The sequence below is a fragment of the Cephus cinctus genome, unplaced genomic scaffold, assembly GCF_000341935.2.
Source record: "Cephus cinctus unplaced genomic scaffold, Ccin1 Ccin1_scaffold0153, whole genome shotgun sequence".
Classification (NCBI taxonomy): domain Eukaryota; kingdom Metazoa; phylum Arthropoda; class Insecta; order Hymenoptera; family Cephidae; genus Cephus; species Cephus cinctus.
In genome coordinates, this window is record NW_014332881.1 from 886,969 (window position 1) to 949,567 (window position 62,599).

At 39.8% G+C, this 62,599-nt stretch overlaps 8 protein-coding genes and 5 long non-coding RNA genes across 31 annotated transcripts in view; 3 read left to right on the plus strand and 10 right to left on the minus strand.

Moving 5' to 3' along the window:
• LOC107263448 (mitochondrial E3 ubiquitin protein ligase 1) overlaps positions 1-173 on the minus strand; it is a 4,478-nt gene extending 4,305 nt beyond the window's left edge. For all 4 annotated transcript variants that reach the window (XR_001536682.1, XR_003058431.1, XM_015730669.1 and 1 more), the window contains exon 1: positions 1-173. This exon is cut by the window's left edge and continues 184 nt beyond it. The gene's annotated coding sequence lies outside the window, so the exon portion shown is untranslated.
• A 435-nt stretch (positions 174-608) lies between these two features.
• On the minus strand, positions 609-4,995 carry LOC107263509. 3 transcript variants are annotated; one of them, XM_015730808.2, is made up of 3 exons: positions 4,670-4,995; positions 2,140-2,358; positions 609-2,042 (listed from the first exon to the last, which is right to left on the minus strand). In XM_015730808.2, the coding sequence occupies exons 1-3, from the start codon at positions 4,746-4,748 to the stop codon at positions 1,705-1,707; spliced, it is 636 nt and encodes a 211-aa protein (XP_015586294.1). In that variant the 5' UTR covers positions 4,749-4,995; the 3' UTR covers positions 609-1,704. The 3 variants fall into 3 exon arrangements, with proteins under 3 accessions (XP_015586294.1, XP_015586293.1, XP_015586295.1); XM_015730807.2 differs by having other exon boundaries at positions 609-2,045; positions 4,670-4,950; XM_015730809.2 differs by lacking the exon at positions 4,670-4,995 and adding an exon at positions 2,496-2,519 and having other exon boundaries at positions 609-2,045.
• Positions 1,917-4,360, plus strand: LOC112493756. Of its 3 annotated transcripts, none has more exons than XR_003058434.1 (4): positions 1,917-2,058; positions 2,146-2,310; positions 2,531-3,319; positions 3,711-4,360. It is a non-coding gene; the product is annotated as an uncharacterized LOC112493756 (long non-coding RNA). The 3 variants fall into 3 exon arrangements; XR_003058435.1 differs by having other exon boundaries at positions 1,923-2,058; positions 2,143-2,378; XR_003058433.1 differs by having other exon boundaries at positions 1,923-2,058; positions 2,143-2,310.
• Positions 4,996-6,449: 1,454 nt separating the features above from the next.
• LOC107263508 (syntaxin-7) lies at positions 6,450-8,902 on the minus strand. 2 transcript variants are annotated; one of them, XM_015730805.2, is made up of 6 exons: positions 8,753-8,902; positions 8,125-8,267; positions 7,995-8,064; positions 7,754-7,928; positions 7,459-7,671; positions 6,450-7,378 (listed from the first exon to the last, which is right to left on the minus strand). In XM_015730805.2, exons 2-6 carry the CDS (start codon positions 8,231-8,233, stop codon positions 7,127-7,129), a joined length of 819 nt encoding a protein of 272 aa, XP_015586291.1. In that variant the 5' UTR covers positions 8,234-8,267; positions 8,753-8,902; the 3' UTR covers positions 6,450-7,126. The 2 variants fall into 2 exon arrangements, with proteins under 2 accessions (XP_015586291.1, XP_015586292.1); XM_015730806.2 differs by having other exon boundaries at positions 8,419-8,895.
• Positions 8,903-9,188: 286 nt separating this feature from the next.
• LOC107263506 (adenylate cyclase type 2) lies at positions 9,189-19,268 on the minus strand. Of its 10 annotated transcripts, none has more exons than XM_025080666.1 (20): positions 19,136-19,245; positions 18,941-19,060; positions 17,822-18,013; positions 16,011-16,145; positions 15,699-15,919; positions 15,401-15,557; positions 14,876-15,025; positions 14,665-14,786; positions 14,335-14,582; positions 13,539-14,262; positions 13,291-13,467; positions 12,879-13,059; positions 12,722-12,805; positions 12,540-12,638; positions 12,307-12,450; positions 12,139-12,234; positions 11,908-12,031; positions 11,616-11,825; positions 11,362-11,533; positions 10,892-11,192 (listed from the first exon to the last, which is right to left on the minus strand). In XM_025080666.1, exons 3-20 carry the CDS (start codon positions 17,927-17,929, stop codon positions 10,892-10,894), a joined length of 3,453 nt encoding a protein of 1,150 aa, XP_024936434.1. In that variant the 5' UTR covers positions 17,930-18,013; positions 18,941-19,060; positions 19,136-19,245. The 10 variants fall into 10 exon arrangements, 9 of the variants coding, with proteins under 9 accessions (XP_024936435.1, XP_024936434.1, XP_024936437.1 ...); XM_025080669.1 differs by lacking the exon at positions 19,136-19,245 and having other exon boundaries at positions 13,539-13,828; positions 13,910-14,262; positions 18,941-19,076; XM_025080668.1 differs by lacking the exon at positions 19,136-19,245 and having other exon boundaries at positions 13,539-13,828; positions 13,910-14,262; positions 15,389-15,557; positions 18,941-19,076.
• Positions 18,748-19,266, plus strand: LOC112493757. 2 transcript variants are annotated; one of them, XR_003058437.1, is made up of 3 exons: positions 18,748-18,883; positions 18,984-19,117; positions 19,199-19,266. It is a non-coding gene; the product is annotated as an uncharacterized LOC112493757 (long non-coding RNA). The 2 variants fall into 2 exon arrangements; XR_003058438.1 differs by having other exon boundaries at positions 19,204-19,248.
• A 1,029-nt stretch (positions 19,269-20,297) lies between the features above and the next one.
• Positions 20,298-25,322, minus strand: LOC107263507 (importin-4). Its single transcript, XM_015730804.2, has 14 exons — positions 25,269-25,322; positions 24,933-25,019; positions 24,761-24,868; positions 24,524-24,676; positions 24,282-24,467; positions 23,905-24,199; positions 23,675-23,832; positions 22,993-23,590; positions 22,697-22,932; positions 22,416-22,624; positions 21,815-22,331; positions 21,536-21,744; positions 21,141-21,451; positions 20,298-21,075 (listed from the first exon to the last, which is right to left on the minus strand). Exons 1-14 carry the CDS (start codon positions 25,320-25,322, stop codon positions 20,951-20,953), a joined length of 3,246 nt encoding a protein of 1,081 aa, XP_015586290.1. The 3' UTR covers positions 20,298-20,950.
• A 1,529-nt stretch (positions 25,323-26,851) lies between these two features.
• Positions 26,852-27,838, plus strand: LOC112493763. Its single transcript, XM_025080808.1, has 3 exons — positions 26,852-26,959; positions 27,407-27,563; positions 27,659-27,838. Exons 1-3 carry the CDS (start codon positions 26,889-26,891, stop codon positions 27,800-27,802), a joined length of 372 nt encoding a protein of 123 aa, XP_024936576.1. The 5' UTR covers positions 26,852-26,888; the 3' UTR covers positions 27,803-27,838.
• Positions 27,839-29,119: 1,281 nt separating this feature from the next.
• LOC107263293 (forkhead box protein F1) lies at positions 29,120-33,325 on the minus strand (the record flags this gene model as incomplete). The annotated part of the gene is made up of 2 exons (XM_025080807.1): positions 29,120-29,729; positions 32,167-33,325. Coding segments are annotated over 2 exons (1,413 nt in total), but the record flags the coding sequence as incomplete, so codon positions are not given.
• A 2,189-nt stretch (positions 33,326-35,514) lies between these two features.
• LOC112493750 lies at positions 35,515-39,068 on the minus strand. Its single transcript, XR_003058423.1, has 4 exons — positions 38,960-39,068; positions 36,359-36,489; positions 35,965-36,156; positions 35,515-35,889 (listed from the first exon to the last, which is right to left on the minus strand). It is a non-coding gene; the product is annotated as an uncharacterized LOC112493750 (long non-coding RNA).
• Positions 39,069-45,432: 6,364 nt separating this feature from the next.
• LOC112493751 lies at positions 45,433-47,888 on the minus strand. The gene is made up of 3 exons (XR_003058424.1): positions 47,714-47,888; positions 47,204-47,602; positions 45,433-47,125 (listed from the first exon to the last, which is right to left on the minus strand). It is a non-coding gene; the product is annotated as an uncharacterized LOC112493751 (long non-coding RNA).
• A 2,857-nt stretch (positions 47,889-50,745) lies between these two features.
• On the minus strand, positions 50,746-53,633 carry LOC112493752. Its single transcript, XR_003058426.1, has 3 exons — positions 53,352-53,633; positions 51,463-51,700; positions 50,746-51,205 (listed from the first exon to the last, which is right to left on the minus strand). It is a non-coding gene; the product is annotated as an uncharacterized LOC112493752 (long non-coding RNA).
• A 2,289-nt stretch (positions 53,634-55,922) lies between these two features.
• Positions 55,923-60,230, minus strand: LOC107263540 (fork head domain-containing protein crocodile). The gene is made up of 2 exons (XM_015730863.2): positions 57,728-60,230; positions 55,923-57,583 (listed from the first exon to the last, which is right to left on the minus strand). Exons 1-2 carry the CDS (start codon positions 59,089-59,091, stop codon positions 57,457-57,459), a joined length of 1,491 nt encoding a protein of 496 aa, XP_015586349.1. The 5' UTR covers positions 59,092-60,230; the 3' UTR covers positions 55,923-57,456.
• Between the last annotated feature and the right edge of the window lie 2,369 nt (positions 60,231-62,599).

The window sequence follows — 62,599 nt, forward strand, 5'->3', positions numbered from 1 at the left end:
AATTTTATTCAAAGGCTCCATGAACAATCCTTGCAAGAAATTTTGCGAGTAATGAAAACAGCGTGAATTTTCTAATTGACAAAAATCTTTCACACACTAGATGTGACTAGATGACATAAGTTGGAAAGGAAGATTCTTCAGTTTTGTTATAACGACACACTTGATGATGACGTTCATACTTTTTCATCACGATGTCGCAACCGGTGTTTGTTCCTTTTTACCAGCGAAACGCGATAAATCAAATTTCTTTTTAATAAAACAATATCATTATTCAATATTTAGGTTTAAAAGAGATAGCTAGCTGAATTATTAATCATTGATAAAGTCACACTTGGCAGTCGCTTAGACTTTCCAAAATGATTGATTGTTTCAAAACAATGGTACTGAAGCAGAAAATCGTTGGAATGGTCTATCATGAAAGCAACTACCTATATTGATCTGTAATCAAAAAACTTCCATACCTATTCGAAGTAAAACTTTGATCAAGGTAAAATCCCAACTATCCTTCAATCATATAATATATCAATCAAGTTTCAAATATCGCAACAAGCTGCAACAGCTTTTTATGAGATCACACTTTATTAGGGGAAGACAATAACATAAGAAGGTACTGATGTAAATACATTTTATTTTTAGCAAGGTTCCTTGCTCTCATGGCATTTATATATATTTATATACATACATGCATATAAAAGTACAAAAAATATATTTATCTTATAAAGACACGTTTTCCGCACCTATACGAATGTAAATTATAGCATTAACTTGGCGTGCGTGACATAAAATTTTAACACCGAGTACAAGACGGGTTTTGGGTGGGTCACACTCGAGTTTGGGCACGCTGAGTTAAAACAGTAATAAATTCCATCAAATTTATTTGAGCGACTGTGTGAGATCAACTTTGGAAATCCATCGTTATATCAAGCGGAACATAATTGTTACAAACGTGAAACAACGTATGTCTCAGCATTCGTATCAATAATGGCAGGTACAGGCTGTTTGTTTGTTTTCCTTATAACAATGCAAATTATATATTTCCTATTCGATAGTTCATCCATTATAAATGCCTGAAGATCTTTTGATGGCTTCCACCGCAATTCTTTATAATTGGGTGCAATTGACGTCCTTGAAGAGACGGTGCCGATTGAGGTCAAACGATACGTCCTCACTAACGTCATAATGAATCACAAGAACCAACAGCTACCACGATCGATCGATTTTCATTACAAGTAGAGTGACGTAGATGCACCAAAATTAATGTTCTAATGAGTATCAAGCTATATACATTATAGATACTAATATAATATAATACATAACATTCTATGTACAAATCTCCATAAGAGAACACCATCGCATCCATCTTTCATTTCCTACAGAATTTTAATTGTTCCTTCTTCACACTTACTACCCTTATTAGAGTATCGTCATGTCTTCATTTACCGTTATCAACTGACCGAAATACAATTATACGTAGTACTGATATTCAATTTCGAAACGTACCCAAAGAACTTGTAGTTATCATTAGCCATTTTGGAACTGACTCACTATAAATCATATTGATAATCAGTAACCAATAATTCTTTGTACAGAAGGCAATTCCACTACCCTGAACATCATTGGTATCTAGACTTCACCCTGAGATCTCGGTAGACAATGAACATTTCCAAAGGCTCGACACTTCCAATGCCGTCCTCTTCTCTCTGATTACGGGTTACGGTTGGGAACAGATATGACGAATACGTTCAATTTTTCAATATGATGTTTGTCCGCCACTTCTGAATAATCAATAGAATCGTAGGCAGGTGGTGCGAAGAGGTGATAAGGAGGTGGTGGCGTATCTGATACACCAGCAGTCGTCGTCGCTGACGTACAAGTTCCCATCATTGGTTCTGTATGACGGCCTGGTGATAATGTTCGTGACGTACCACGCCGACAACACCACTCTGAGCAACTGACAACCAAGAAAAATGTCACGAGTCCACCAAATGATCCTATGTACCAAACAACGGACCATGGATCCAGGGTAGTTTGTACTTCAGCATCTTCTGGACATACAAAGTAAGAATAGTTTTTTTTAATTCTACCATTTAACGTGATGAATCATTATGTAATAAATCATAAATTTTCTTTTTTTATTACCAGCAGAACTTTCAGTGGTATCCACGTATTCGCTGTCTTTTGAAACGTCTCCAACCTCAGCATTGACTTTAAACTCAGAATCAAACTCAATGATGCATAGGACACCGTCGTTGTTTCTGTCATCAGCAACCTCAGCACTTATCTGGTCTACAGGTTTGCTGTTTTCCAAAGGTTCGTTACTCCTGGGTACTCTGTAACCCGTATCATCTTGCTCACGTGCTTCGCCATGAAACAATAAGGTATATTCAGTTACTCAAATGATCCGAAGAAGGATCCGTGTATACTCAGATCATTTTTAATGATATCACTTCTCTAAATGCTTAGCATGACTCTCGCTTTATCTCTACCTTACTCACTCATATAATATTATTTGTGAATATGATTTCCATAGGTATGCATACCGCGCTTCCTGCTATGAATGCGTGAACAACGTACGCAGAATTTAGATAGTACCGCGTGGAATAAAAAGAGGAAAAAAAAATTTACGAAGTATAAGATGGTATTGCTACTGCGACTGTTTTACCACCATCAACTAGCATCCACTGTTTGGGATCTCCTGGTGTGCGCTTGTTGAGTCGATTACGTGAATTAAAAGAACGACTTGAGATAAGTGCACGATTTCAGGCTGGTGTAGACCTTACTAACGTTTATGAAACTTCTGAAGAATGAAGATTTATATGTATATGTATATATATATAGAGAGCTCGGGGCACTTTTGCAGAGGTGAGGCTTCTTTGAAACATTTGGATCGTTTCCAAAGAACAGTAAATAATTTCTCCGAGCGATATTATTTTTGTTTCAATGTTTTCCATTTGGCTCTAGACATTATTTTGCAGAAACGATACACGTTTATTTACAGAAGGCGAGAAATGTTAACTATTGAAATATTCTAGGCAGTATTACAACACTGTATAATGCTCGAGGTATGCCATTGTGCTTAAGCATTAACTAAATGCTATTCTATTTACGACTCGTAATAGCTAAGTGAACGTGATCACAATTGCGATCTATTGTAAATCCTCAGTATAATCCAAACGATGATCTGCAAAGCCGCTAGACGTATAATTTACATCAGTGACAATGAGTTTTTGAACTTAACCTTAAAGATCAAAAGTGTACTAATAGATGTGCCTGAGTTAATATGTATAATCCAAGAAAAATTGTGCTTACACACCAGATAGTAAGTGGCGTGGGTAAATAGTAACGTATATAATAGTAATAAAGTAGTAAATAAAGAAACCTTGAAGTGAATTTTCTTGAAGCAAGAAAGATTACAGTTGCAATCTTAACTAAACATAGAATCTAGAGGCTATGAAACACAAAAACAAACTCCATGGGTGCATTCGGCATTACATCACAACTCGTGCAATTAGTCGACTGGTTTTCTTACTTGATTGATTAAGATTCTCATGCAGTTTGCATGCTACGTGGATTTTATTCAACTACGTAGTGAATGAGTATAACCATTAGAACATATGTATTCACAAAATCATCCTTTATGTTGCGATTGAATTTTTTATAGTCAACATTTAAGAAGAAAAAATTGTATATGATGTTTCGATTGGTTGCAGATTCCTCAGACATAAGGAGCAAAATGCTGGGTGATCAGGTGAAAAATTTTGTATAAGTTGAGAATGATCGATTTTTTAAGCGATGTCAAAATGAGTAGAAAACTTGAAGTTTTTATTATAACCAAATGAGTATCCATTATTCAAGAAATATTTCTTCGCTAATAGGTAATTAAATCAGTCACCAATGCGATAAACACGTGACGTAATTCATCAGTAAATACGAACAATAATTTGCACCTCTATTTTATTTCTTTCTTAACGTGCGCTGTTCTTACCAGCGTGTGAGATTATTCATATTCATCGACATTGTGCAGATGGACAAATTTTATCATAATGTGTGTAACGATTAATAGTATAGGCGCACAAGATAGATTATCGATTATGAAATTTAACTGTGACACATTCACGATTTAACGAGGTGTCTACTAATTGATATTGTTCCCTGACAATGAATACAGTACAGTCTTTGTACCAGTCACTGTATTATTCCTTGTGGAAATTTTCACAAACGAGCATTTATATTTTTCGATCGAATTTAGAATTTAATCATACGGAGCATTCAAAATGTTCTTGACATTTGCTCTATCAAGGATTCTCGAATTTAGCAGGAAAAATTTATCGTGATAATCAATAAAGATTATACTAAATCCGCTCGTCGTTATCTCTTAATCCAATAATATGAAAATATGCAAGAGACGCACCAAACGATGACAAATTTCTTGGTGAGCGCGATTAATTCCGAGAAATAAAATTAAATATAACTGGACTCTAATAATAGAATATGAAATGAACCAAAACAACGATATTGACATATCCAAGTACTAAGTATGATAAAATCTAATTAAACCACGTAAATATCAGCATTTAAAGTCACCAGCAGAGTTAAAAAATCAAGCGTGATTTATATATGAATCTATCTATACAGAACAGTAAAACTAAATTAGCATGAGGTCAAGTACCTGGCAAAGTAGTGACAAAATGATCTTGAATCATAATCAAATCGAAGATCAAAACTGGCAAGAACCGTATACCAATCATTCTGCTTCTTCGATATTAAAATTTATCACACTATCTCCACTGGTTCTTACTTTTAAGGTGTTCCTTCCTTTACTTCAGAGAACTACAGAGTCTAAAATAGTAAGAACCTTATAACTATATTTATCTATATTATCTGTTACGCTCTGCCCGAGAGCGCACAACCGATCCGCTCGGGTGCCGGCTGCTGACTAACTTTAGGTTGTTATAGGCACTTCGCGGTGGTAAAAATTCTTTTATGATAAGCAGGTCTGAAAGTCTGGAGGACAGCTAGTTTGACTTCCTTCTTTTAAAAGGCATTAGTAATTTAATGTCGACATTAAAAAGTATTGATAAACGAGTCGTTGAACACCGGCTACTACTTAAAGTTATAGAGAGCTAACTATTACTGACATAACGTAAATACATTGCTATGTATATCTTTTAGAAGAGCTTTCATCATCATATCTTTTGCAATGTCGTAAAGTCGCCATCAATTGTGTCTGTTGATACATGATATTAACGAAGAGATATTAGGTCGGTGTTGGATAGCCATATTGAATGTATAATTTGACATCTTTCGAAATGGTTGATATATTAAAAAATACTAAGTATAGGTACTCAAATAGGATTCCTATGGGTATTTAGCATACCCATAGTATACGAGCAAGTGTAAATTGTTATTCCTTTTGAATTTATTAATACGACGTTTTCGTGGATGTTATCATTTATTCTTAAACTTTGAGTACAGAGTGTGATCTTTCTCTCATTTTTTCCAAGAGGTACCTGCATATTTTTACTCTAAGTGTGCCTTATGAAGATTCTATACGATCAACATTTATAGCCAAAAAAAGATGTATGCTATCAGCATTTCATAGATTCTCCAGACTGTAGGCCATGATAATTCTGGTTGCCAATAGAGACGTAGTATTCGCGATGGTAATGAATTCACCGAGGTGATGCAGCTGCAAACAAGGAACCCGTTATACAGCAATCATACCATAAACACACCGTCGTGAGCAAAGTTAAATAGACTGGGCATTCTCGTGCGTTTCGTGCTGCGAGAAACTAACTGACTGACCAGGAAGTAAGGTTAGAGTATAGAGTGGAGGCTGGGCTTTGTCTTGTGTATTTCCAATCAACGACAGCTTCGTCTGGACCTTTTCACGTGTGCTTTTGTAATTCGTAATAAACCTACATCCTTATCCTTGAGGCTTTTCCTCGGAATCTCCCAATTTGCAATTTTTTCCCTGAATCCTGAGAAACCATTCTTACTTAGATCACAGAGGATTTGTAGCCAACTCACTGTAGCTTCCTTGTAGGAGAAGTAGGGCGTCATTAAAATGGGTGGGATGGAGCCCATTTCGCAACATTCTTTCCTACCATCTTCATTCCTTTTCCATCTTTGAATCACCTTTCCTCTATCATCTTTACACTTTCTCGCTCTTCATTCGTCGTATTTTCGTACTTCATTTCCTCCGTCTACTTTTCATTTACTAAGAGAACAGTAATTTGTCCAAAAGATATAAGGGATCTTTTTCCTTTTTCTTCCCGTGGATTATCCATCCAATCTTCAATTGGAAGGGTTAGAATACTTGCCTTACTAGTGACGATAATTGCCACTATTAATTATGGCTCAGATATTAGGGTACTATCTGGAACTCAGCGGATAAGAGATTTGACTCATTACTTTATCACATTGAGACGTATTAAAGAAAAAGTCAGTGAGACGAGATATTCATATATGTAGATTGTTACATTTTGATTAAAATAAATCAACATCCTTAAATATAATATAATACATCAGGCTGTTAACCACCTGCCGGTTATTCTACGAAGTACTGTAAAATAATTACGTTAAAGTTAATTATCCGGAATGATTTACAGAATTTCGTAAATGCCCACTCGCGATACGCTGCAATAATCGCAATAATGCAGCACTCGCATCTCATGTTACGCGTCACATTTTTAGCGTGGTATATTTTCTACGAGTGTATACACTCATCGAGTATATTTTCTAAAACTGATAAGCATAAATTATGTTTATATCAATAGTAATCGAGTAAACGTCGTATGGCAATAGCGTATCGTACAAATGGACAGGACAATCACACGACTCATTGCACAAATAGCCGTGAAATATACTTTTCATTACTTTTTATCATTTTTTATATGAGAAATGATGTCCGCAGGACGTATAGATTAAGCACGAAAAACTGTATGACGACGTAGTAAATCTTTTCAGTTTTAACTTATTATCGGTCACGGTCCCAGCAACCATACAATTTAGAAACTCTTTTAAAAATAATTCCCACCATGTTGATAGTTTCTAGTTGCACCATATGCTTACTACCACAAATTCCGTACGTCGTATAACAGTTTATTCAAAATACCGATATACCTTACGATTTGCTCTGCCAGACAATAATCCCGATGAGAATGGATACTACTACAGCACCGATAATCACGAGGATGCATTTCTTCTTGCGTAATTTATTTTTATAAGTAGCCGCTTGTCGTAATTCCTGTGTGCCTTCGTTTACGAATACTTCTGTTCTTTCAACAGACGCTTCGATGGAGTCAATTACTTCACCCTGTTCATGTACAAGAGCCCCTAATTCTTTGAAGATCTGATTCACGTCACTGATGTCGCTCTGTAATAAGAGCACAGAAAGTTTGATATTTTCAGAGGAATGTAAAAGGCAAAAGAATTTGGAAATTTTTATCAGCTTACCTCCAACTGGCGTATGCTGGCTTCTTGCTCTTCCAACATTCGCAGATTTTGCTCCTCCTGCAGCTGCTGCTGTTGAATCTGTTTTTGTGTTCTATTGTCTTGAAGTTCGATCAGAGTTTCCTGCTTTTTATCACCAAATGGTCCTATACCTGCAGTTGCCTTTGCTTTCCTTACCATTTCTCTTTCCTTGTTAGCAGCAAGCCTTTGAATGCCCTGTGGAATAAAGGATATAGCAATTTGCATTTATAGAATAAGTATAGATAATAGGAAATGAAAAATGACTATATATAATCACCTGGAAATTGTTCAAGGCTGTCGTGAATTCATCTTGTAACCTTTCCCTTTGCATCTTTCGCTGTCTTTGTTCTCCAGGACTGCTTGAACCAGCATTATTTGCAAGTACTGCCAAGTCCTTAAGGTGCACATTTGTGTCCTTGGCAAGTTGTTGTGTGTAATGTTGTATTTGATGGCTAGAAAGTAAGACAAATACATTGTATTTTCTTTCTTTAATATAATCAATGTGTATTAAAACTTACAGTTGATTCCTGAGTTCCTGAGAATCCGTAGAACCACCCAACTGATTGACCATCTTTTGCATTGAAGAAACTGTTGGAGAATAATATTTATATAACACTCTACAATAAATGTATTATTAGGAATAATTACCATTTTGGGATATCTTCAATATCGATGTGCCAATTGTTTGAGATAGTCTCCCAAAGTCCTGCTCACGAGTTAGACCACCATTGTGGTATGAAGAGAAACCAGTATCCATCCTGGACTAGTATGCAAAATTGTAATATAGAACACTAAAAAAGAAATTAATGAATATTTAAATAAGTCAGAGCATAATTTCATAAAAAATATGTTTTTTCCATATCTATATAAAATGTTATCACGAAATATGTATGAGACATTCGATAAGGAAAATGACAGAACAAATATTGGAGTAGTTCCTACCAAATTACGACTGGACGGTACAGGAAAATCAACTAACAAAATTTATATTACACGTTCTGCACTTAATTTAAAGCAATAATGCTATAATGCTATTATTCTAAGAATAATACAGTGAACATTCGCACAATAACGAAACAAGAAAATGACGTTTCACGCGAATTCCAGAACGTCAAACAGATCCATGTTATCGTCCTTCCGTCAAATATTGACTAGGACAGCTCCGAATTAGCAATCGGAATTAACAAAAGCAAACAATGAATCACAATAATTATTCATCTACACAGTCTAGACATAAGTTCTCGAAATTAATATGCAAATCGTAGTTCTTCTCTACCTTCAAGTTCAAAAAGAGAGAGAAGCACCGTAACTGTCGATAAATGAATAAAGGTTCAGGAAAATCGTAAATGGGAACTTCGGTCTATGCTTTCGGAATGGTATCCTGGAATACGTAGAGCAATCTTCCCCGGTATATTAGGAAACCGTTGTGGTTCGATAAAAACGCAACTCCCACTAACGGGTGTTTAGAAAATATGAATAGTAGAACGGCGCTACTGTCGATATAATTTTCATATTGAATTGTGGCGCTAAACAATTGAAACTTGAAAGTTTAAAGGTAGATAACTTGTAGTGTAAATTATAATGATGACTAGAATATGGAGGTATATTTAAACTTTGGTTTAACATTGAATTGTGAAATTTTGGAAAATATAGTAAACCTTGGATCGTAACCTAAAGAAAGGTAACAGATTATATCGATATACAATACTGTGTACAATAAATAAAATTTATTTATTAATCATGATTATTTGTTTGCCCTTCTTAACTTACACTTGCATAGGAATGTTTTGATAATACAATAATGGTTTATTCGTTTAAATGCTTACATTTTATTCACTCCTATTATCTGCTACTATTTAGCTGAGTTATAGTTATGTTATTATGCTGGCTCTAGATTATTTTATTAATGTCATTATGTGCGTTATGAACATTTACATATTCTCATGCATTCTTAGCCAAATGATGTAAATATATTACATCTTGTTACGGACTTCTATGTTCAATATATTTGTTGTACTTATTTACTTGAACGTAATACATTTAATCTATGAATCGATAAGTAATATATTATAGTAAAGGAGCAAACAAATCTTGCAATAGTTACATCTCAACTACAGAATTTCTAGGATGTTATATAGGTTATCTATGTAAATATTGGAAACCTGTTTACTGATGTGAGATTTATATAAAGATCAATATATGGATCATCTCATAATTAAATAATGTTTTAGGGTCATTCGGTAGATCCACTTCTGAACTCAAGGAAAGAGATTGAAATTTCATGAATTTTAAGATACAGTAAACCAGTGTAAGGTTTACAAGGAATAATCATAGGCATGAAAAGATTAATAATTTTCGATTATCTCTCATCGAAATTACTGCGGAGCCAGTAAAGTATTTGTTGTAGGATTCTTTGATTTTAGGCGTTTCCAACCATCCTTAATAAGTATATTTATCTATAGAATTTAATTTACTTTTGGTACGCTGCAATAAATATTTTATTCAAAAGTTTCAAACACGCCTTTTGGTCGTATGATCCTAACGTAAGACTATGTACAGAATTATTTACAGATAAAGTCGCTATCACACGGACCAATAGAGATCAGCTATATGATGGCGCGCGCGATACATAGAAAAATAAAGTCGCCGTTACATATTCCAATATACATAGACACTCTTAATGGTAATGGCGCATGAAAGATCGTTCACATAAATATCTTAATGATTCAAATCCTCTGTTGAGCTTCCAAAATTATTCAAATTCACTTTGAAGAATCGGCAATTTGTACGATAACTATATAATGTTTCTTTTTCAGATGCTATGGTCTATCGTAACTTATCACATTGTTTTGATACAATTCTCATCATACTTAAAGAATGTCATGTTCAACTTAAAAGGGAAAAAGAATGTATAAGTTATCGAATGGATTCGTTTACCGTTTCCATGATGAAAATGACGTAGAAATCAACGCGATGTTGATACCTAAGAACATGCAGATATAGAAGAATCAAATCATGTATGGTATCTACTTTAAAATGGAATCATTTATATTTTCGATTATCAGCTAATTATTTAAATCCGTATTCTCATTTGCTGCGTATGGCGCATACGTATGTGCGAGTATACTATATAAATTGATATATGGTTAACATTTGTAAACTTGGACTGTCATTATCGAATCCACAGGTTGCTGGAGGCATTCAGTTGATTGCATTAAAAGAGTTAAAAAAATAAAGGAAGTACTAGATATACAATTGATATTTCTTATCATTTGTCTCTTTGGTCTCTTTGATCTCTTTGGCTTCATAATTCCTTGGACCCATTACCGATGCATTCTTTCTCAAATTTGAGTAGAACGCCTAGGAAGGTAGGTAGCTTAAAAGAGTCGATATGAAGGTTCCTATAGAAGTCTCATCAAAGATTAGTCTCCTCCACGGATGTAATTCTCTCGAGTTTCCTGTTTCCCTCGACACCCACAAAGTATGTAGTGACTAGACCTTTAGGTTTCACGTACGTTTCCCCACGTAGATGACATTTGACTCCATGTTGCTCGAGGACTGCAGCTGTTCTTTTCGTTACCTGTATCTTACCAGGAACGCCAGTAGTATCCATTCTGGATGCCATGTTCACGGCATCGCCCCAAATATCATATAGAGGCTTTTGAGCGCCAACCACACCAGCGGTAACCTCACCGTGGGATATTCCTATCCTCAACCTGCATGAAAATATAGTCATATCACTATAAACCTTGAATTCCACTCGCTAACACTTCAATGTATTAACAAACTTGAGAGATTAGATATGAATTGATTTCAGGTTACAAGCACTATGCTTTCTATCTATGGATTTATTCGACATATGTGTAGTATATAACGTTTACATACTTGTAGGGTCTATCAGTGGGCAAATACATTTTGTCAAGTACCGCCATCATGTGGACAGCAAAATCCGCCATGACTTTCACAACATGTTCATCAGTATTTGAACTAGTCTCGCTACTATGTGCAGAATCTCTTCTACTGGCATCCAAACCGCAGGCTGCCATGTATGTTGTGCCTGTACATGTGTATAATATTATATTAGTAAGTTCCTAAGATAAATATAACCTGAGATATAAATTGTCCTAATTTTACTGTACCTGCAATTTTAATTTTTTCTACGCGAGTTGCAAATTTTTGATTGAAAAGGAGTCTATCGAATTCGCAAATGATTTTATTGAGAACTACTAGCATCGTATTTTCGTCTATGGACAGATCCGTCAAAGAAGCAAACATGACGGCCACGGTGTCGTACGCTTCATGGAATAGTTCATTCTCCTCTGATCTGGTCATGTTAAGGTAAAACTCGGCTGTTAAAATATTAATTCATTGAATATCGACTGTTATAGTTATCATTACTTTTTCTACTAATCTAATATCTCTATTACGAACCAACATGTTCAGGTAAGATATTTCGCAGTAGAAGCTTGTTCGCGTTCCTTGTATGAAATGCCTCGTCCTGTTCTTTTGTTAGTTGCCTCTTCCACTGGTAGTCTAATCTGCTCATGTACTCTGCCTGAATGAATCGTCGTGAACGTGAACTTGAACGAATGATAGAACGAAAAGTATTGATCGATAGTCCGATCTTTGGAAATAATGAGATTTATTGGTCTCGAAGCCTACCTGACGGTCGATGAGATGGAGAGAGAACGTTAGAAAAGCAACGCTTAGAATATGAGCCATTCTTGGTTCCATGTAAGGATTCCATGTATCGTCCGACTGCAATGGTTATTGAGATGGATGATTTTCATTTAAATCTAATTAAGGCTAATAACATTATATTTATTATACCTGAAATACGACTGAACGATATAGCCAGACGTTCCACGTATAAAACACCACTATGGAGCAACCTATTATTAGCTTCAAGATGAAGTGAATCCTTAGAAATAAGAAACTGGTAAGAATAGCCAAGGAACAGGTTTCGGTCATTTGCTGCAAAGTAATAAAGAATTGAGAAAAACTTGTAAGTCATTGCTGGAGCGCAGTACAAGATGTATGAACCGGTGAAACCATCAGCTTACCCAGGGCGTAGAAAGACAGTCAATTTCAGCAGCACCGACCGCAGCAATACTCGAGGTTACATTGTTGTTCGCCAGCCTATTTGTATTCTTACACTCAAACTAGACAAAATTATAGAGTTAACTGTACTATTAACAGAGAAATAAAAATTGATAAAATATACAGCATTTAAAAAAATTCTTACCAGCATATCCAACATGGCGCAAGCAGCTAGCATGATAGTAATAGCCAAATAAAGACTAGTCCTGAGAAGTGCACTCCAGACTACCTGCGGATATAATTGCGTTCTTATTTAATTGTACGACCAATAAAGTACCCATTAGTTTAACAAACGCTTATACCTTCACACTAGTTTGATACATAAAATGTAAAAGCTTGTTACGAGGTTGAGGCACATGACCTTCGTGTTCATCATGAGGATCCTTATAGCGATTCCAAATAAAGTGCATCCAAGTAAGTGGCATCAATGCGACCAAAAAGATCATGGCTGCCGAGTAACCAACAGTAGTGCTCAAGTGGAACCTAAAGATTTCCATGATGTAAGTACGGTAATGAAAAAACAATGTATCGAAAAATCAACGATGGCATACATAAAATTTTACAATCATTCTGTTCATTCTCCGAGTAGTCGTGTAAATCAGATACGATAGATTAGATCGCGCGTATTCTTTGCCAACCTAGGATGTTTGTCCTTGAGCCACAGATAAGCCATCACCTTCGCAAAATACTTTTTATACATATAACTTGACTTACTGTGAAAACGTTATTGACGGCACAAGGAAAATCAGTCCCATGCATAGCAAAACCAGAGCAGCACAGCCTATGTAGAATTTGAAGAGTGGATCTGGTTCTCGTACAAATGGTATTTCCCATTTCCACTTGCGGAAAGTCAGACAGATAGGATTGATATGTTCCCATGCGCACCACTGTCTAAAAAATAAATTTTAGTTTGCTAGATTTCTTAATCACGATAAAGAAAACTCCATCATCCTAATACTTACTCCCACTTGCTGAGAGGCATTTGCTTGATGGCATTCTCCATTTCAGCATCAGCTGCCTTAAGCATGAGATGGTAATCACGAAGACAGGAGTCCATGAAGTGCGTACGTCGTCTGTAGGTACCCGCGTACACGTCGGCATGATTACCCACTGATGAAGTGAGTCTCCTATTACTCTTTGAGGAAACTCCTGTACTGGTAGTACTTGATCTCATCCCAGCCCATCTAACGTAATGTCTATTAGGAGGTGGTGGCGAGTCAGGAACCGTGACCTTGAAGTGGTCCTCGCTGTTCTGCAACAAGGTTCGCCTGTCAACGACTTGAAGAGCTACAGAGGTGAACGAAGAGGAGGATTCAGTAGGTTCGATACGCACCTGCGGGAGTGGCGGGGGGACTGGTGGTTCAGGTGCTATTAGGTAGCTCCTGATACAGTATTTGTTTAAGGTTTCATCTTCCAGATTAGCTACCGGTTGCAGATGATATTGATCAGCATTCAAAAGGTCCAACGTTTGTTGCGTTATGTGAACCATACCAGGTTGACCAGTTTGTTCCATTTTATTGGCTATCACTACGTCCCGTGACCAAACATCATATTGCCACTTGTTAACGCCCAGTATACCGGATATTATTGTGCCGGAATGAACGCCTATTCTCATATTAACATCTTCTCCACTTTCCTGGCGTACCCTTGACCTCACTTCGTTAATTATATATATCATGTCCAATCCTATAATACAATTGATTGAAAATAAAGTAAAAATAATAATTAATTAATGTAATATGAGCAACTTCTATTCACCGAGATCAACGCAGCTCTTTGCATGCTGAGAATTCGGTGTTGGCACGCCGCTAACGCAATAATAACAGTCTCCTAAGAACTTGATCCTGAGAACATTGTGTTTTTCCGAAGCCTCGTCGAAACTCCCAAATAGATCATTTAAGGTCTCAACCAGTTTAGTGACTGATAAAGCAACGGTTAATCCCGAGAAATTAACAACGTCAGCATATAAAATACTGACGTTATCATGAGTCTCCACGTAAAGATCGCTGCAACATTGTCAACTTAAAGAATTCTTTCTAATAGAATTAAAAAAAAATGTATTCCTAGAGATCATAACTAAGTGCATACTTATAAAGTTGTCCTTTAGGAGGCGCTTTTTTGTGTTCCTCAATGAACTTGAAGATATTCCGAAATTCCTTCTTAATCTTGACAGCAAAATGCTGCGGTAAGATGCTTCTCGTAAGTTGCTCCTGGATCAATAATTAGATCATTAAAACAACATCATCTATATAAAATCGTATAAATCACGAATATCAAACGTAATAAATAAATCGTCTACCTCTTGATCCTTTTCATAGTTCAACCTAAGAGTAGACTCGACACACTTGCGTCTGTCCAAAAAGGATCGTCTTATTACAACTTCATTCATAAATCTAAAGTAGAGTCCAAGGCCATTAACGCACGCGAGATAAATCGCATCAGCAATGATCTGCAAAAAGATCCATCAGTAAAAATGAATTAATCATAAATATGCGTCAAATAAGTTCAAAAATAATAATAAATACAAAAATAAATGCTCCATGATCAGATAAGTAGAATCGTATCTTAGATACTGACAATAGGAGTGACAAAGATAGTTGAACTATCATATGACAATCGATCGAACGCAATCCGAGATAAGTAATTAAAACCGGTATTATTGGTACAAATGCACGTTGAATCTGTTGTCTGGATTTGTACAAAAAAAATCAGGATCATCCTGGATCACATAATCATAACATAACACTTCTGATTATCTATATTTATGATGATTTCCATAGCGAGCTACTAATGTAATAAAGTCTCAAGATACATTTGGACTCACCCTGCTCACTGCATTGGGCATGTTCCTGTATGTTATCAGATATAAACTGGCGAGGTAGCATAAAGTCGCTGTAGTGCCGAGTATAAAAGCGTGTAGATTTTCCGCAAGCGGCAAGAAGATATAACATGCCAGAAGCGTGTGAGTTACATAGGCCGGTCTAAAAAAATGATTCGGCGAATAGTTATTGTTTATATGTTACATTAGGTAGGTCCGTAATATGAGCCAAATAAGGCTCAGTAGGATCAATTTAAAAAAGATAGCGAGCATTATGATAATGTTTGGGGTTTTATCGATGTACCTTATCGCTGGAATGCTGCTGGAGTACGCAACAGTGTAATATAACGGAACAGCCAGGTCGCCTGTGACAAGAAGTGCCACGATTATGCAGGACAGGAGTACTGGAACGTAGGATTTTTTGGCGATGAGTTTTGGTCGAAATGACAGAGCTATTACAGGGAGAAGTAAAGCACCCAGGACACTGTACGTCACCAAGTCCGGTAAAGAATCTTTCAAGCTACCCTGAATTAAAAATTTCATTATGAGGATAATTAATATATATTATATTAGTATTGGGTATACTAGGAAGTCATGTTGTTTTTGTTATTCTTACCATTTTGATTAATATTGTGCAGTGGGTGACGCCAAGCACCACTCGTAGAAGGACGAACAGCGACAGATAACCATTTTGCAGTCTTCTTTGATAAATCGAATATAGCTTCTCTAGGCTCTTGTACTTGAACTGTTTCTGTAATCGATTGAAGAATGCGATAAAAGTTTTTATCCACTTGAAAGTATCATTATTACTTATAACGATTTGTAAATGTCTTTAAAAAAAAAAAAAGAATACAGATATCCGTCACTCAGTGAAATTTCAAAATTCACATATTACTGACTTGTCAACGTGTACCATACCAAGGATCAAAAATCAAGATAAATACACCACGATCACTCCTGTCCAATAGTCAATATCTAAATAGCTCTTACAGAACGTCATGGTGCAAAATCACGTATCAAATTTGCGCGATGCGTAATATGCATGAAAGTTGTATAAATAGGATCTAGGAGCTGCCAAACGCGTGAGAAAAAAATGATGCAAAATGAAAAAAATAAAATACACCGTTAAGCGGCGCGCACGTGATTTATAGCATTCAAAAATGTACCCGCTGCTATCTACTGCTCTACTTATCGTAACAGAGGAATTATATGACACTGCCGTCTAGAATGCACTCACCGCCACCTGTATTCCCGACTAAATCCGTAGTATATTTACATTGGAATTTTATTCAGCTGTCAAATATATCTTCTTCACGATGACCTCTTAATCACTAGAGTCAAGATCATTCCCGTGATCACAGGGCAGCTACCGAGTGCAATCCACTATTATACACGGGTAAATAATTAGGTAAGACTTATGCAGCAACGCACGAAAAGCTTGTCCGAACGTCGTTTAATTCGTGGAGGCCTAGTTTTGTCAGTGTGGAAAATTCTTTACATGATAGCAAGAAAACTCGTACGAGGACGAACGATACGGGCCTCCACCGTGAACCAGCACGGGCCCAGATCCCCAGGTGGTTCTCTACTATGAGTACGACATTCGTCTCTGCACACCGAGTGCGATGTACATATGTACATAATACATATAACATCAATAATATATGTATTATACGGTCCGTAAACGGTGAGCTGGGTTTGAACGCGCAGTCGCTCTTCGATTCTCTCGGCTGTCTCTTTCTGATGTATCCAGGACTCACTACGGGTCCTCGTTCAGTAGGAGCTTCGCTTCAGGGATAGATTCGACGCCAGAACCGAAAATTCTATATATATACTTGCATCTATATACATATATTTGGTACGGGTCATCACAGGATACGTAGTCTGTTAGCAGCCTGCGCGATATTGATCTTTAATTTTGCTATATGTCCTCGGATATGATTCTTTGTTAGGATGCAGATACTCGGAGCAGGAGACACGATACGAGAAACACAGACTGAGATGCCAGCTGTTGATTCATTGTATCAGTTGTACGATGAAGATTTGTTTATTAGTAGATTTCTATCTTTACATTTACTTTCTAGTAAATGATGACGATTTATTGGAATAAGATCAAGTGAGATGCAGAGAAGATGACGTCCTCCAGCTGACTTGATTATCGCAGTTCTTTCCTGAGATTAAAATCGAATTTCCTAGAATACCTATCAATTTCCGCTGATACGGGTATGATAGTAGCTAACAGAATGATGAGCTTCACTCGTACATGTATGATTCGTATAATTGTATTACGTGATTCAGTTTTCATCATTTTTTATCCTCTGGTACGAATCCTTCTAATTTTAGGATTTACTTGTTAATCACTAAGAAATACTGTGTCATAATATATTTTTCAGAATTTTAAATTGGTTTATGCATACAAATAACACTTACTCTCAAACTGCTCCATGTCCACTCGTCTAAACTATTTGGAGAAATAACTCGATCGTCTCCTGATTTATGGAGAGAAGTCAATGAGGTTCTTGTCATTAGTTCATCCATTTTACTGTAGGTATCTCGGGTACCTTCTCACTACAAGTTATGCACGTTTGGTTATTTTGCCATTGTATTCATCATTGCGATTTTCTGAAATAAAAATCATAACACAATAGAAACGGTCTAGCATTCTCTGGCAAAAGTACTGCAAGACTGTTCGTGCACAGAAAATAAATGATCTCGCAATATGAGTTCTCTCCACCATTTAAAATGTAAAGCAATTGAAATAATCCATTCGATAACAAATGATTGTAATAATCAGCATGGCCAACGAAAAGCTTAGGGCATATTAACGCAATACCCGTCGCTGAAAGGAGTTTCTAATGGCAAGTGAATGCATTTGTATTTCGACCGGTATAATTTAAACTTTCTCCAGCACGCACGTTGCACTGTCCGTTCACGTTAAGAATTCGAAAATCCTTGTCTGGCGCGCGGGAAACATACGAATTACTCACCGAGTCACTGTACTTCTAGAATAATCCACAAAGAAAGGGCCTCGTACACGAGGATACACAATAAATTGAAAATAAATTTCAGCAATTCACAACAATTTTTAGTGACTAAGAAAACATGAATATCCTGACACTTGCAATTTTAATAGCCTCTACACTATTTAACTCTCTTAGTAGTATAAAGAAAATACAAGCCAAAGGAACTCTTGCGTCCAGATATAAAAACTTAACTTTAACTAACTCGTATAAAGTCGGACACTCTGTATGTCGAATTACGGATTACAGATCACGTACAGCTGCTATGAGCCACCGTGACGAGCAATGACTTGATTTAAAAGGCTATGGCCTCCCACTGATGGCACCGCGTTGTTTAGACTTCTCTTAATCATCACGTCTTAATTACATCCTGCGCCCGTATAGGAGGATATTTGTCTTGCTGTTATTTCCCGCAACGCCTTACTGACTGATACTGATATGTACCATATATACTTCAAAGGATCATGCATAGGTATGAGAATTTTAATTTATACCCATAAACCGGCATGAATGCGTGACTCAAACGTACCCTGTATGATGTTTTCTATTAATATTAGCCTGACATCCTCTAGGTCTTGAATGAGAACGATACTAGTTGATTAGTTTCTCTGGACTGGAATCATCCCGGTGCCTATAACCACTGTCACTCCTATCACTCACCTTCGCGCACAGTTCTGCACTTAATGACTGACGTGCAATATCAAGAGTGAGTATAAGAACTTACCCGAGTTATGACTTCCGTCGATTCTATATCACCAATGAATACAATGTTTTATAATGGTGGAAGGTCAGCCTCTCTCAAATGATGGACAGTACGATGAAGAGCATGTCGTTAACTGAGAGTAAGTTTCCTATTGAATTTGTTATGACCAAGATAAACTGCCTTCAGTCACTTTCCACTAACTTCGAAAACTCAGAAAATTTAATTTTTCAAATTCTTTGGGAGAAATCGCTAAAGTCGTAGAACGATTCTTATATATTTCGCAGTAGGAAATCATGTTGGCTATCATTAATGATATCTTTCTTGATGGAATATAATTACATCTAGCTCTTTACGAAAAACTTTTTTTTTTACCGTTAATGTAACCAGGGCAGTATATACGTGTTATACAACATAAGTTGGAATTGGAAATTTTTGTTTCAAGTGTTAACTGGTAAGGAATGTATTCGGCGTACTGCTGCTTTACTGTGTTTTCAGTATAGATTACTGCTACGTGGTACAGTTTGGTACGTTTCTGTCACTTTCACAATCTACATTAACAGAAATAATGGAGGGATTTATATCACTATAGTTATAATTGCGACGTATTGAATTAAATATTTATAATAATTTGTTTTACTCGTCGAAGTATAATTTATTATATCTGATTTATTTCGTGTGGCTAACTTTTATACACTTCACATATCACATTTTGCTGCCGTATACGGGCCAACTTCACTAACTTCATATTTTGAGATCCATGAACTTGGTATTACTTTCAATTGTGTAATTATTGGTAGTTTTGTTTGAAGATATGTTCTATTAGGAAATTCACAAAAATGCACTGTCACTACACCGCATTTAATTTTTGGGATAGTCTTAAACGACAAAGAGTCGATACATCTCTAAAAACTTGACTGCCCACTGGCTTATCTGGGGCTTTATGATAACAGTGTGATAGCATCACCCCGTGTTCTGTATCAGTTACATGTGTATATCTTGTTGTCCGGAAATTGTGCTTCCCTAATTGTTCATCCGTATATATGAGATTTCATAGTGCATAGGTGAGAGTATCGTGATTTAGGAGATGAAAATATTGACGTAGGAAACATTACTATGGTATTCATTACTTCTACTAATTACTACTACTGAATAGTGATTATGGAACGGAAAAAATGGTCGCAAGAAAAATACAAAACCTTTATTTCATTCACGGCAATACATTTATTTTTATTGTACGATGATGCTATTATTTAATTTAATTTTTTCTTCGCGTGATGTAACAAGATTTTTAAAAAATTATATCATCCATGCAAGCAAAATTTCCGTTAGTTCGTAATTTATAATTATAAGATACGACTGTTCGGATTTTGATTCTAGATTTTAGATCCTTGTTACAAGGGAAACCGGACGCGGGATACCTATACCCCGAAGAAACAGTTGGCTTATGCAAAAATAATGGCTTGACTAACCGGAAGGCACGTTGTACAAAATTCCCATGATAATATTTCTTCAACGAACTCCCACACGTAAAACATCTCTAGCACTTCGTATAAATTCTTAGCAACTGAGAGAATATAGCGTACGCGTGCATTCTTACGTTGAAACCAGAATTCCAAAGGTTAAACGATTGTGATTCTTATAAGACTGGGTCTTAATAATTCTAAGCGTTGGGATCAGATCCAATCCACAAATATAAGGATTAAAATGTATCTAACCAGAAAATCGCACTGATACTTCTGGTTTCATAAACAACAACGCAAATACATTGCTCTTAACGGAGTATTTTTTTTATGTCGTTTAAATCTCTCAGAATAACGATAGACATCGAGAACTTGCTTAGGAGAAGATACGATAAATATCAGATGCCACTTCCGGTGGCAGTTCACTAAGGAGAGCATTCCACTCGGTAGGAAAATCTCGCTGAGATGACTTCACAAATTCATTGACGAGTGACTTGGTCTCTGTGAAAAGTAAAAGTTGATGAGTAACGCTAATAAAAGTGTTGGCAACGATCATCAACGCTTACCATCGTCCATAGCTTTTTCTTCGCGAAGCACAGTTACTGCAATCTTCTGCAAGGTTTTTACGTGTGGCTGAAGAACGGCATGGCCAGCTCGATAGAGAATAAGGATACTGTTGAAGACAGCCTTATTCTCTTCGAAATCTTCTTTTAGTGGAAGTTGATTTACAAATACAGGAAACACCTGATCTAAAGGTAAGATTTCGTAATTTGTTATGATAAGACGCGCAATTGCGCCTACTATATTATCTCGAGCTCCACCATGAGTTTCCTTTGCTATTGCACCAGAGAGAGCCTGAAGAATTTCAGGATAATATCTAAGGAATATTTATTAAGAATTTTTTATAGTATAAAATTATGCATTGAAAGTGGTGTATAAAATTATGATTCATAAAGGATACTGATATACTGATTCCTTGCCATGCAATGCGAGTTCTCCGATACCGTAAATTGCATTATTGCGAACTTCAGCGCTAGGATCGTCAGTCAGTTTAAGAAATGTTGGAAGAAGTTGAGGTACAAATGATGCTACAGTGTGTTTCAATCCTGAAAAGCATTCAGAAATCGTGCCAACACTAAAGGATCGTTGTCCCTCTGATTTGTTCTTTTTCTAAAAATTAAATGTAAAAATAAAAATTCCACCTGATGCGGATAAAAATAAATAGTATAAAAATATATACCAATTTATCGAGAAACATTGGCAGCACCGTTTGAAAGTAAAGGGCAAAATCCTCCGCGGGAATTACTTTTCCAAAATTCGACAAAACGTCGCCAGCACATTCCACTAATAATTCGTCCTGTTCAGCCTCGGCCTCCTCACCATCAGCGTCTTCCTGATCCTGACACTCAGTTTTTCCTGTCATTACATCTGTTATGCAATTTACTATGGCATCTCTGTGACCTTCCCCAATTAGAATATCTGTCTTCAGTTCCTTGAGAAGCTCTGAAAACGCATCAAGCGCAGCAATGGCGACAGAGCGCTCATCATCCAGTCTTATTAATTCTGAAAGCTTCGGTACGAAAATAGAAACAGCCTTCAGAGTGGCTTGCCTTCCTTCGTTTGTACCAATTTTAGAAAAGTTAATGCAAAATTGTAGCAGTGCATCGATAGAAGCTTTACGTATATCCTCTTGTGGATAATTAATAAGTTTGAATGTCTCTTCAAAGGACTGTTCCAAATATGGTAAAAATGCCTCTCTGTAAGAGTAGTGATTTTAAAAAACTTTTTTATATCAAAAAATGAGTTCGAGATTAAAAAAAAAAGAAAAGAAAAGCACGTACTCCGTATACTGAGCAATTTCCTTTAAAGCTAAAACGGCTTCTTCCTTTTCTTCAATGTATGCATTTTCAACACTGTAACCAGCAACATCCTCATCATCGTCATCTTCCTCATTATCAGTATTCTCTATATCTTCCTCATCCGCGTTTTCGTTATCACTTAGATCCTCATATACAGGAAATGCAGTGTTCTCATCGTCTTTAAAATGTGCCTAATGAACAGTAGATCAATATAAGTTCTTTACAGTCAAGGTGCAGTAGTTTTTTCTTTAGAGGATACGTACAACTATACCCTCGGAACTTTGTATACTCTTTATCATCTGTTCTATAATCTGAGGTAGTACAACAGCCATACTCTTCTTCATAACAGAACTAATAGACGCAAAAAGACCATAGATAGACTTTTTCAGATCTGGATCATCGGTTTCCTTGAGCAGTTTCAATCCAAACTGAAGTGAACTCTCCGCCAGTGGAGCGAAATGATCATTTCCAATGGTTCTCGCAAGAACACCCAAAGTATCTGAGTACCGAATATATAATTTAACAAATGGTAAACACTTTCAAATCCTGTTATGCTCACCAACTGCCTGGATCTGTAAGCACATTGTCTCATCCGTTTGCTTCTCAGTTAGGTAACCATTCAGTATAGCGATGATCCTCTCAAAGTAAGGAAGCATATGTTCCTTACTGGCATTGGCTGCGGCGCCAATTGCGCTTAGGGAAAGTTCACGAACATGTACGGGAGTATCAGCTGTCAGAGTTTCAAAAAGTCGTTCCATAAGCATAGGTAAATATGGTAAAAGACTCTCGTTAAGGTTTTCACAGAACATCTCCAGGGCATAAAACATGCGGTCCACGGATGGAAGTTCTTTTTTCTCTTGTTTGATATGGGTACAAACTTGGCCAAGATACTCAAAGAGTACAGGTAAGAGCTCGGACGAGTACCGACTGATCTCTGGCTGTAAATGCTCAGAAAATTGACCAAGTGCAAATAACGCAGCATTACGAACAACAGCAGCCTGGTCTGTGATACCCTGGCAGATACAGCGTAGAAAGGATTCTAAGTATTTTGAGCGGATGCATTCGGAACAACCTTCAGCTAACACCGCCATTGCTAGGTAGGATGCCTTTTTCGCATAGATGTCTGTACCTTGTAAACCTGGTTCCACATGCTGCAACTGTGAAGAAACAATACAGATACTTGCCGACCACTTTTCAATATGGACCTGGTCCAAGCTTGTTTTCTATTTTTATACACGTACCAGATGCGGAATGAGTTTTTCTGGAGGTAGATGTAATGCCAAAAGATCTAGGGTCTGTGTGGCACAGGTCATAGGTGTGTTGTCCTCATTATCACCGCTAAAGTAAACCTCATCAGTTTCGTCATCAGGTGGTGTGGACATCAGTGTGAAGAGCATGTCTAGGATTCAATACTAAACAAGTTTATTCTCTTAGAAATGATAACAAAATTTACAGCCAGTCACTTGCTTACCAATTATAGGCTCAACCATCTTGTGTTTAACAATGGCTTTTTTTTTAGATCTTGTTAACCAGCCTATAAAGTCTACAGCTTTGACTCTCAAGGCATCATCTAAGGACTTGTTCCCAGCTATCGCAAGGCACATCCCAATGAGGGGTTTAATGTGGGGTGATATAACTGCAACTGCATTTTCACATAGTTCATCCAACAATTCGAAAGCTTCTACTGCCTGATATTCATTCGCAACAATTAGAGCTTGAATTGTGTTCATCACTTGAGGCATCATTTGATGATATGCGTTCACCATCTAATTATCAGATGTACAATGGGGAATGTTGATTATATGAAAAGATAATGGAAAATGATATTGGAATCGTTTGGTTACATACATTTTGGTCCCCTTCTACTAAAGGTACAAGGTGTAGCATTGTCTGAAGGATATAATGTGCCACAGAATTTCCTAAATCCTGAAGATTGTTCAGTGTGTTTCCAAGTAGAAAAACAATAGAAGACATATGCGGTAAATAGGCATCAGGTGCTACTTCAGTCATTGTGGATAAAGTATACATTCCCAGCTGGAAAGAAAACAGTATGTTTAATACTGAAAGGAGATAGAATTAATTTTTCTTACCTCTTTGTCAGCTAAGTTCTCACTAGAAACAAGCTGCTGAACAAATTGAAGAACTTCAGGCCAACCATTGTTTGGCAGTTCATGTTTCACGATAGTTCCAATTAACTGAGTTATTGCATTTTTCACAAATTTCTCTTGCTCGTTCACTAAAGCCTACAGGGTACATATTTACATTAAATTACTTTCAATAATTTGAACAATAGTAATTTTAAATCTTGATGAAAATCAGAAACATGCCTGGAGTATCACTGCTTTTAGTTCAGTTCTGATGTGTTCTGGTAATTGCAACCAATGCTTTCCCTTGTTGTACCGCTTTCGCAGCAGAACAGCAGCATACTGTCTTATCTGTAAAATGCAAAAAATGTATTAAATATTAAAGGAAGCCTTACATCTCACTACAAGTACAAACCTCAGCATTAGCTGATGAAACAACAAGCTGACATAATGCAGGAGCACTTTCTGGTTTTTTAATAGCTTCTCGAAGTTCAGCAGTACCCTAGAAAAATTCATAAAATAATCAACTCAAATTTATGTCAGGTGGTAAAACATTTATAAAACAGTGACCTCTGATCATCTACCCATTACAAACGGTCATGCATCGCATCTTGACTAGAATATATAAAATAAAAAGTCAAATCCTTCTGATCTCGTGGCCTGACTTGGTAGGACGTTCACACAGTAGCGAGCACGTGTTGTTCAACGTAATACGTTAATTAACCCCAAAAAAATGACAATTTGTACCAACCTCCTGTATTATCGTATTGTCGGCAACCAGGAGCTTTAGCAGAATTTCCTCCATGACGAGTTAACGTGTGTTAAACGTTTAATCAAATACTCCAATAAATAAACCGGGTGCTGGCCGCCCGTCGGCGAACGTGACGTACCGTGACGTAAAATAAATTGTTCAATTCTGATGAACAGAATCAGATCCAAGCGCATGCGTTACACATTCGTACAATTCGATATAAAATTACAAAACTCCATAAATAATCCTACATGACAGATAATACTATTCTTTCATATAACATCCGAAACGCTGTGCCGATGCAAAATGGCGAAGGTACACTGTAAGAGATCACTTTTGAGAACAATAAATGGACCATTTTCTAATTCTAGTATCATAATCCTTAGAAGAAATGTAAGCGTAGACTGTACATGTAAAATCTGTAGAGTCGACCGAGTATGAAACGAACCAAGAATTACCGACTCAGACGGCAGCCATATTAGCCTAGCATTTCTTTATCGAAAGTCCGTACAACAGTTTTTGTTCTTAATGTCGTTTCCTTATATACAGTCGGTACGTAACTCCTATGATTCATTCTACGTAGAAGACAATTTCTTTCATCTTCCATCCCATTTAGCTAAGGCGCTCTTATTCGAGACGTAGTATGAAGTTCCTTGAAGTTAAAATGGGCATTTTGTAAATGTTTAATGAGAGCCTGTTTACTACGGGAGGGGAATAATATACAATAGTAGAGAAGCTTTTTAATGATACACACTGTTGAGTGGTTATACGTGGCAGACATCGTCGAGCCATACTGTCTGCCGGACTAGTTATGTATGTACGTACAAGATTCCTAGGTCGTTCAATTCCATGGCTTGATATAGTTTACATAATGTATGTATGTATATACATTATGGGAGTATAGAAATTTGACAGCTATCAAATATTCCTGAGACATTAAATTCTCGAACATGGTTCGTCGAGATTTGGCTTCAGTATCGAATGATCGAATGCAGTTGAATTTATCTCGTCTTTACATTACGACCTAACCCTACATCACCGTAACGATTCGAAAAAAGTTTACAGCAGTATATCAAACTCAATCTGCACAGACTCAAGCTATTTTTCATTAGTTATTTTGCTTTAATCGACAGCATGTATACTGTGCAGCCGCGTGAACGATCAAAAATCTATCGAATATATGTAGTACAGTATTTGCTAAACGTTTTTACTTCTTCCAAGAATAGCAAATATTCATATTCATTCATCATGCATATCCAGATGGCTCACTGATGAATAGAAACGTAACCTAAATACACAGCAAAGTTTCAAGAGACACTCTGATTGTTCTCAAAATCTTGTATTGTGTGAGTGTTTCGCCCTCATATGTTTCACTTGAAATACACAAGACTATATACAACCTATATTATACGCCTTTGATTCAGCATTGTCTGATACATTATATTCCCTGTGTAAACCCCCTTAGTAAAACGTCTAGCATAAATAAGTAAAAAAGACAGGCAAATAAGCACGGGACCATATTCAGCCTCACGTTATCCTTCCTTCCCTCATCCTGTGAGTTTCTTTAGGGCAGAAATAACTAAGCGCCACGAGTCAAGTCACCGATTCACAGAGAATAGTATGCGACGGATACCGAAAAAGCTCAAGGAGTCTGAAAATACTTTTGAAAATTTTCGTGGAATTTTCGCGAGGTAGGTGTGTCGATTACCCACTTGGTATGATTATTTATTCTTGTGCCTCAAAAATCCGCGAATCCACTCGTTCTCTTTTAAGCAATCACGACTGGGAAGATGGAAGACGTAGAGAATTTTTCTTGTCGGTAAGAAAAAGCATCAGTTTCCAGAGCCTTTGAATTTTGACATTTTCGAAGACGGAGGCTGCGCAGTGTAAGTCGCAGGCCGTTTAGACTCGCTTCGTCTAGCTTTGCTTCGGGTAGTTTATTATTTTAGAGCGAACCCCTTCCTTCCAGGTCCGCAGCTCTCTACTCTCTCTCTTCTTCTTTCCGCCTTCTATCTTTTTCTCCCTCCCTCCTTCTTCCTCAAGCTCACCCTTAATCATTCCATCTCTCCTTCTTTTAACTATTCTACATCACTGTCTCTTCCGAATCTTGAGATAATGCAGTCTTCTTGTTTCTCTAGATGTGCAGCTATTTTCGAGTCAGCCATTTCTAAGGATACCAAAGGATTAATCAGCCCCTGGGGAAACTCCTGTATTAGGACGAACGATTTCCTTCTTGACTTTTGGAATTTAATACACAACTGTCCATGTCACAATCCAGAAAATGGTATTCAAGCTGTAAGTTGTTATCCAGCATCCGTATACTCTATACTATATGCATATGTTGTACTAATAGGTATATATAAGAATAAAATTTTTGGAACGTTCTAAAGCTAAAAACAGGAATGGACATTCAAGATAAATTCATGAAGGTACCTAATAGCGAGTGGATAGTAAGAAATTGCGTTCTCGCACGAAGACCTCATGGAAGATGGTACGAAGACAGTGAGAGAGCTGTCAACATAGTCGTTGAGTGACTCGGCTTACACGTCGTGGATGCAGTCATGGCTGGAGACTCTAAGCAGCATTCCAATTTCAAGTCCAGAAGGAATGATGCACTCGCTGTACTGAATGTACATATATCTATAATAGAAATTCCATTCGAGCAGGAGGACACCATAATTTCATAAAAGTTGAATATGCAAATCAATGAAAGTCACATGTGGAGGTACTTGCAAATATCAGGTGTATATAGTATAATAATGTACTAAAGAGATCTCCATATATAGTGCAAGTATCTCACAAGGGTAATGTCTGCGCTGTAACAGAGAATCAGTAAAAAAGAAATTAATGTGAAATTAATGTCCGTTATGAATCTGTTTCATATAAGCCGACACCACATGCGCTCAGCCGTTCCGGGATGGATCGTAGATGGTTGAATTTATTATAAACAGTCGTTCGCCGATTCGTGGACTGGTCTCAAGTCTCCTCACACTCATTCAGAACTATTTGCAACGAAGGTAATGGACTGAATTGATATAAGTCGTACAAATAATCGGAACATAATTATTTGTTTATCAGGATACGGATGCTGAGGAGAAAATATAGAATATTAGAAATCTGGGAATCCTCCGGGTTGATGATTCTATAGGAATTTCCCGATGGACGCTACATCCTAACCACGATAAAAGATTAGAGATTGTGGTACGATCCAATTCTGTCACTCTTTATTTTGGCGGATGAATCAATCGAACGAGCCCCTAACCGAGCGATGACAGAATTTTTGTGGTTACGTAAATTACGTAGAATGAGTTGAGTCAAGATTATCGCCGTTATTGTTCCTTGTGCACATGTGCGTAGTACATGCAAGGAAACCCGTAGACCTGGTGCATCTTTTTTTGGACAAAGCATTTTTTTACGACAGGGTATTGTAATCTAGAGACAAATATTTCCTTTTGTTACTCAACGCTCAAAATCTGCTAGCAATATGTCGCCCGGCGATACCAAAATACGTTAGAAAACGAAATACATAAGAACGTTTAAGATATTTGTTTACAGAAATATCGAGGAATCGTCATCTCCCGCAAGGAGGATATCAGGACTCCGCATTGTCTGACAATGTTTGCGTAATTTCCCAACAGTTGATAAGTATGAACTGGTTTCCTCACGTAATGGCGATATTATTACCGCAAGTCGCATTCTGACGTAGCAATTTGACTACGTAATTATGATGAATAAATGACGAACGTTCATAAATCTTACGTGGCACTTGTTCAAAATGTCACGTCGTCCAAAGACCTTTAAATCATATCTACAACAATGCGGTTAAAACATCTCAGTGGTGCTCGGGATAAGAGTTGTCGCGATTATAGGAAAAATTAAAATAACTGAATATAGGATAAAGACGAAACTTTCTTAGCAAACGATATTTAATTCTACAGACTTGCCTAATGACTACGCTTAAATTACTAACGACATTAATTAGTACTCGTTCATAAATATAAATAGGACGTTTATAGGATAGACATACTATCCTAACTCATTAAGACTATCGTACAAATTTCTAGTACGTATTTTTGATTCTCCTTTTTATTTTCTCTTCCCTCTAGTTTCCTTCCACGATTCTTTATCGTAAGATTCGGCCTGTATTGATATACTCATTTAGGTGGTATAATTGCGAATGATTTTTTTTTCCTTTTCTCAATTCCAATCACATGGTGTACTTGATCTGATCGTAGAACATTGTTGTAGGTGGTGACGTCGAAGTGTGAACATTCGATGGTACAGTGCACGGTATACTGGGTATACTTAAACCACCCAGATTGCTTAAGCTTATTGAGCTCAGAGAGCTTAGAGAGCTTAACGCCACGGAAGCTGGAGGATGGCTCAGGTAAGATGATTTCCGTTCGACGAGTCCACCGCCGGAACTATTTGAATTCGAACTCGAACACTGCATTCTCATACCTGCAATCAAAGTGATAGTCAATCTCTTACTCATAAGTGTAATGTTGTTGTTATGTACATAAGCAATGATTCTTTCGCGGGACCACACAAATCAAGAAAAAAAAAGCGCACAAGTGGAAAAAAAGTCTCGCGATAAGAATCAGTCCTTGTAGGTACGATAAATCCGAAACCTCCGGCAGCTCTCAAGTAGTTGCTCTTTTAAGTGCGTACTTCACTCTAGTTCTTTCTTTCCTCTTTATCCTCCCATTTTCCACTTAGATAGAACTAGTCTTCTTACTTCCTACACTACATGTATGTACGTCATACCTCAAAAGAGTCTCTATAAGCTTGCTTAAATTCTATTTAGTTTTTGGTTATCGATACCAGCATAATTTATAACGATATTTAGGATTACAAAGATATATAGCGACGATCGACAGATAAGAGGGTCTGGCAAACTTCATTATTCACAAGCACAGTAAATTTATGCTTTCGACATTAATTACTTATTAATCGCTGTTTGATTCGTCAATTGTCTTCGTCAGTTTTCGATAAATTTAATTAAATAAATATATCAAAAGATTCTACGTGACAAATTCTAAAGGTATCTCGTGCCTAGTAAAATCTATGAGGGACGACCTTATGTCTGACTCGTGATGCTACCAGCTTCACTGCAAGCACGATCAAGCTGAAGCAAGACGAGCCGATGCTGAAGTTAACTGAAAGCCGTCGTGATACACGAGGAAGACGACGTGTGTGGTCCGGGTAAGGCTGCCAGTCAAAATCTCTCACGGACTCAAAGGCCGTAAGACTAATACGAATACGGCGCGCGCGGCAGCTCGACTTTTAACGGGACGTGTGCGCCGCATGGTTCAGAAGCAGAATATGGGCACCGTAGGAACCATGGAACCGCTGGTTCTGCACGAATACGAATCGGGATCACGCAGTATTACAGAGGCATCGTGCCAGAAATACACCGCCCCTCGAAACCAAGAAGAACGAAGAATAAAGAGAGTACAGTGATGATATAAAAGGCGGCTGAAGGATTCCTCTGATTCATGCAGCATAATAGGATTATTGAATGAGGATAATTAATCTCAAGAATTAAACAATTCTTCAGCATTGATCATCTACTCGATATAATATAGATCTAGGATACCTGGTACAGGTTCCTGTCGGTCTGGTATACCGGGACCGTAAAATTCTTTGAAAATTTATGAATAGCCAAGAAACCTTTACGACTCTCCGTTCGGTGTAGTAGATTAAAGAACATCATGTTTATCACGCTCGTAAATATTTGGGCGATAAACGGTTTGAGATCGCACTTAGTACAGAAGTCGGAAAGAAAGTGATGTATTCTCTACACTGGTGTCTTAACAGATTCGTTATCGGTACCCTAACCCGCTAATTATTATTACCGTGATTTTGATGCACATGTAAAATTTTCCTTGGTCAGTCCATATCTAGCTGATGATACGTTAGAGAGCGAAAAATTCAAAGGTTAAGGGATCTTTCGTGGGTGTATTCGTGGTCGTCCCGTAGATCACGAGGGTGACTCCGTGCGTAACAACGGTTTAATAGCTCTGTAACGTTTTAAAAGGCCCCGTTCCAGTTCTTCACGCTAAATTAATCTCACGCGGATGGGATGGGACGTATGTAGTCGTACGGGACGGTCTGGTACACGTGTTAAGTTACGACTTACGACCTCACGACTGGCTTGGGCGTGACAGTCGTGTCACCTCGACTAATAGGCCCTGTCATCTGCCTGTGACTTGGTATTCTGTCTTAACTACTGCCTGAATGCACCTACGGAAGCGTTCGGGTCTCAGACGCGTGACTTTCCAAAGCATTAAGTGCAGGCGATAACGAGTAAATCGTTTAAGGCTCTTGATCAGGAAGTTTGGACATCTTGCGAGACGATGAAGATGTTAGAGAAAGGTCAGGAGAAATGATCTGCGAAGGAAACACAGGATGAGTAATTTATAGTGTTAGATATAGACTTATTAAGGATGATGGTATACCTGGTGCAGGTATCAAGATCTTCGCAGCTGGCTAGCACGTGAATCGATATTGACGAATAGGGTTGGAAACAATTTTGAAAAAAATAAAGAAGAAAAGTCGTCGACAGTTTCGTATTACATGGACCGGCGCCCAAAAGCTCGTAAACTGTCTCTGATTTTCCAGATGGCCCCTTCGTGCAGTCACGAGTCCTTATAGGTCTCGTGGACCTTCTAGGTCTCTGAGCCTGTACGTCAACACGTTTTCCAAGGCGTCGTGTACGCCCACCCACCGCTACCCTTTCAACATATTTTTTTTCGAGTTTTCCCTTGGGATAACCTGCTGCCCTATATGATATACATCTCTTCCGTTCACCAGGTTGGATATTCAAGGAGATGGGTACTTAAAACCGCTTGCCAACAGGTGGTTCTCTGTGAAATTTTACAAATGACAAACTTACCATGATCTGTTACTGGTGTATGGCAGCCACTATGAGGCGAGTTCATGTTTCCTATTGGACTGGCTGAACCTGGTTGCGATTGCATTCCCTGCATGTTGTTAGCTTGCTGAACATTTGCATTGGCATTGACAACATTCCCATTGTTGTTTCCGGGTGCAGGGAGACCATAACCCGTGTAATAATCCTGTTGGGTTGAACTGACCGGTGTTGGAGGATTCGAACCAGTTCCCTTATAGCTGTTCATCATGGGCTCATGATCGTTTTCAGGCTTGTAGCTGATTCCTGGATGATGATCCTTGGTGGAAGGCTGAAATCCTTCAGATACTCTGTATGAGGGTACCGAGGTTTCACCAGGGTTTCTGTAGGGTGGTTCATTCTTGAACGTGATCTCTCCGGCAGCTTTGTAAGCTGGTGGCACTTCTCCGTTACGGTATAGCGAACTCTCTCCGGTCTTATAAGTGACTTCAGTAGTCTTATAGGTCACTTCAGCAATTGATGGAGCTTTGTATGGCGTTTCAGCATATCCCCAATCCGCAGTCATTCCCGTACTAGGACCATACATAGCGTAATCCTGATAATTTTGATACTGATTCTGATACCCATTAGCATACTCAACACCTCCACCAAGATTTTCATATCCTGGACCTTGTACGCCTACTCCTACCCCGACGCCAACACCGACCGGTGTAGCGCTGGTGAAGTACTGAGAGTACTGAGGCTTCAAGGCTTGGCATTTTCTTCTAAATCCTCTAGGTCTTCTGCGGAAGCTACCTTCTTCAAACATAAATTCACTTGCTGGATCAATTGTCCAATAATGTCCTTTGCCAGGTCTTCCCAGACCTTTTGGAAGCTTAATAAAACACTCGTTCAGGCTCAGGTTGTGTCTTACGGAATTCTTCCAACCCTGATAAGCACCTCTGAAGAAAGGGAACCTCTGCTGGAGGAACGTGTAAATTTCTGAGAGTGTTAAACGCTTTCCGGGACTAGACTGAATCGCCATTACGATTAGAGCGATGTACGAATACGGTGGTTTTTCCTGACGTCGCGCACCAGGTTTCCTTGGAGTTTCACTGGTGGAATTGACCATTAGTGGATCCAAAGTTTGAGACTGTGGTATTGAAGAGATTACACTTGTATTTCCACCACCACCACTACTACTACCACCACCACCACCACCACCACCACCACCACCCCCACCGCCACCACCACCACCACCGGTACCCGAGCTGTTTCTTCCGGATGTTGAATGAGAATGAGGATGTTGATGAGAATGAGGAAGTAGGTGCGACGGCCCTGAGGGAGGAGGCGGCGGCTGTTGTTGCTGTTGTTCCTGCATTTGTAAACTGGCCGTCACCTCCACCTCGTTCTTCATGATCACCGAGCTACCGTGAAGTAAAATCTTGAAGCTAGTATCCGGTCTTTGTTATATTTATTAATAAATGTTCACTGGCTGACACGAGTATTCCAAATGATAATTTTTATAACCGATTCAAGAGCATTATTAGATTCTATCACTGTTCCAAATTGATACACTTTGACAAAATTGTAAATAAAAATAACTGCTATTCTTTACATCAGAATGTTATAACAAGAGACAAAATAGAACTTCGAATATCGCGGATTTTAAATATTACGAGATCGATAGCTCAGCTATAACGGAGCTCGAAATGCTCATGAAATATTTACGGCGCGGCAAACATTTATTTGAAACTGTAAGCACAATCGGACAATGGTTTATAATTATTTATATACCGACTGGATAAATTGTTTGCACTATCTTCTTCGGGTTAATTATTTAAGTTCGACGCGACGGGGTTCGTAGAGGCGACTGGCTGCCTCGTAAGTGTTTCAGCTTTACTAAAGTTTAGCTTAACTCCGCGATGCTCTCTCCGTGTGTGGACGTAGGTGGTGGCGAGGCGGAGCGCTTTACCCTATCATGGAACTCTAGAACCTCGTATGGGAGGAGCTTCGAGTCGATATACAGCCATCCGGAGACCCCTTTAATCTCACACCGATGTATCGCGCTATACCTCTCTCGATCTACTGAATTGCACTGTCCTCCATTGTATATTAATTGTAGCACAATACGTTTTTGACGTGTACGGATCCAAATACCATCCAATTTATCGATAAAGCAATTAATGTTTCTTTCTGAAAATGAAGTCAAATTATGAAGAAGCAGATAGTACAGTACAGATCAATGAAACAATCAGACTCGTAACTGTAAGGTTGAAACGGAAGGTCTTCTATTGTAATATGACAAAGGCAGCTACATATAGGGTGTCAAAAAACTTTGGACAATTTAAAGAGCCCTATGGGCAGGTACTTACGAGGCACGGTATTGTAACCAATATATTGAAAAATATGAAGAGCATCGGTATAGGCTTGAGTATCGGTGCTAAGATTAGTCACGAGGGAGAGAACCTGAAGAGAGATTGGTCCAGGATGGAGCCAACGAGATCTTTGGGTTGAGCTCCGCCTACGAGGGTACCTCCTTCTGGGGAGAATACGGGTCTATTTCATATCCGCAACCCTTTTCCTTTCTTTCAGCATCCCTTAAAAATGAATCATCTTAGACGAGTCCGTGGTACAAGCTCCTCCCAAAAGTGAATAAAATAGACTCGACAAAATATTTTAATATATTAAAGAGCGAAGGTTATCAAAAGTTATATCCATTATGCTAAATAAGATATTCTGAATTGTAAGCCCTTATTTAGAGTCTGATTATTTGTAAAAGACAATCCCTGTGTTTGGAACTCGTTCATCGTCAAGTCTGCAGAAGAATCTATCAGCTCAAATGTTTACTCCTTCTAGTACGTGATCTGATATCATGTGTCGATACTCCTAAAGAATAATCACACTGTCATCGTCCGATATTCTTTAAGCTCATTAGCATAACAGTATCGTTATCAAATTACGCTGATTAATTATAAATTCTTCCAAGGGAATCAAAGCTTTGTCCTTTGCTAAGCACACCCTTATCTATAAAAAAGTAGATAATTTAATGTCACCATCTTTCCCAACGGGGTGACCGTGGGGGCTCGAGTCTTGCCTCTTGGGACCATGAATTCTCAAGAAGTTTGTTTGCCTTGGAGCGAACGACGTGACGAAAGAGACGCGACACGGCCATCTTGCCTGTGTCTTCCTCAAGCAGATCCTCACGAGTCCACATTGGTAGCCTGCAGGATTCAGCTTTCTTCCTTTTCTCCTATTTTCTCCTGTCCTTCTTGACATTTTGACTGTCCTGACATAAGAAACAATTTGCTAGTCAGAGACTGGTGTTAGTGGAAGGATATCCTTGAGGATGATTGCCATACGAACCTACACTTTCTTTTGGAAGAATCTACACGTATGGTGGTCATAGGTTACCCAGGACGAGACACTCATGTTAATTTATTGAGGACACAGTCTCAGTAGGAGCTCTCGTAGTTTAAGGGTTGAAAGTGGAGGCTCGAAATCGGGGCCACCCTTCAGAGATAAAGAAATTAGGGCTGCTGTTTACCATTACCTCCTCAGCCTCGAGAGTTTCTGAGCTCTCGTGACGTTTCGTGCGACAACCTCAAGTATCTGGACCAATCCCAAAATACGAAGGGATCAGGACTAAGAAGATAGCTGGCAGCCTATTTTGAGCTTTGGGTAATGTTCCTCAGAAAAGATGATGATGTCCAGTTAGTCAATCTCCTTTTTAATCTTGGCAGAATCCGAGGACCAATCTAGGAACCACTAAAACCAAAAATTAGTTTACTATAAAGACGATGAACCCTGAAATAAGTAACCCTTCAAAAAGAAAGCTCTTACTGGACCACCCGAAAAGCTACACGTGTCTTCCTGAAAACCGCAGACCGGAACCAGAGGTTTTTCAGGATCCTTCGTCAAATGAAAACCCAAACTTGTCCCTGCTCATGCAGACGCCAGGAGGGTTAAGTACCCGGTGCACAATTTTTGGTAACATTGAGTAGTCCACAACCCATTTGAATTACAGGATGAAATCTAAAAAGGTATAAAGGAAGTTCAAGAAGCCAAGAAGACTACCGCAAGCCAGTAAGATAGAGTTGAAGCTGTGTGCCTCTGGGAAGCACGTGAAGCTGCGCTGCGAACGGCGGCCACCCAGGCGGCCATCACACGCGCCGACAAGATGCTCTGTTTACACGATACCGTAATTTTATACCGCTGTCGTACGCATGTTACATACCTACGTCCGTACATCCTGAAGGAAAACCGATGCACGTGAATGGGATACCTGTAGAGATATTTACTCTTGGTGAGGAGGAGTTCAGAAATCAGGACCATCAGGGTTGAGTCTCATGAATGGCAGGCGTGATTCTGTAAGCACAGGTAGAAAAAAGGTTACCAGGTAAGATCCGCCCTGAAGAGTGCCTATAGGTTGCTAACTCCTGGGGATTGGATTTCAAAGTGTCCCGAGGGAGAAGACGAGACAATCGGGGAGTAGCTAAAGTGTGCTACGCGGAATGGTGACCACGTGCGTATACCACAGTATACGAGTCTCTTTCTAAAGTGCCGATTGTTTGGTGAAAACACCGTTTAGGAATGTTTTGAAGCGAATACGGCTTATTCCAAAGGAAGTAGGTACGAACCAGAGAAAATGGTCAGAGTGTTTTCCTTGAACACCGTTTAAGGCCAGTCAAAACAAAAGCTTCACGATCGTTATCCTAGACATTGAATGTGTCAAACTTCTTTCATCGTTTCAGACAGCGCAATTTGATGAAACGACCAATCAGAATTTTGTCTTTTATGATGATTCATCTCTCAGACAACTTTAGTAAATAATCTTTTATTACAGATATCAAAAGAGAAACTCATATGTTTTCTTGAATCTCTGAGCTTGCTCCAGTATCTAAAATATCTTTCTATGGATTGTAAAACAAGGCCTCCTACGAATTTCTTGAATCACACGCTCCTTCCTGCCATCGATTCTCCCAATTCCTGGCTGTCCGCGTCCATACGCATGTAGGAACACGTCTGGACAGTGTTTCTTTTGCGCAAGATGTCGGCCGTAGCGAATGAGCCAACCAGTGAACGGATCCGAACCCGCTCTCAAAATAAGACCTGTTTATCCGCTCATGCGGCTATTTCGAAAGCTCGCAAGTTCCTCGAATGAACACCTATTTCTACTGAAAAGTACCATTGCGCGATTTCCATTTCTTAATCTATTTGATTCTGTCACATTGAAGATTTTAAAGACTATCTAATTTTGAGATTAGCCAAAGTCAAAAGCTCTATGCAACTCCCGTAGACAAATGCTGATGCCATAACACTTGATCCTGCATACAGAGTGGTACAGAAGTCAGGAGAGAAGATTTCGACTTCCAAACAGCGACCCCCGTCGAGCACGTTGTTTACGCACCGGGTGTACCCTACTTAATCCGGTGTTTTAGTGTTTGGATTTTGACTACCGCAGGGGGTTGCACTGAAAGAGTTCCTCGAGTAGAAACGATGTCATGCAACTGGAATCTTTGCAATTAAATTTACATATTGAGAGAAATAACCTACTGTATGACTACTAGCGGGGCCCTATAATTTTCCCTCAAATTCATATTCTCGAATTGTCATTTCTCTGAAAAATCAGATTTTCGATTATGGACTCGAAAATGCGTCTTCCCAAATGCGTGTAAAGTTAGTCATGCGAGAATGTAAATTTTAAAGAAAACTACGATCCGGGAACGTAAATTCGGGAAAACGATAGGGACAACCCTACTAGATACCATACTTACTCTGATCTCTCTGCTTTGTAAATATTAGGAAATCCAGGAGTACCGATATTTGATGGTATTACTTTACAGTGGAGTTGACCCAGTTTATGATGGTTTACGTAGAAATACGTTTACCTGAATAATTGTTGGTACTTAGTCTTATGCCACTTTGAAGGGTTGCGAACGCATCGACCTCATTCACTGCTATGCCTGCTTCATCGTAATTTTATACGAATGCGACGAGTATAGAGGAGCCAAACAATTTACTTAGCAGGACCGCAATGTTTAAACCATTCCCACCGACCTTAGCTTACTACGTTTCCGTTTGGTTTAGCCGTTTAGGTGTAGCTGTTCGTCTGTATCGTTCGGTCTATTCAGCTTGCTAGTGCGTTTCTACACTTTTATAAACTCCTTGCGGTTTCGTCACTACCATTGGTTACTCTATTCCTATTTTTTCCATTCGATATCGCATAATGGATTTTTTCTCCGTCGTGTCTTTCCATGCAGGAATTTTCCACAAATTCGCATACTATTTCGTACAGAGATCTTTCTTTTTGAAACTTTCTTGCAAGTACATAAATTTAAATGAATGGTTGCATGCACGTAATATGCAATTAAAATAGTAAATATATTTACTGATATCATAAACGTAGTCAGAAAGAACATACCCATGATATTGTTATAGTGAATCAAACAATCGGCGAAGTGACGAGGCATTTCACGAGATATTGGCAGCTTCGTTCCGAACTGGAACGTCATGAACCGTAGATGAGGGCAGCTGCGGCCATCTTGCCAGATCAACTTAACGGCGTCGTTAAGCATTAACGACCGTTTGTTAGAAGCTTCGGACTACCGGAATAGAATGCTACCCGTGAGCTTCTGTGCACTGTTATCATTTACCAGTATAGGACACGTAATGTTGTCTAATAAGTTTAACGAATAACAATGAAAAATAAAAACTCTCCCAGACGTCAGAACGAATTGCATCAGAAATTTCGTCAGTAGTCAGTAGTGCAACTCGTATCTTCCTAGAGGTGTTACTTTTGAAAAGTTGTTCGGAGGGTAGTTTAATGTTAGCTTACGATTTTCACTGGTATCCTCCGGATCATATTCCGACCGTAGCAGGAGCCATCTTCCACGAAGCTGGTGTAGCAGACCGGAAGTTATAAATCTTAACTCTTTCCTCTGGAACGATCGACGAATATATATCGTCCTCGACGCCACACTGTAACGACGTCGCATCAGTGCTATCTAGCGGACAATACGTTCCCCATTGTGCCATTGTTTACAAGACGAAGTATCGTTACGAGACTTCGGACGCGAACCATCTGCTTGGACTGTCCAAAGGGAAGTTGATAGCAGGGAATTCTCATCCTTTGAGATATAATACTTAAGGATGCGATACATAGAATTGACATGGAAATCATACACATCATTTTGCAAGGACGATAAAGATGATTTGCGAAGAACGAGGTTAGTAGAATTCAAGACAAAATTTTCGATATTTGTACTGTTGAATGCGTAGCCTAAAGATTTCATTGTTGTTAGTTGTTTCTACAGAATTGTCAGTATTAGCATTGAATGTATGGAATTGCGTGTGGTCTTAATTCTTTTTATGCTTTTGATGTTTACACGGACAAATTCACAGATTTACAGTCGTATAGTAGCAAGTGGTCGATTATCTGAGATCAGGTCTACACGCTTGTGCGAAAATATACAGTGTGGCGTCCACGGTTTATCTTTGCGTTTCATCTCTCATTTTATGGCAAAGCAACGTGTTCTATCACACGTAAACCTAGGATAGATCAGGAATCATGTGTCACGGTGGATTACAACATTTTATTTTATTAATGAAATCATGATACGATCGCGTGCATTTGTTATTCAGAATTGAAACCAATTTGTTCATTATCTCGTATGGCAAAATTGAATAAGACCCAAGGGATCAGAAACTGAACTATGAAATGTCAATATATCTTGACATCATATGGTTGTATCGTGTGTAGATAATTGAATGGAAGTCGGTAATATTTTTTATGAACTATTTCAGATAAAATAGTGCACTGCTACAGTTACAAAAATTAAGGACTCAGTCGCTAAGTTACTCTCCGTAGGGTCCCGAGACTTCCTTACCGACGTCTGAGATTTACCTACTGGCTCTTCGTTACGTTTCGTGAGAAAAGCCAACCGAGGCCGCTAGCAAACAGAATATTGGTATCAGTTTTCTTTTTGTTATCAGTTTTTATCATAAAATAAAATTAAGACGAAATATGCAGATTGGTATTTTTTTTGGAAGAATTAAAAATAAATAATATAGAATATTTTATCAGCTCTTATAATATGAATATGCCTGAACGTAGCTGATGGATAAAAATATATTTTTTTTTAATGAAAATTATCCATATAGATAAATCGTTTGAAATATTAAAAGTTTTTATGGACTCAAAGAAATGCCTTGGGTTATATCGCCGCTGAACCGCAATAAAAAACACTTGTTAAGTAGAACAATACTTTTCCTTATAATGCGATTATTCAATCGGTATTTATTGAACTATTATTTACAAGAAATAATTACATTAGGTATTGAAAGATCACAACTATAAAATCTTGATTGGATTGTCATCTTTTTTAGTTTACATAGTAAACCACACATTGTCGTTGTACAAACTCCATCCCTGTGTTATATTATGTATATCATGTCCAGTTGTACAAGTCCAAGAAGCTATACGGCGAGACTTGGCTCTCTTTGCTGGATACTTAAACGCTTTATCCTAGACTAAATAAAAACATTGTTTCACTCCCTTGTCCCGACCTATACGCCTGCAGATTTCGTATATTTTCTGAATCAATATTGGCTTCCCTGTATAGCCATGGTATAACAGGTAGCTTGATATCAGCACGTTCCACTTGTTTTCCACTGAGCGCACATCTGTGTCGGCCATCGGTCGTGCACGTTGCGTTTTTATATTTTTCAAAGAAACTCAAGATAATTATCCTTATTGAGATCAAGATCTCGAAAAATATACACCTTTTCCTGGTGCCAGAGTACTTTCACTGTTATGAGCAAAAGAGCCAGAGACCCTAAAACTTACAGACCCTTTTAAAGAAGAGAACCATCGCCTGTCGGCAAGGTGATTCTCTTAGTGAAATAATGATCGACGAAAAATAATCAAGTGCTTAAAATGTCGGCACAATTAACATAGCTGGCAGTAAAATCGAAAATTTATGCGTATACAGGACACGTTCTTTGTAAATGGATGGCATCGCTTTCTACCCGTCAAATGAGTTTATAGATACTTTACAAAAACCCTCGAGATTTGTACACGAACACTTCAGATTATTAGAAGCGGACTGCGTGAGTTGATTTTATATTTCTTCGCGGCAATGTGTGACGAGAGTGTCAGTATGTTGAAGGTACAGAATACTTTACGAGTTAAGTGGGTTATTTAACAAAGAATAATACTTATTGTAATTTTTCTTAATCATCAGACCACAACATTCTACTGGAAGCACATTTGTTTCGGCTTAGTACCGACTTACCTGAACGGACAGCGCATCTTCAACAGTCACCGACATCTGGAAGGACTTAAAACGCATGCAGAATTTTTTCCCGAGTCCCTCCGAAGACCTGGTTGTACGTACTTCCATCCTTACGTGCGTGAACCTTCACAGCTCGGATATAAGATTGGAAACGTCAAGAAGTGCACAGTGGTCACTAGGTGAGAAAATGTCAACGGCTACGACTTGCTAATTCTACCTTTCCTAGATTAACCTGGTGAAATCCTTGAAGATTAAATCCCAACCGAATGGCGCCACCAGTTAATCCGATATACCAGGAAATCCTTGCTAGAGGAAAGGAGAGAGAAAGAGAGAGAGAGAGAGAGATACTAAGAAAAAGTAGATGGGTCAATGAGAGTTAAATGGAAAAGGGGTAAGGAAAGAGAAGAATACATAAACTGTATTAGAATTTAGTATATTGCTCTAAATTACTCTTGAAGTCCGTTGCTGCATGTAGACTTTGGATTGACGTTGAGTGATCTTGAGTTCTTTTGCAGTACTGCAGCAGGAACTGCAGGCGTGAGCTTTTGCACTCATAGTAGAGGAAGTGCGGCGTTTCAGAGCGGTGTGAAAGGGAGGAAGGAAGAGTGGAGGGAAGCGAGGGTCGTCGAAGCGCAGCCAGAGAGTCGATAGTGACATCAAAGGGGAGCGACAACGGATATGCGTAAACCTTGGCGAATGCCGAATACCCGAATGCAACCCGTGACTCGTTCTTGGGAAAACTCATCAAAGACGCGCGAACGGATAAATGTAAGCGACCGTTTAGCGAGAAGTCGTCGCTAATTCTAATTACCAGTTGATTTATGTCTTAATATTCTAATACCTTAGATCCATCTGTCCCATGCGAATTCCTGGATAGATATAGCAATATGGAACGTGCTGACGATAATGACTTGATGATAATCGGAAGGGGAACTTTATTGATTTGTTCAGCGTTTTTTATTCTTAAATTAAGATAAGTATCGGAACGAAAAGATAATCAATGGTTGCCATATTCAAGAGCGTATCTACTTAGGATCCAAGCACGTAAGTCCGTACTCAATTAAATTTGGTTTGATGCTATGGTTCGTCATCCCACGGCTGTTTTTATACAAAACAAAGAAACTTACCCTTACCTTGATATCTTCTTTTATACACTCCTCGAGCAACCTTCTCATACTTTTTATCCGTACTGGTGAACTAATCGAGCCCTTCTTCTTCGGTAGTGCTTTTTGCGTTATTAATTATTACATAATATTATTTATTTATGACCCACAGGTTTTCAACAAATTATCAATATGTGAATATTTCTGATAGTTACTAACGTAAGGATCCCTGTGGATCTTGAGACTTCATGGAAGAAGTCTAATAGCCAAGCAGAATTCAATTCTCCCAGACAGCGTGGCACCAAAAGTGTCTCCACAAGGGTAATAAGGAAGTAGCCCGCTGCTTAGAAAAACAGAAAGCCGCTAATATCGGAGCCCGTAGCTGAGAAAACAGTGCTGTTTTAGGTTAGGGAGGACTCTAACACATCGATACATATATACATGCACCGGTGTCTGTATCAATACGTGTACTGGATACACACGGAAGTAGAGTACAGAGAAATGCCTATACTATGACCAGCGTGAAAAGAGTCTGTGGCACACGGTAGCAATGTCTCTGTAAAAATGTTCGTGGCAGACAGCGTGGCACTCTTGAAAAATAAGGGAGGGTCGGTATAAGTCGTCGTAGCAGTGACCAACCCCTGCTGAGTCTCGGTTCGACTAATTAACGGCGTGACGAAAGCCAAAATTCTACTTCCTTCTTTTGCGTTTCCCTACTGGTACTTATACTTTCACTCCCAGATGGTAAATCCTTATATAGCGCGAAATTCAAACCTTAAAAAGCAATACTAGCTGATATCTCGATGTGGATATGCTTGTTTAGGTAACAAGTGAGAAATATGGCGGTTTGATTGGTTTGACACTAACGAGAGTAATGATTATGGCATACATGAGTACATATCTCTATGTAGCGATATATATCTATAGATACTAGCACGTACAAGAGTCAGAAAGAAGTTGATAGAGCTGTCAGTTGCCTGACTACACGCGTGTATAACTATATGTACTCGGTAGCCTGACAGGGCTGACAGAACTTGTGTAGAGAGCTGAACGAGTATATATGTATATATATGGTACATAAAGGTAGCAAGTTCATGGGTGGAGTACATTCAGAAGGGAAAGGAGAGCGTATAAAAATATTCGAGGAAGGCTTTGTAGTCAATGGAGTGCCGGCCATGCGCGACGCCATCATGTCCTCGCAGCTCCTACACGTTTCCATTAAATGGACACGCCTACGTAATTACATGTTACGTTGAATATACATCTTTTTAGCTACCGTTTCATACAGGTCGAGCCCCGCCATCTTTCATTCTCCTTCGTGATATTCACTTCAACCGTCGCCATTCTTTTGCGAAAGTCAAGCCACTGTCAGCCAGGACTGTCCCATGTTTTGACACGATGCCACCTCTGGTGTTAATCTCTTAAACGAGCCATGGGGATGCTCACCGAGTCACCTTATTTTCACGGTCCTGACCGTCAGCACTTAATCCATCCTGGGACTAAAAGTCCTAGCTTAAATCCTGGAAGCCGATAATGAGCCGTTCACAAGGAACGGGCACGCTTTCCTTCAGGAAGTAACTATAACGCCTGTACTGGTATAGATATTTTACTATTGTAGTATTTAAGGCAGTTGGTACATGGTCGAACTAAGAAGGAAATTCTAGAAAATCCAGACTGACTTTGGCTGATCTTGCACCAAGTGATCGTAACGATAGCACAATGGTATCTTTATACACCTACGCATGTACTCGGCTCCGATGACCAATGTAACTCTAGATCTCAGTGGGGTATAGGGATCCAGACCCTGTCAGATTCTCAGACTTGGTTAGAACTGCCTGATCAAGTACTGACATGTTTTCTAGAAGAGTGCCTTAGTAAGAAGGTGGTCCATCCTTTTCCTGCTTTAGATCTTGAGTGACATAGTATAGTATAGTGGGTTACGTAAGGAGTATTTATTCAGTATACGTTTCCTTGAACTTCCGCTAGGTGGCTACGCCACCGATCGTTCGATATACGATGGACGGGGTCGATTTTCCTTTTACATCGATGAACAGAAATGGCGTGAAAAAATGTAAAACAAGAAAATAGTGAGAGAATAGGAAGAAAGAAGAAACGTGAAAGAACAAGGAGAAGCTGTGGTCTGCCGAAGTAAAGGACGAGAAATTATCGGGCCTTTGTTCCTCGGTCGTAAGCCGCGTCTTGGGACCTTTGTCTTTATATCCCGGCATCCGCTTCCGGTCCTTATCTTACGCTACACATGTACCCTCCTGGACCATTGTTGGCCACATGTGTCTTGCTTCAAGTGGTTTGCTTATGTTGGCCCATCTAACACAGCAAAGCTGGCCTTACCCATGAAGTGTAAATTCGGACCGATACCAAAATCCCCATTGAAGACGATTCTTTATCAATCGACTCGTTAAGTAGCTACATACCTTCAGGTATCTTTCTACTCTTATCTCAAACCTGAGGGATGAAACTCATGCAAGATTTACGATAGGACAATTCACGGTTCATTGGAGCAATAAAATTCTTGATTCGAGGGTGAATTCTTTATAAGTTTGCCAAAGTTTTCCTATCCAAGGTAATACATGTATCTATGTAAGATTTTTTGTGACTCTTCAATTTACTATTATAACTTATTTCTTTTTTCAGCTGAAGATGGTACAATGTGCCACATGCAAATTTCTGGGACAGTAACCGCAGGCCTCGGAATCCGGTATAGTCAGCGACTTCTAATAAACGAGTAAATAATATTGGTCACGTTCCTGCCGTGCACAATGGCACCTCTTTAAATAGGATTATATTAAGCTGTTTCACGCAGAAGAATAGAATCAAATAGAACGACGTCGAAGATGTTTTGGTAGGCGAGCAACGCGAGGCGGTGACCTCGCCACCCTCGAGAATAAGGGGATAGTTGACAGGTGAATAGTCCTGGGCATCGAGTCGCTCTCTCGCCTACGCGTTTTCCCACGTCCCACGAGAGCTACTTGCCAGCCGCGTTTTTTTCTTTCTTTATTTCCTTTCATTCTCCATCACCATCAATGTACATGCACACCTTATCCTTACTACTTATCTCTTAGCTTATACGCACACATTATTTTCAATAGGCAGGTAGCAATCAAAGTTCATTAAATAAAATCACAAACATTGGACACCTCGCAATGCCATACACTGCAATTTCTAAATAGCTTGATACAACGGTGTATTTTTAGAGTACGGTATGACTCGTGTTAAAGAGACGGTGAGCTTAAGTGAGATTTTTTGGCGTTTCTTGAATTTTGGGGCGTGCCGCAGGAGACGACACGGCGCACGCGGCTCGCGCTTAAAATATATCACCCACCTAGAGTTTCTCTTTCCCTCTTTCTACCTCTTACGTTAGTCTTATATCTAACTGTATATGTATCCTCTTCTGGATCTATCTCGCTCTCCCCCGTACTCTGCTTCTCTCACGAGTAGATATATTGCTCTTTCGACCTGTGAGATTTATTGGTTTGTTCGTGGAGTCAAATCGGTGATTTTCCCCAGACTATTCTGGCTCTATCGTGAACGGCACTCTGCTCGAGGAGAAAGTCAGCCAATTGGGATACTACGGCAGGGGGAAAGAAGTCGAAGGACTTTTAAAAGATAAGACCGATCGGTTGCAACGCCGAAGAATTGCGCGGTTTTGTCAAATTATTTCAGCACCCGATATTTCTAACCGTCCTACCGAAACGCGGCCAGGAGCCAAAATCAACATGAGTCTGTTGCGAGCTCTTATTCCTTTTCCTCCATTTATTTTCTTCCATTCTACAGCATCGCAGCGTGCAACTCTATGTCGTCATTGCGATTTCCATGAATTCCGGGATGCACATGCGCAGAAGATTGGAGTCAAAATTGAGTTTCCACTTTAAAATATTTTTCTTCTTCTTTTTGTTACGAGTTTAAATTGTCCCGGAGGAACACTTTTTTTTTCTCTTCAATTTTCACTATTTTCTTCTCTTTCTTTCGTTATCAAACTCTTTCAATTCTTACATCTATAGTCCATTCATTTATGCTATCTCTACTTTATTCTAGCGTTTATATAAAATCAAGATAAACAAATAGCTAGCAAATCGGCGGTCGCTCATCTCTCTCTCTCTCTCTCTCTTCTACTCGTCTAACTTTAACTCGTAAAAGCACACTTGTCCGATCTTACGATGTCTTGGAAGGTGCCAAGCTGTCTGACCCTTCGGTAGGATTCCCGAGGCTTGAATTCGAAAAGTCATCGAGTACAGTAGACACTTCTTTCTAACCGGATCGACATGTCTGTGGCGGCGATGGTAAAACTTCAAATGACGTGGCACTCGAATCCACGAAGAGGCCAAATATTGATGAGGAGTGTGGATATAACCGAGCATTTGGGAACTTCGAAGGAATTCCTGGTTTACTCGAGTGGGTTCTGGGTTTTAGCCGCAGGATGTTTCACGCTGTGAGCGACAGCCGATGTTTTGCGAGACTCTGCTCATATTACTTCGGGTATCCTCGACGGTGGACCACCGTCATCACTGTTGCAGAAGTTGCCTCTTCTTCTGCCTAATAATCCACTCGTCTTCCTAGTTCCATCCACATCATCGAATCCCTTTCTCTCTGCCGAGGAAAAAGAAAAATTCTTTGACTGCTTCTCCACAGGGTGTATCTAACAGTTGAAAATCGTATCGTGCGTACATTTTGCGCAATCGCGAGTCACGAAAAGCAGAGACGGCCTGTCAGAAACGAAATTCCATCCGGTCCACTTCACACTCCTCTTCACTCCACTCGAGTCGGACTTCGGCCTGTTCCACGAGAAGCTCACAACGAATGAATGAACCGCGGAGTGACTCGAGGCGTCGCTCAATGGAAACGAAAGAATCCCTCTGGTCATTTTTAGAGGCGTATTAGAGGCTTCTTAAGGTTGGCGAGTTGCTGCGTCATTCAGGAGCACGCAACTCCCTTGGGATTCTTACTCTTTTAGTACCTTTTTCTTGTTCCTTGTCTTCTTTTTTTAATATTGCTTCTTCTCCTTCTTTATATCAAATCTCTTCTGTATGAATCACGGTGCACCCAAGGGAGCAATGAGGAGGCGTCCTAAAATATGAAAGGGGTAGTTTACAATGTTATATAGATCCTTGTACGAATTCAAGAATTCCTCGTCACGCGTGTTTCAAATCGATCAAAAATCTGAAACTGTATCCCTACCTCTTCCTGGAATCCCTTTCTAAGATGCCGATCGGTCAGGAAGCTGACAATCACGTGAGCTCTCAGGACGTCCACCATGTCACGTAAAGAAGCAGTACATCTTCGTGTCTCGAAGGGCGTATACCATCGGCGTCGACAGGTCTACCCTCTTTAACGAGGGCTGACTTTCAAAAGTCGGTCCTTCAGAGTCAGTCCACCTACATGGGGGTAGTTGAGCGTTACGTTAACTTGGAGGGTGGTTTCTCGCGCTAATGCTTCTCAGAGGTCTGTTTTACTCATCGAAGCAAATTGTCGGGGGGGTGCTAACGACGAGCGGAAAGGCACAGAACGCCCTCACAATTTTTCTCTCAGTTTTCCACCACCTCTATCCTATCAACTTCACGTATACATACCTTCTCTCTCTCTCTCTCTCTCTCTCTCTCTCTCTCTCTCTCTCTCTCTCTCACCCTTACCAATACGACTTTCCTAATCTTCGTTAAATTTAGAATAAAGCTCAAGAGCCCTGCTTATTTTTTCAGGTCAAGCAAACCGTTAGTCGAGAAGCACGATTCGAAGTTATCATCGTACACGCAGAGCCATATTCCTTATACGTAGAATATGTACAAGCAGATTCTAAACTGTTTTGATATTACAAACTCTATATCTAACTCAGTCTCAAATGTTTTGTCGGCCTACTGCTCCCTGAGGAAGATGTAGCTCGTTCGCTTCGGCCGATTTCCTGCATCCTCACCACAGTATCCCTCAACCATTTGCGATCAAACGGTTGAACGCTTCTGAAGACGAATGAGGGTGTCTTGAGTTTCTCTTGATTCTTTTTTCTCTCTTTCCCCTCTGGCCGGCCTTTTTCTTATTCACCAAGCAAGAAGAGGACAAGTAACCCTCGTGCTTTCAAGCCCCATTACCAACGCTTTGAACGTCGCAAGATGAGCCCTATGTGTCTTGGTCCTTTCCTTCTTCTCTTCGCTTTTGTTCTTCTAATTTTTATCTTTCTAAACATTTCGTATCCTCTCACCTTATCATTCTGTTTCATTTCAGTGTTATACGTCATACAAGATATATGGTGTGATTCTTTACAAAAAATCATACGTACCCTCAATGGAATCCGGCTTCATATATGTCCAGTAGCTGAACTCATCCTACAGGACTTTTAACGACCACCCACTGCACGTCATAAACGTTTACATGCCTCCACGTTGGTACAAGCACGAAGACCGCACACTGTTCAAGGCATGAGCTCATGTGTTGGAAGTGGATGGAACGGCTCGCTCTAACCTACTATAAACAAATCTTTGTCTTAATTACCCGGACGAGCCTCACGCTCGTCCACCACTTTACGTATAGAGCAACATTACTGACCTGGCCCAAGCACCGTGCGAAATCATTCGACTGTACGTAGTTGATAATTTGCACTGTTCGAAGATTTTTTTTTTCTTCATAATTCTTTAACCAGTTTCTTCATTTCTAGAAAGTCTGAACATCTACGTAGCTAGCAACTTCGCATTCACTTCGTGGTTCTTGGAAATGAGTACAATTGCATTCCTGATAGTCAAGAAGCCCAGCCATGAGACATTGAGTTGCATCAACAGAAATCCCTGCCAGGATCAACAAGATGCCATAACAAATTATGCACCCAGAACAAGACTGATAGGGTCGTACACCCTAGTGCTTAGTCATTAACCACGATGGTCCTGGTGCATGCACCAGACGAAGAGAAGATAATGCAACTGATAGTTCCTAGGGGAATGTTTAAAGGCGGAAGAATAAAAAGTGAAGTCTGCTGAGGAGAGACAGTGCAACTGTACTCAGGAGGAAGAACGTTACCGAGTCGACCGGAGAGGAAATGCTTTTTTACTTCCTAGAAGGCAGCAGCACCCATTTAGATCCTTCGGGATTATCTAACCAAGAGCGTACATATAATAGCATCCTCAAGGCTTTACGTGGAGGTTCCTGATGATCATCAACTATTGGCTCTAAGTCAGTATCTCTTGCGAAAGGTTAACCGTCCTTTGGCATGGGTGATCTGGAAGCACGACAGTCACCTAGGGCTTAGAGCCAGATATACCGTAGTGTCACGGACTGAGAATATTTTGTCAATCGTCGAGTACGCTCGTTAGCGGCATCCATCAGAGACGCGGACGCGTCGCGGCGCCTTGCCTTCTCGAAATAATCATGAAGCAGTAGAATAGTCGGTTGAGTCTCTATGCGCGTACCTAATTCTTCTCCATAGTAAAAATTTCGTGACCTCGTCTCCCACGGGAATCCTGGAATGGTTGGGTGAACCTAGGCCTACATATTAAAATAGATTATAATTATTAAGCATTACTTATAGTGTATATATCATTATCGATAATGAATTCTATCAGCGATATTTAGATCCTTAAATTTAATAATCCTCTTTATATTGTATCGAGTCACTCTATTATTACTTTAGTATATACTTATCTATGGCAAAAACTTTTAAGAAAGCTGCTGGATATCAGAGTGTAATGGTTTAGGATAATAGAGGTGGATAAGCCACTGAGTAAGTAAGATCTAGAATATCGGCAGTAATGGCGGTCCTGGATATGCAGGTGGCTTCATGGGGATGAACTGCGGCAGCCGGCGCTGTTTTCAGAACAAACCAGCGAGCTTACACTCATAACAGGAAAAATATTAAATCACCACTTCGTTCTCAACTACTGTCTAGTAGGGCAAGATGACTATGGTGGATGTTACTCTATAGAGCTTACTGAATTTTGAGACTCTAGCGTATAACCGCGAGACTACGCTCGCTAATGCCATGCTGGGATCTTAATCGGTTTCTCCAATCTCTCGTAATACTATCAAATCGTTGCTAGAGAAAATATAGTACATATATAATTTATACTATAACTATACATACAGAATTTTTCGCATATACACATGTTCGCTGCTCTAGGAAATATGCTTGAGTTGAAGATTCGTGAGTTTTAGAGACTTCAGCTATCACTATAAAGAGTTCATTAAATTTCCTTTTAGTTTTAGAATTAAAAAAAAATTATATTCGTTGGATATTCACTGGGCCAAGATGCAACGTATCCAGAGATGCGTACAATTATTTGGCTACCTATTTATAAAAGCGTCTTTTCATTGATTCTCATGTAAGAATTGGGGCGGAGCGTGTTAACGCCGCCCCGATTGAGCTATTATGTTGTGTAATACCATTTTGAGACTTATAGAAAAAAGCGAGTTACGGTATTCTGGCGTGACACCACAGGAGGTAACCATACACAATAGTCCTGCGTAAGGTATACCTACTCGGTACAAAGAGGTTTGATTTACCATGAAATCCATCAGCCTTTTTCTGTTGGAGATTGTTCATCTTTTTGTTCTTCAAAAAGTTCAATTCTTTATCGTCCTTGCGCAACTTCGTGCTGATTTCCAATTTACTGTGAAGAAGATACTGCTGCCAGTTCCAAAACGCAAGATCAAAATACAAGGGTGCATTTTTTTCGTATCGGCGTCGTGGTATACCTATATGCAACATAAACAATAGCAGCATTGTATTGTGTCAGGCTCCCATAACGCGTAAAGCGCCATTTTAAAGGTAGCTTAAGGGCTATATTAGGTACTAGTAACGTAGAGGGAAAGCCATGCGACAGGAGGAATCACGCGCTTGACTGGCTCCTAGGATCGACTTAATGCTATTTGGAAAGGCCGGCATTGTGCACGTGGCGGATGCATTTGAATGCAATTGTGCATTCGTGAATGGATACAATAGAATAGTTTACCTGTGGTCGAGTTTTTTTTTTCTTCTCCATTATAGAAATACCACCGCGTAGGTAGATCTTATTAGATGTATCATTATACGGTGTGTTGTCAGGGGTTGATTTTGTTTTCTTCTATTTTTCCAGTAGGTATTCCGGGCCACGCGACATCTATTTGTTTGTTCCATACTGCATTGCACTGCCATTGAGCCAACTAGATACGCGCAAGAAAGCGTTTGGCCCATAGGGAGACAAATGATTCCTAGAAGAAAGCCCATTTAGGCGTTTAATAGCGTTCAGTGTCAGGCTGGCGGGGACGAGTTGGTGTAAACAGCGACAGTGTCGGGCCGTAGGCATATGTGCCTCCGTAAACGGGGGTTGAACACCCTAAAATTAGCCCCGGGAACGTGGTCGTCCGCCGTGGTTCACCCACACGCGGCGTACAGTGTGAGAGCGTGAAAATGCTTACATTATCATTCGTAATTCTGTAAACAGCCTCTAGTCGGCTGGTGACCCCCAAAAACGGGAAGTTCCACGTTGCGGGTGGCCGAGATCTTTTGCTATAGTAGATGGGTGTACCATCTTCTTTAGTAATATTTTTACATGTTCCGAGTACCACATTCAAATTCGTTATAAAATCTTTTTTCCTGAGTACTCTATAGCTTTCAATCAATTTATATCATGATTTTTATTACCTGGAGGCTGATAACGCGCCACGCGTCCGTTTTGCTTCAGGCTTTGGTTAGATAGATATATAAATACAATATACGGTCAAACTGTGTACTGATATCACGTTGTCTCGTATCAATTAAACACGAAATTGCCGTAAATTCCGATGAGTTGTACAGAGATGTTCAGTTCGAATGTATCAGTCATATCTGACAGTTGTATACGATCACATTTGATGAAGCACCATTTCACGATATTGTGGAAACTATAATCAAATAATTCTTTGATAATCCTTGGTGGATCGTGCAACCGCCTTGAATTGCGTGACTTTCACCAATTATCCAAATTCAAGTGGTATTTACTAGACAATGACTGTCTAATCCTTTTAAGATTTCTTATATCTAACATGAGTGCGAAAGAGACAAACTTATTGATAACTAAGTGTGTAAGAGGGAGATAGTCATATTGATGCTCCATGTGGATCTACCCGTTCGCAAATCTGGTACTATCATGTTATAACAATTTTAACAGGGAAATTGAAATTCAAAACAATTTTAGAATTGTGTGAGAAATTGAAATAATCGTAGTAGTACTTTTTATTCGAGTTTTCACGAATTCGATATCGTATATTTTCTGGCTGTGCAATATTACCAATTAGTGCTGAATGAGATCATACAATATATAACAGTTGTTAAATCTATCCGGTGCATTCGTGCTGACCAGTACTGCATATTGTTCGGCACCTACCGAAATTTACCGCACTGCAACTTGTTTCTCTCTCAGTCTCTCACATGGAGTATACATATAGACGCACGAATCCGAGAGCGCACGATAAATTACTACATTATTACGAGAAATGAATGTTTGCACAACCAATTTAGCATTTAATGTCATAATGACATTTGCATTTTCAACGCAGTGACTGTTTAGTTTATTTTGGATTAACCGAATACCGTGTTCCCTCTTTTACCCTGCCACTATGAGAGGCCTTTGCCCTCTTTCTCTTCCTCTCTCTCTCTGATTCTCCACTGCGTGTAACTTAATTTTGTTTTAGCTCTCGATGTGGAGATAAAAAGCCTTATGAGATTTACAAGTCAATCCGCCGATACAAGTAGACACTGTCGCCATTTTGCCAGTCTAACATTTTCAGTACTCAATTCCACCGAGTATCACCAACATAAATGTCTGGAATAACTTAACCTAACGCCAAGGACTATAAGTTACGAAAGCATATATGTATCTACCTAGTGGTAGACAACTTGATGATTTTAGCCACTGCCATTTAGCAGCAGTAGGAGGAGTAGTAGGAGGATGCTCCGGTAGAAGGTTAGGTTAGGTGCTGTACGATTTCTGTTCCACGTTTCGCCGGGGGTCCCTGGGAATAAACACACCTGTCGTCCTATCCCTGGCCGAGAGACGACTCTGTTCGTGGAATCGAGCAGACGTCGTTGCTTAGTAAAGTTTGGCCGCGGGTTCACCCATTGCCCTGGGCTTGGCTGGATGTTGGGTGAATTTTTTAAGACAGCTGTCAGTTGTCGCTTACCGAGGTAGCAAGTAGACCGCCATAGATATAATAGATTCTAGAGATACAAAGAGAAAAATGATATGATTATCTTACGCCAGGGGACACTGAGTGTACGTCGCGACCACCATAGAACATGAAAATATGTATACTGTGTTCTTGGGCGTTGTGGCGCGCGGTGGCGTGTTTCTCCTATCTATCCACTGTGCAGCGTCGAATGTTTGTTTGACTAAGCCCCGGGGCCCAGGGTTTTTTTAAATTGATTGCACGCACCGCTAATACGCCGCAGCGGTTACACGTAAAAACTGCCGCCGAAAAACTACTCTTCAGACTGCCGAAACCGAAATAGTGGCCGGTTATCGTAACGCCCTGTTTACGTACGTACTACCCACGTGGGAACTCCGCTTTATGGCTCAACGGGATACGGATCCTCCTACTTCTTCTGTCTTCTGCTACTAAGGCTTTTAACTAGTGATACCTAAATACGTCTACGATACATCAATAATTACTGGGAGATCGGCAATGGCCTGGAAAACTTGCCACCCGTGGATTTCGGATCAAACAGATATTAACAACGCTGGTTTTACAGCGAGTGTATCATCCAAAACTGGCCTTCTTACTTCCTCTTCGGTAAATTCATGTCTGAACGTTATGTCGCCCTCTCCGAGAAGCGGATGGCAGTTAAAGTCGTACGTTCTAAACAGACCTTAACGCAAATAGAAGTTTATACAGCTCTACAAACTCGATAGGACGTTGTGCAATTGGCGATCTTTTTAATATCGTAATTCCAGAACACTTTCTATATATGTATATATCAGAACTGCCTGGTACTTAAATGGTATTAAGATTTAAGAACTTCAAAGGATTTTACAAAAATCCTGTCATTCTCAATATTCTTATGGATTACGGTCGCTATGAATTTCCGGAAGGAAAATCCAAAAGGTGAAACCACATCGGCGACCTGTCTGAGTTATAGTCCGACCTGCCTAGTGTTTGCTGAACGCATCCAAAAGGATAACTCGAGTGTTTGCTGTAGAACGGATGGAGGATGACTTCTGCACCCTTTGCCACTTCTCGACACCCTATAGTAAGTACATAACCTAGTATTCTCCCTGTCTAAGCCATTAATACTCGGTAAATACCGCGATACGATTCAGTTATATACCTTGGTACTAATTTTACTTTAGTAACTGAAATGTCATCGCGTCCATATATATATATTTTTCTTTTATATACCTTAATGCCTCTACGAATTTGCAACCGTTGAATGAGACTCGTGTACGCGCCGTGCATTCGATTCTTCATCAAAGTAACGGATTGTCCTTTGGCGAAGCTTAAGCCCGGTTTTATCCGGAGCACGTGTTCCAGCAGATGCGGTTAAACCTTGCCTCAGGCTAAGGACGTAGACCAACCCCAAAAAGCAACTTTGATTATTTCAACTAAACTCCATACCCATTGGCCATTTTGCCGTTACGTTTCATTCCCAGTTAATCCAAATCCATATACTACAGAGTTTAAATCTAGAATTTAAGGATGTCTTACTGGTTTAAAGAATTCAATTCAGCTCATTGCTATGGGAGGTCTTGATACTTTTTAAAATAATTTTTTCCGATTTTTTTTTTTCATCTATGAATAAAGAGCCACTGATTCAAGGGAACGATGGCAGGGCATCGTCGGAAGTATAATCAATGTATCTCCCGATGTTTGCTCATAAATCCCGGCGGGCAAGTGATATAGTTGCCATCTTGTTTAAAACATCCAGCTAACTTATCACCCCACTTCCAAATACCATGAGACGGGCAGCGTACGTTTCGCGTTTCTCGCTTGAGTTATGTTAAACACCGCTCTCATTAGGTACACCTACACCTAGAGCTAAGTCTTCCTCTTATTTCATGTTCGACGAGTCCCTCCACCAGCGCTTCCTATATACCAGCTATTGGTACTCATCGGAGAAGAGCAGGAACCACTGCCACCACCATCAGCACTGGCTATTCGTAGCTCGTCTCCTTTATTTCCTTCGTTTTTCTAGGCTTTCCCGCGGTGAGCATGCCAGTCGTGCGGTGGTACCCTGCTTTCCCAGAAAACCAAATTTACACAACGACGAAGACCCGCTTCTTCGCGTGTATACCAACTGGCATTTCAGAGTAGATACTTCGGTGGAATTCCTGGTGAAGATCCTGATGACGTAATCATTGAAATTCTTCTTGGGACAATTTACTGCTTCCTGAGGATATTTGATGAAAGGTAACAATACGTGTTCTAGTTAATTTGAGGATTTATAATATTTATTTTGGATATCTTATCGCATTTTTACGACGTATCCTATAATATCAATACGATCGGTATCCCACGATTGGCGAGATATACATGATATATTTATTTCTATATATATAGATTGTATCTCTATATACTCTATACTCTTGATAATATACACGCAATAATATCTACCTATTACACGAGTGTTTCTAGCTATTAACTGTATTCACATATTTACTATTAATAAATATATATATCTCAGCCCATGTGGCGATCAGGATACCGATACGCCGGGCACTCAAACCTCGAGTACAGGAATGACCTTATGATAAATGCACCGAACCACGACGACGACCACCTAACGCATGCAGCATCCATGAAGATCACCTTGAGGATTGTCATTTGCGTTAGACTGTCGCGTACAAGGAGCTACTGCGTCACGTATCGGTTTCGACCCTTACACTTGGTCGTCTATCACCTACCAATCACGCGCGAGTCATTAGTCTTAGCAGTAATTAAAGCGATTAGTTTTACGCGATTACGCGGTTTCCTTCTCACGTACTCCTCCTCTTCCTTCGTCATATATTTTTGAGTGACCCTCGACCTCACCCACCTGTTTTTCTTCTTCTTTCTTTTTTGCATTATTATCGTCCACGACTCAATCGTCATTACCGTCAATTTCATCGGCGATGCTGACGTACTCGCGACAGACGTTCAGCAAATAGAAACGCGCCGGTTGTTTTCGAGCGTCGGCATGCATCGCACCGTCGGTTTGCACAGTTGCAACCGATGCACACAGAAAACGAATGAGGGACATAAAAAAGATCTGATAATAAGAGAAATCGTTAAAGTGATAAGAAATTGCATGGCCTGTGACTTACGTGAATACAGAAAAAAAAGAATAATTGAAAAAATACAGTGAAATTATAAATAGAATTCGTAACAAAGATATCGTCCAAGTGTATAAAAGATGCAAGACTAATAAATGTTGGAATGCAAAGAGACGAAGAAGAAATAACGTGAGAGACGTGGGTGCTGCGCGAAATTGAGTCAATTGGCCCAGGTCAGTCAGTTTGTTTAGCCAGGTGATAACAACTCACGCGTTCGATACTTATTTTTCATTAGCGAGTGTTTACCTAGTCGATCCAATTAGGCGGAACACGCGTGCCTGCTCCGATTCAATTAAGTCCTTTTGTCTTAGCTGCGTTCTTTAACAATGCTGACGAAGGGTGGCGGAGGAGGAGTGTTTGAGAAACGAAGGACACCCGACACATCAAACACTCGATATATCACTGGGATTCGGCAGACTGCATGAACTTGAGAATATCCATAATTTGTTATCTTTCATAATCCTTTTTCGCCATATTTCCCAACCGTTTTATATAATTTTTTTACACGTTCATCACAAACACCCTATTCTGTGTTCACAGATCTTCCTGAGCTCACGCCTAGTGCCAATCCTTCGGAAGATCATCCGTGCCAGTTGTCCACTCCTGCTTCACGTATACCGAAGATCCATCACCATAATCCGTATTTTCATCAAGATCGTGCGATCTTGAAGATCCGTACTCTCAGTACTTATGCAGCGTGATTGGTAGATTGCCACTGGTGTTCACAGCGTTGCAGTCTTGATAATATCTATGATACAGAGGTGGCGATGGTGCCGCTCCCGATGATAATGGCGTCGGTGGGCTTGATCTGAAAAACGTGTTATTGAGAATTCGGAGGTTGTCCATCTGTAGGTATTATTTTAAATATATTTTTTAAATATTTTAGAAATATAAAAATAAATAAGATCTGAGGACTAAGAAAGTACGACACATCGAGTATTTTGTAACTGACCTGTACAGTTGACAGCTGGGTGATTGGGTCTCTTGGTAAATTGCTGCGGTGTCTGGACTGGAGGCTTCCTGGTACCATTGCGCGTGTCCCGCGTTATGATTTCTGGCGTTTGTATTCGTATTGTATTCCGCAGGGTCCATTATGTATCCAGCAGCAGCGGCAGCGGCAGCGGATGGACAATACGGTGTATACATGCTACCAGGAGGTGACGAGTTAGACCTGGATGGAGTCCCATGTCCATAGCCGGAAGCCATCATGGCTGCAGCGGCTGCGGCGGCCGCAGCCGCGGCTGAGGTCGTCGTGGTAGTCGTCGTCGAGGATGAGGATAGATCCCTGGTTCCCGTACTCATGACATCTCTGCTCGTACTCATGAGAGTGTGGGAGTGCGCATGAGAATGTGGATGAGGATGCTGGATCGCGTGCGGATGAGGATGAGGATGAGAGTGAGGATCTCGCGACGTCATCAGGGAACCATTCTCCCTCGATGTCATCAGTGCGTCCACGCTGAAGGTACTCGGATCGAGAGTCATGCCTACGTCACTCATTGCTACATCCTGGTGCACCTGATGAGTCTGATGTACCTGGTGATTAGGATGACTCTGATGTCCCAAGGCGCTTTGAATTACACTCGTCTTCCCTTCTTGTATAGGACTGTGGGAATACTTCCCGACGGCTGCTGCCATGCAGTGCGTCGTGTTGGGATCGCTGCTGGGTTCTCTCTTGGGTTTGCACTCCAAACCACCGACGAGCTTCTTCGAGGCGTCCGTCGCTTGCAGGACCGTCGCCTTAGCGTCATCAGGACGCTTCTCATTCGACAGACCCTGACGCTTTAGGGCTTCCTCTTTTTCTTTTAAAGCATCCTTCTTCTTGAAGCGTCGTCTCCTCCGCAGGTAAGAACCATTGTCAAACATGTTGTAACTATCCGGATCCAGGGACCAGTAACTTCCCTTACCAGGTTTTTTATCATCTCTAGGTACTTTGACGAAACACTCATTGAGGCTCAGATTATGTCTGATGGAGTTCTGCCAGCCTTGCTTGTTCTCACGGTAATAAGGAAACCGTTCCATGATGAACTGATAGATACCATTAAGAGTGATTTTCTTATCTGGTGCATTTTGTATAGCCATGGCTATCAAAGCGATGTACGAATATGGCGGTTTTACCATATCCTTTCCAGGATGGTGTATATGCTGCTGTGCTATACCAGCTACGGGATATCCAGCAGTAGCATAAGTCCCGTAACGATACTGTTCATAATAACCTGGAGCACCAGTCACTCCTGGATACGAGGGGGTTCCCATACCTACGGGTACTCCCGTCGCGTGACGGTAGTACGCGTTCTGCTCGCTGAAGAGAGTGTGCATCCTCGTGCTCTTCTAGACGAGAGTTTGATGATTCGGTCTCGGACGATTGCTCCAGTGGTCACTTTGGCATTACCCCAACTGGTATATCGTTGGCTGCCGTTTGGTAACGCTCCAATATTCTGATATCTGATCCACCAAGATGTCGCAGATGATGAATACACCCAACAGGAATAAATCAGCATGAACCTGACAGTATCGCTTTATAGTCTTCCAATCGTGGTACAATATATGAGATGGATGAACCAGGATGTTTAGTAACAAATAGCGATACCTGTTATCACACTAAACAATAACGTCTACCGATGACGTTGATGCCACAGATACACACGCGCACAGATGATAAAAGAGATGAGAGACACTCTGCCTCACTCTTTCTCTCTCTTTCTCTCTCCTGATGAATTTCTCTCGTTCCACGCAATAACACGCACGCGCTCAGGTAATCTCTTTTGCTTTCTATATGTAATAATATGCCTATATATTTGATATTCTTGTATCTCTTCAACGTATCTAACAATGTATATATATCCCTCGTTCTCTCTCAGGCAATCACGAGACACCACCGTACACACCCTCTTGTCATCAGCCCCTTCGGTCTCTTTGGATGCCGCCACCGGATTTTTTAGCGATGTTGTCTTAGGCGGACCGAGAGAGAGAAGGCCAGTGCCAGGGTTTCACGCGCTGATAGCGGCTTCGTGACTTAGCCGTAGATACTGGTGCAACGCGAGGCCCGGTCCACGGTACTAACCCGTCTCGCGGTATTATGATACACAACAGCCGCTCGTTTACTCAGCCCCGAGTAAAAACACACTGGGGCTTGTCTCGCCGAGAGCGGAGTGCCGCCGCGAACGGCTGCGCGAGCATCTCAGCCGCGTGCACGAAAAATTGGAAAAATTCATAGAGCTTGGTGGGGTGGTGCACGCAGATTGGTTGTTAACGCAGTTTGAAAACGCCTTCGTCGGTTCTAACCAATCTGAGCGGTATACCCAAGGGAATTGTCCGGGGAAGGAAACGCCTCCTTTCTCGTACTGCCAACTCCGTGCCACCCCTGCCAGCAGACACGCCCGGGAACCGCGCGACCGTGCGATTCCCCTGGAAGACAACTCCGTTACCAACTTCAGACAAGCAAAATTTCCGCATAACTTCACCTTTCGGCTTTTTTAAAATCATTTCTTAAATTTTCCTCATCGACTCCACCTTGTTGTACATATCTTAAACTATTTGGAACCGCATTGGGATGTTGACTAACAGATTACTCCAAAAGCTCTGTAACTGTAATTTCCTAGTTTTTTATTTGCTACAAATTAACGAAGCTTTAAGGATACCATTTATTGCTTTAGGGACATATGATTGCTAATATAGGTATTCTCTTTTTATGTATTCTTAACGGAGGATTCGCTCTGACTGAGTAATCCTAAAATGAAACTCCTGTAACCCGCGAAGCGCCAAGAGTCAAGAGTGTTCTTATACGCGGGGGATTCAATTTGTCGTCTGTTTTTCCAAGGGTTCGACTCCCGGCTTGGGAAAACACTCGAGGACACCTCGACGACCATCTTGGAAACTTTGGTCCTCGGAGACCCCGTCACCGTAGTATCCCTTCAACCCTCGCATCCAGATCCTCCTTCACCCCTTCGTGAACGTCCAGCTTTCGTTTTCCACCTCGCGGCTACTGGCCTTTTCTACATGTATAGCTATCTCACCTGCACGCGACTCGAATAAAAGAAAGAAAAGCAGACAGTTGCGAATCGAACAGTTCCGAGAGAAGTTACTACCTTCTCCGCTCTTGTCGGTTGGAAATCGATAATTGGCGCAAGAGGAGTATCCTAATTTTCATTTAAATGAAACGACAGGCGCGTCTCGATGTTTCCATTGGCCGTCCTGAGGGTGCAGGTGCCGTCGCCCGGAGGCCACCAGCCAATCCTTTTGAAGTTTCAGCGAAAGTTTAATTGCCTTTTGCTTTTATTCTATCTAGATTCATTATTCCCTCCAGCGGAGGACTCGTGCTATTTATAATCCTCTTCGTAAACCTACTTATAAAAAAAATTTGCAGAAATAGGTATTTGGTACAAGGAATACTAACACAAATTCGTCGTCGCCTACATCCCTACCATACTAATTTTTTACCTTAATTTATCCTCTAAATTAAACCTCCCCATGTCCTTCCGGACAAGTAAGTCCTTTCCGAATTGACCTTTTTACCATCGTTCAATAATCCACCCTCAGGTCTTATGTATCTATCCGTGTTCTTCCTTGCGAAAGCACTAAGGACCTATGTCGAGTAAATTCATTAGGCAAGCTTAAGTCGTTTCGATCGGAGTCAATTTGCATCTTGCTAGCTAAAGGACCTCCTCAAGGATACCCTTGCGTTATAAGGAAAGACTGTAAATGTGTTGTAACCGAAGAATCGTATTCAGCGAATGGGATTCCTTGTAACTGGAAGCACAGTTGATTGCGAGACAAAGTCCCTTAGCGTTCCCGAGGGTTGTGTTAAGTTTATTTTTTTTCCCTTTTGCACGGTCGAAACCCGACGTCATAAGACGAACCAAAAGGGAGCCGCGCGACTCCGTAGATTTTTTTAAAGAGGCTTGCAGAAATGTTTAGGAAATTTTGAAACCTTTTAAAATAAACGCGCGCGCTTCTTGACCTACCCTATGCAACGAATGTAGACCCTGTATACTTTTTCGCCTAGAAACAATAAACTAGCGATTTCGTGATGAGGGCCTCGTAGAACGAACCAATACTTGTATCTATTATTTTACTTTTTACATACAAAATGTCTTTACTATTCTGACGACTACCGTACGGTAGTCAAATACGATAATATAGATGAGAAAAGGAATATGGTGTTTTTGTAATATCACTGAGAATATACATAAAAGTCGTGTATACCCCATAGAGTATCATTTTTACTTCTGTATTTTTTAGGTACATCAATTATTGACATCTACGTCATGAACCTTATGGGTATTTTCTATTTTATTTTTTCATACTAACACAAGGATCAAGTGTGCTAGGCACACTTATGGTATACTATAGAAATTTTATACTTTTAAATAAGAATCCGTTGCTCGAATCAAGGTCCCACATGAAAAAAGGACTATTCAAAATGGTATCTATCTTAGAACCCCTTCACCTTGCAATCTCTATAATATTTTTTCCGGATCCAGTGAAATATTCAAAATTTCTTATAAATGACTCAGCTTCAATTTATGGTAAGAAGAGCATCCTAAATTTTCGCGATTCCCAGGCAGCCTGCGTCCTGTCTTAAGCGACGTAACGTGCGTTTACGCTTTAGCTTCCACGCGTACACAGCAAGTCCCGGTATATGATGAGCATCGGATACGTGGCATAAAGATAACAAACAGCGTTGCAGGTCTGTTGCGCTTCAAGTGCACCAAGGCTCCATCTTTCTCTCTCTATCTCTCGCTCTTTTCCTGAGCCTCTTCTACGTATCGGAAAAGATGGAGGAAGTCAAGTAAAACGTAGGCGTCATCTTCAACTTGGCGAACAC

What these genes read in the sequence shown, in the direction of transcription:
- LOC107263509 (XM_015730807.2), bottom strand. Translation starts at nt 4,748, where the DNA reads ATGATTGGTATACGGTTCTTGCCAGTTTTGATCTTCGATTTGATTATG. An exon ending in TTTTGTCACTACTTTGCCAG is followed by an intron (nt 2,359 to 4,669) that starts GTACTTGACCTC and finishes TTCATGGCGAAG; the next exon opens with CACGTGAGCAAGATGATACG. An exon ending in TACCACTGAAAGTTCTGCTG is followed by an intron (nt 2,046 to 2,139) that starts GTAATAAAAAAA and finishes TTGTATGTCCAG; the next exon opens with AAGATGCTGAAGTACAAACT.
- LOC107263508 (XM_015730805.2), bottom strand. Translation starts at nt 8,233, where the DNA reads ATGGATACTGGTTTCTCTTCATACCACAATGGTGGTCTAACTCGTGAG. An exon ending in CAGCCTTGAACAATTTCCAG is followed by an intron (nt 7,672 to 7,753) that starts GTGATTATATAT and finishes TTTATTCCACAG; the next exon opens with GGCATTCAAAGGCTTGCTGC. An exon ending in CCAGCATACGCCAGTTGGAG is followed by an intron (nt 7,379 to 7,458) that starts GTAAGCTGATAA and finishes CTCTTATTACAG; the next exon opens with AGCGACATCAGTGACGTGAA.
- LOC107263506 (XM_025080667.1), bottom strand. Translation starts at nt 17,929, where the DNA reads ATGGATGAACTAATGACAAGAACCTCATTGACTTCTCTCCATAAATCA. An exon ending in CCGTCAATAACGTTTTCACA is followed by an intron (nt 13,060 to 13,290) that starts GTAAGTCAAGTT and finishes GGAAATCTTTAG; the next exon opens with GTTCCACTTGAGCACTACTG. An exon ending in TCCATCTCATCGACCGTCAG is followed by an intron (nt 12,032 to 12,138) that starts GTAGGCTTCGAG and finishes CGATTCATTCAG; the next exon opens with GCAGAGTACATGAGCAGATT.
- LOC107263507 (XM_015730804.2), bottom strand. Translation starts at nt 25,322, where the DNA reads ATGGAGGAAATTCTGCTAAAGCTCCTGGTTGCCGACAATACGATAATA. An exon ending in TAAAAGCAGTGATACTCCAG is followed by an intron (nt 24,677 to 24,760) that starts GCATGTTTCTGA and finishes TGTACCCTGTAG; the next exon opens with GCTTTAGTGAACGAGCAAGA. An exon ending in AGAAAAAGCTATGGACGATG is followed by an intron (nt 21,076 to 21,140) that starts GTAAGCGTTGAT and finishes TACTTTTCACAG; the next exon opens with AGACCAAGTCACTCGTCAAT.
- LOC112493763 (XM_025080808.1), top strand. Translation starts at nt 26,889, where the DNA reads ATGCGACGGATACCGAAAAAGCTCAAGGAGTCTGAAAATACTTTTGAA. An exon ending in TTTCGTGGAATTTTCGCGAG is followed by an intron (nt 26,960 to 27,406) that starts GTAGGTGTGTCG and finishes TTGTTTCTCTAG; the next exon opens with ATGTGCAGCTATTTTCGAGT. An exon ending in CAGAAAATGGTATTCAAGCT is followed by an intron (nt 27,564 to 27,658) that starts GTAAGTTGTTAT and finishes AACGTTCTAAAG; the next exon opens with CTAAAAACAGGAATGGACAT.
- LOC107263540 (XM_015730863.2), bottom strand. Translation starts at nt 59,091, where the DNA reads ATGCACACTCTCTTCAGCGAGCAGAACGCGTACTACCGTCACGCGACG. An exon ending in CCCAGCTGTCAACTGTACAG is followed by an intron (nt 57,584 to 57,727) that starts GTCAGTTACAAA and finishes CACGTTTTTCAG; the next exon opens with ATCAAGCCCACCGACGCCAT.